Genomic DNA, 72089 nt, shown 5'->3' with positions numbered 1-72089 from the left:
GAGATGGGCCTTTGCAGGGTGACTTATAGCAGAAAGAAGAACACACTCAAAGAAGACCTAGAAGATGGTCCCAGGAGCCAGGACCCATGCCTTGGACCCACTGAGCTGTGGGCTGCTTGCTCAAGACAGGAGATGAGAAGCAAAGCCAGCTTGTCTGAGGAGCTGGGAGAGTAGGGCTATGGTGGTATATTTGCCTCCTCCCAGCAGGAGGAACATCTGTGGAGGGGGATATCATGGGGAGGTGAGCCAGGACTAGAAATCCCCTTTCTGAAAATTAATTTCTTTATTCAGTCATCAGACCCATGTGGTGACCCTCCTGTGTTCCAGGCTGAGTCTAAGTCCTGGGCATCGGGAACTGGACAAAACAGACAAATGTCCCTGCCCTGGAGAGGTTTTGTTTGGGGGCCTCTGGTGGCAAAGTGAATGAATCAGTGACCAAAATGCGCCTGATCACGCTGGTGATAATGGGACCCCACCCCTGAAGAACAGCACGGTCAGCGTTGTCGAACGAATGGCTCGGGTGGCAAATATTCACTGTAAGAAGCTGCTTTGCTTCAGAGCCAAAGTTCATTCTGGAGACCCTTCAAGGAGGCACCAGAGAGAGATCCCCGAGTATGGGCAAAATAGGGTCTAAATAATCAAAAAAAGTGTACTTATGCCCAACTTTTCCGAGATTCACCTCAAAGAGAGAGCAGGATGTTCCAGGGAGCAGGTGCGAATAAGGTGGCCTAATTTCTGTGACTCGTGCTCTAATACCTAGTGGAGTTGCTGGTTCCATGAGTCGTTTGATAGTAAGGCTATTCCAAACACTGCAATTAATGAACGTCTAGTCAAGACAACCAGAAATGATGTTCTTTAATATTAATTTTGTACTTCACCTCTTTGGCGACCTTGAATAAGTCATCTCACTTTTGTAAATTCCACGTTCCTTTTCTGAAAAAAAAAAAAAAAAAAGAAGGGGGTGTGCTAAATAATTCCTAAGTTTCCTTCCCACCCTTACAGAGTATTTCTGTAACGTTTCATGAAAGAAGTCATTCCAGGGGAGGGGTATGAGTGGAATGCTGCTCAAATGCGTGCCAGATGCAGAAGGCATGCAGCACATCGGCCAGAGGGTCCTCTCTGAGAGCCTGGATCTGCAGGTCCTCCTGTATTGGGAGCCCTGGACAAGCCATCGTGTAGACTGTAGGCATCACTCACTCAGGAGGTGTTTTGTTTTTCCTCTCCTTGGTTGACTGCCATGCTGTTCTGACCATTTCTATCAACGCCTGAGGGGTTCTCAAAGCAGCTGCACACATCTGGGGCCCTTGGAGAAGGAGGTACTCTGCGTGAGCGAGGTCCCAGAACACCAAAGCTTATTTCTGCAGGGGTCAACGCCCTCCTCCAGCATCTAACCTCTTTCCCTCTGGGCTGGGAAGAGGAACACCTGCTACGGTTCTGTGTGGAGCTGCTGAATCTTGTGCACGGGGCTGGGGCTGGTCCCCAGATAAATGGGCACATTTTTTAATTTTTTTTTAATCTTTAAGACTCTTGTGTTTTGTTTACTTGCCTGCTTATTTGGTTTTGTGCTTTCCTCCACCATCCACTCTCTCACCCCCCCTCGCTTTTTGGTTCTGTTTTGCATCTGTTTGTTCATTTAACGTGTAACTGCTTAGTTGAGGTCCCTGAAGGCCGTCTGTGCTTCCCGAATGTGTGACCTGAGGTTTGTGGCAGCGTGTTTCTCAGAATGAGGCTTTTTCTTTATTTATTTCATAAGACTTTATTGATTTGAGAGAGAGAGACTGCACACAGAGGGAGAGGGAGAAGCAGACTCCCCGCTGAGCAGGAACCCTGGCACGGGACTCGATCCCAGGACCCCAAGACCATGACCGGAGCTGAAGGCAGACGTTTAACCCACTGAGCCATTCACATGCCCCAGAATGAGGCTTTTTAAACTTTCTATTAGGATGCTTTACAAAGCTGATCTTCTTGTGATTATTGAGTATAAAAATCTGTATTTAGAAATCAAGAGATAATTCATGAAATAAACAATTGTCTGCTTTCATGAATCTGTTTCAAGTACGGAGGCCATGGGTGCTGGGGGTAAGAATAGGAGGGAAAATTCAGATGTCGTCGAGCCAGAAGGAGCTGTTGCTCTGTGAAATGTGAAAGGCTGCCTCCTTCCTAGGACTTTACGCTTTCTTATCTGCAAAAGGAGAATAGGAACATGCACCTCTGAGCTGTTGTGAAGTTCAAAATGTGATAAAGTGTCTGAAATCACGTTGTAAAGGACAACACGTAATAAAATCGTAACCGTTATTAGGAGACAGCCTTTCACTGTAAGTTACCCGTGGGCATATCTCATCCTGTAAACTGTAAGCTATTTTAGGACGGAAAGTTTGCCTTATATCCAAGGGTGACATTCAAAATATTTAACAACTGGTAGGGCATCAGCCAACTAGATGCTGGCCAAAAAGAGCCAGGATGCCTAGGCTAATGTTTGGACCAGCCCTTCTCGCGTGCAGGGCAATCCCACGAAGGGTCTGGTATGGCGCCTTGACATACGGGATGCTCAGTGAATGGATTTAATGTATTATTTGCTTTGTGAAACCTCTGTCTCCGTATCCACATGATTTCTTAGGCGCGTCTGATCTATCCCTGCCCTACTTGACTCACCAACAGAATTTTTTTTTTTTTTCCAAGTTCAGTCCCAGGTACTAATCCCTGAACACCTGAAGCCTCTTTTCTTTTACCTGAGTTACAGATTCATTAACCCAGACTTTTTAGAAATGTTATTATTAGAACTTTAATCACCCATGTCCTCCTTTTAAGGTCTTTCTAAAATTACTTTCTGGCAATAATAATTATGTCAATCAGGGGCCAGCCAAATATAGCTGTGGCCCTTGAGCCAAATCAAGACAGGAGTTTCCAGCTATAATCTATTATTTGGCTCCAAATGGTTGTGCTAGTTTCCCCCACCCCTTTTCTGTCCTACCTATCTTTCTTTTGGCATCAAGTGACAACACCATACGTAGCAAGGGGAGTCCTAAAGGCCAGGGTAGACTGTCAGACCGGGGTCTTTCTTTCCATCTATTGCTGTGTTGGAATCTGGGGCCAGATTCTGCAAGTCTTATGTTACAGGAATGTGAAGGAAAGTATGAGATTTTAAGTAACAGGGCCTAAGTCAAGGGCAGAAGCCAAAATGGTAGTGGTGGTGGTGGGGGTTGGGAGGATAGTGGCATTTGTGTTGAAGGAGAGTGAAACCAGGAAGCCTAGAAATGAAAAGTTGCTGACAACATGCACAGGGGTAGGAGTTTCAATGTGACAGATGGTCTTGGCTGAAGCTGCTTTTGATAGGATGTAGGAGACCTTCTGTTGATGTAACCAGATTTAGTGAGAGAAGCCACAGTCAGTAGAAGCTTTTCAGGAATGGCCTGACTGATTCCAGCCCCCACCTCTGTTGTAGGAGTTCTGTGACTGCATCTACAGGCTTCGTTAGTTCAGTCTGGGCTCTGAGACCACCTTGAATGTAGTCGGACAGCAGTTCATGACCCCATGTCCGTCACCTCTGCTCAGGACGTGGTCAGCTAAGTTGTCCCTTTCCGTCTTGACATCATGCATCAAGAGAGAATGAGGATAGAAAGAAGGGTGGACTTGAGAGCTACATGTGTGTGGGGGGGTATCCACAGGGCTGATGAATGTATGGTTAAGGTTGGAGAGGGGAGTGTGAGATAAAATACCCTCCCTGATATTTCGGGCTTGGACACCTGGTTGGAGGGTGACACTAACTCACTGAGGAAGACAGTGGAGGAGCTGGAGCACGTTGGGGAGCTAAGGCACTGAATTCAGTCTTGTAAGAGGTGTCTGTGGGGTTATTGGGGCTGAATCGTCAGTAGGAGACTGTACAGACCAGTGTTACCCAAAAGTACCTTCTCTGTGCACTGTGATGAGAAAAGGAGCCCAACCAGAAGGTAAATTAATGCTCTGCTCCTTTCAGACCGAGGAAAACATTCAGTTGAACCAAACAGTGTATTTAGCAATGTTGTTTATTGACATTCAGGCACAAAACTCTTTCTCTGAATTTAGACCAGCAACAAGCTGTGTGGTCCGGCACTGGTCACAGACCAGACTTGGAGAAGCCTGGGTCTGGACTGTAAATTCGGGAGAGTCTGAGCTGGAAGTCCAGGCAGAACATCAGCGTAAGCTGCCTTCTTCACTCTCCCAGCGTGTCCCCCCTCCTCTCACCATACTGAATGTTTATCCTATTCCCTTCTCATCTCAGAAACCAAGGCGCCCCCTTACTTTCTAAGGCTGCCGATCACCCCCGTTTTGCCGACCCATTCACCCATCCTCCTGTCTGGGCTTCGGGGTCACAGCTACTCTCTTTCTCTCTTGTATCGTCTATACCTCATTTCAACCAGCGGCTCAGGTCAGCTTCTACTGTGCTCACCTCTCCTGTTCTAAAACAAAAGAGAAAGCTCCCCCGCCACCCCCCATGCTGGTGCTTTGTCCATGGAACTCCTGGCTCCCTCCTTTTCTTAATCACCAAACCTCCTGAAACTGGAATCCTTGACATAGTGTCCACTTCCCCCCCTTCCCTCCCTGCCTCTCTGCAACCTGTTCCCCACTGTCTTCTTTCTTTTAAGTGCCCCTTCTCTTCTCCAGCTGCCCTTCTGCGAACTCTTCTCCGTCCACAGGCGCCTAGCAGATAGGACCAGTGTCTTCTTTTCCAGAGGGATTACCAAAAGTGTATTCCTGGGTAAGCTGCATCAACTCTGGCTTCTAGCATCTGCTGCAAATGAGGAGGTTTGTGCTAGGGCTCTCGCAAGGAGTCTGTTCCGGTGTAGTTTGATTCCAGAAATGTTTATTGAATGTTTCTTATGTGCCAAGAATTGATTGAAGACATGTCAAGAAGTTTGAGTTGAGTTCCCCTACCAGCTGCAATGGGACAGCAGCCTAACCAGTTACCGCAAATGCTTTGTGCGACGAGGCAGTGTGCCAGCCGGGGCTCTCCAGAGACACAGAACCAATGGGACATATTTAGATATATTGAAGAGGAGATTTATTATAGGAATTGGCTCACAGTGTTAAGGAGGCTGAGCAGCTGGGGACCCAGGAAAGCTCGTGATATAATATAATTCAGTCCAAGTTCAAAAGCCCGAAAACCCACCTCGTGGTGGGGTGGGGGTGTGGGGGGTGGTCATTGGTGTAAGTCCTGGAGACTGAGGCCAGAGAACCAGAAGCTCTGACATCCACGAGGTGGGGAAGATAGAAATTAGCTCTTTTTGACCTTTTGATTCCATTTGGATCCTCAATGGATTGGATGATGGGTATTATCCTGAAGTCATGGACTATCTTCTTTTCTATCTGCTGGTTCCAATGTTAATTTCTTCCGGAAACATCAGTACAAACCACACCCAGAAATAATGTTTATCAGCTATCTGGGCGCCCCATGTCTCAGTCAAGTTGATACATAAACTTACCCACTACAGGGCAGCATATAAATAAGCCAACAAATAAATATGATCCGGGCTGCTCATTTTTATTTAGCCAGAGCAGGCAGCTGGTCACTGAGCACCTACTCTGTGTCGGGAGTGATGCTAGCTGCACAGATGTCATCGCTGTTTCTAATCCTCACAAACCCCTGGAAGCGGGTGCTTTTATCCCCATTCCAAAAACCAAACCGAGGCTCAGAAGGGATAAGGAAAGTTCACAATGAAAACAAGAGACGCTGGCATTGTATTTTGTGGTCTATTTATTCATATACTTTCTGGCTTAATGCCTGTTTTCTCTTCTAAACTTTAAGCTCTGCAGGGCAGAGAAGGTATTACTTTTGTTCACCACGAATCCCTAGCACCTAAAAGGCCCAGAGTCGCTTATTGGATTAACTAATTAATAAGGTGATCAAATTAAACTCCAGTGTCTCTTGATTTTAAAGCCTGTGCTCTTTTTGCTAAGAGACTTGGTTCCTTATAAAGTGCCTGTGTATGTCACAGACTTTGGGGGGGGGGCATGAGAGCCCCAATAGTGATTTTTCGAGGGTGTTTCTGTGTCATTTGGGGCTAGGTCTTGCCAGAGAGTACATACCCTGACTGATAGGACCTAAGATAGCCAAGCAGTCAGATGAGCCATCTTCAAAAGGGGTGGGGAGAGGGATGCCAGGACATGTACCACATCATCAGATCTGAGAGCCATGAGATGGATCAAGAGACAGATTTGGGGGAGCCTCGGTGGCTCAGTCAGTTGAATGTCCAACTCTTGATTTTGGCTCAAGTTGTGTACTTGGGGTCCTGCGATCAAGCCCCCTGTTGGACTCCACACTGAGGTTGGACACTGCTTGGGATTCTCTCTCTCCCTCGGGAACCTGCACCCCTACCCCGGACAAACACTCTCTCAAAAAATAAAAAGAGATGAATTCAGTGCCTGTTGAAAAGGAACCAAAAGAGTAGGGAATTCACTGCCTTACAAAAACGTCTAGGGCCAGCTCTGTTGATCTGGAACAGAACTCTCCAACAGACATTTAATACAAGCCACAAATGAAAACAATCTATATAACAGAAAAATTTCTAGTAATTCTATTTTAAAAAAAGTCACTGCAAGTGAAGAAAGTGAAGGTAATTATATTTTATTGAACCTCACATTTTTTAAAGATTTTTATTTATTTATTTGAGAGAGAGAGCACGCGCTAGAGCAAGAGAGAGCATGACCTGGGGGAGAGGCAGAGGGAGAGGGAGAAGCAGACTCCCCGTTGAGCAGAAATCCCTATGTGGGGCTCTATCCCAGGATCCTGAGATCATGACCCGAGTCCAAGGCACACGCTTAACCAGCTGAGCCACCCAGGTGTCCCTAAGCCCATATTTCTGAAATGTTATTTCAACATGTAATCAAGATGAAATTATTAATGAGATATTTTGTTCTTCTGACTGACTCTTTAAAACCTGGTATGTATTTTACACTTACAGTGTTAATGTAGACTAACCCCAAACCAAATGCTCAAAGAGCCATACATGGCTGGTGGCTACTGAATTGGATGGTCTGAGTCCAGATGTGTGATCTGTAGACCAGCTCCTTCAAAACCATGGGGAAGTGCATTAGGAAATGTGGAATCTTGGATCCCACCCCTGACCTACTGAATCAGAGCCAGCATTTTTATAAGAAACCCTGGTGATCTGTGTGAACCTAGAGGTGGAGAAGCTCTGGTCTAGAGAACAGGCTTCCAGTCTGCTAGAAACTGGGGAGGATGAAGCAGAGCTATAGATTTGCAGTCAAGCTCCTCACACATTCCTGAGAAAGAACCAGGGAATCCGTGCAGCTGCAGAAACAGAGGACACTTTCATCTCCGATGTGGTCTTGTGAACTGTGACCTCCTCATTTTGAGAAGTACACGCAAGGCTCCTATGCTGAGATCTTTTAATGATCCAACTGCATGTCGATTACCTTGGAAAAGCAAAAGTAAACAAGAATTAAGTAACTGCAACATTAGTTCTGTGTTTCAAAATGTCTCTCAATAGGTGATAGAAAATTGGGAAACAATCTATACTTACTATGGAAACTCCCGACAAGCTCCAGTTTCAAGATGTTTAGGAAAATATTAAATATGCATTTGGGGGAAAACAAACATATTCATATCTTTCTTCCTTCAGGCTAAATGAACACAAATAAGGATCTCAGGAACATAACTTATTGTTATCTTTCCAATCTCTCGATTGCTTTAGAATCCAAAGCCAGAAGCCTCACTGGGATTTTCTGAGATTTTCTAATAAATTGTAGGGGGTGGGGCAGGGTAGAGTTGGACGTTTGTTTTCCTTCTGTATCAGTTATCCTACCTTAGATTAGATTTTTTTTAAAAAAGATTTCCTATCTTAGATTTATTGAGTGTATCCTTATCACCCTTTCACTAGCTTTAAACTCTTGGACTTTAAGACATTCAGATGAAGAGTCAATCAGTTGAGTGTGTCTTTAGTAATTCAGGACAGGAAAGGAGATGTGTCAACATGTGATACTGTGTGCATCTCCCAGGCTTTCCTCTGCTTTGTCCATAAAAGGAAAGAAAGGTGTATATTGGTCAGGGTTGTCCAGAGAAACAGAATCAAAGGGTGTATGTATACATACATAGAGAGATTTATTATAAGGAACTGACTCATTTGATTGAGAAGGCTGGCAAATCCAAAATCTGCAAGATGGACTGGCAGACTAGAGACCTAGGAAGAGCCCCTGTTGCAGTTTAAGTGCAAAGGCCAGCTGCTGGCAGGATTCTCTCTTCCCTGGGGGAGATCCATCTTTGTTTTCTTGATGCTTTCAACTGATTAGATGAGGTCCACCCACCCACATTATGGAGAATAATCTGCTTCACTCAAAGTCCATCAGTTTAAGCGTCAGTCTTATCCAAAAGACAATCCTCACAGAAATATCCAGAATAATGTTTGACCAGCTATCTTGGCACCATAGCGCAGTTGAGTTGACACATGAAATTAGTCATCAGAGGTGAAGATCACAGTAGCTTAAACACACAGAGGGAAAAGCTCTGCACCTTCAGAGGAGAGAGGCACAATCTGCTCCTCATACTGTGGGATCAGAGAAACTTGCCCTGGGTTCCAATACAGTGGCTCTGGGCATGCACTTGAACATACCACAATGTCCCCTGGTTCAGCTTTCCCAGAGGGTGGGGACTAGATGCTTTCATCCTCGAGGCCCAATAGCTAGGCACAGGAGCAGACCATTGCTGCCTGAGTCAGAGCTGCCTCCCAGAGTCTAGATGCATTAAGACCAACAGCCCTATGGTTTCCTTCCCATCCCAGGTGCAGGGGCCCAGTATCTGCTGGGGACCGCCGGGCTCAGCGTCAGGGCCACCATGAGTTTCAGCAGCCAAGCATTCAAAGCCGCTTGCTGTGGCCAGATTCTGTTCCCATCTGCCTTGCTTATGAAAACAAAAATGTCTGGAATCAGCAACATTTCCTCTACTTGTCCACTCTTTGCTCACTCTCTGCCCAAGTATACACTTTCCAACTCTGCAGTCAAAAGTACAAGCAAAAAAATTATAAACAGAACAAAAATTCCCAGCTATTTCTGTCTCCCTTTTGCCTTCTCTCCTTCCTTCTTTTGGTCCTTTCTTCTTCCTTCCACAACTAATTTTGATGATTGGAAGGCAGAAAGTGGGGAAGCAAAAGTTTGAACTTCTGGAAAGTAGTCCTAAGTACTAGATGGGCTGGAAGGAGCCATTGGTGGGATATGCTGGATGATCTTGATGAGCAAAATATCTAAGTGTCCAACTTCTTATCCACATTCTGGAGAATTCATGTACTACACAAGGATTGGGATGATGCATGGAAAAGGGACTCCAAATCCGCTGTGAAGAATATAGAGAAAACACTTCATTGGATTGGTTGTTGTTATGAATCCAATTTAAAGTTTAGTATAGTAATTTATCCAATAGTATCTGTTTTGCTAGTTCCTAGGAATTGGAATTGCAAAAGGCAGCATTGGAGGTGGCTAAGAATTCTCTATGAATTATACATCTTAATGTGTCCCCCACGCACACCTGTCCCAGGCTTCATGCTTTGGCAGATGAATGATGCTCAGCGCCAGCTCTGTGTGGCCACCTTCTGATCCGATCTATTTATTTTCTTTGAATTCTGAATTTCTTGTGAACTGGAAGTTTATGGCATCGATAACATTTTCTTCTTCTCTCAGATTCCTACTTGAACTACAATCTAGTCAACTTCAACAGGGATTTTACTCTTGTGAATAACTTGCATTGACAGGACCTGACCTGACCTGCATTCATTAGAGCATCTATGACGTGCCTGGGTGTTCCCGTGGGCTCAGTACTCAACCCACAGTGGACACTTCAATTCACCCAGAAATGGACTCCTCTGCCACATTTGTACATTCTTAGTGCTTGCAAGCCGAGAATGTAATTCTAAAGTGGTTGCTTTATCCACTGCATAAATCGGGGGCAACAATGAACACCCTATGCTGCGTGCCTAAGGGGACGTGGGCCACCTTCACCGAACACTGGAAACAGGACTTCTCGGGTCATTGCTCCCTGTCTAGTCCAGAACTGGAACAGCATGTTTTTAAGAGCCCATTACCCACTTCCAGTAGGACGAAGAACTTATGGGCTTCCAGGCACGGGTCTGGGTGAAATGCCTTTTTCTGAAAAAAGCTATTCATCGGCATTAGTCACATGCTGGAAAATAAACACTGGCCGAGTTGCCTGGCTGGGAGAGGAGCACATGGAAACAGATGTCTTTGAACGCTCCATAAGGGAAGATGTTGAAAGAGAAAAGGAGCATGCCTGCATTCTGCTAAAACTCAGCGAACAAGAAGAGCGAAATTTTCCTGAGCACGGAAGACGATCACAGTGCAGAGTGCTGACAGATGCAAACTTGAGTAGGATACGGATCATGATGAGATGGATGGTAATGAGAAAGCTGTTGATACTTGTGTAGAAGCCAGGAGAAACAGAAATTGAAGTTAAGATATGCAGGGGGAGAATCTGGTGGGCAAACAGAGGCACAAGCAATGGGGCTCCATGGAGACGGATCTTTGGTTGATATCTGCATAAGTAATTTATAAGAAGGCTGGACTTAGGGACATTGGAGGTGCCTTAACTTCTTCCTATGGCGGAAGGCCCAGATCAGTAGCTTCAAAGGCATCAGACGAGCCGGGTGTGCATCTAGGGAAAAACAGTGCAAGGGTATGCGTGAGAAAAATGCTCCGTTCATTCATCCGCTCGTTTCTTCATTCTCTGGGAACTTCCTGAGCTCACGCTCCACTCCGTGTCAGCTCTGGTGCCTGGCTCGGGGATGGGACGGTGAACTAGTCCAGGTCTGGGTAACAGAGCTGTCCTAGACTTTCCCTTGCTGCCTGCAGCAGCGACCGAAAGCACTGACCAAGTTTAGAGCGCTATTCAGGAAGATTCTGGAAACAAAGTGGAGGTTTTGATGCCGTCCAGAATGTGGAGGATCCAGCAGTGAGAAAGACCATGCGAGGACAGAAGGGACTCCAAGCGGTTCAGGAGAAAGCAGAGGGAAAAACAGTGCATTCTCACAAAGAGGCAATTAAAAAAATACGCTGGCAGTCGGGAGGTGGAGGGGGATACGAAAGAAGTTTATAAAATCACAGAGAGAGTGAATTAAATCACACGTAATGGTTAAAAGCAGATGTTCTGGCGCCGGATCGTCTGGGTTCCAGTGCTGCCTCTGCTGCTTTGTAGCTGTGTGACCCGGGGCAGATTCTTCGCCCGTCTGTATTTCTGTGTCCTCATCTTTCAATTAGGGCTAATAAAAGTAGTACCTACTTATAGCCCCGATGTGAATGTGAAGCTTTAAGAGAGTTAATGCTTGCCAGTCACGTGCAGCAGCGCTGGAGCACTGGGCGCAGAGCGGAATGAGACTCCATACCCATTACTATTTTTTTTCCAAATGCCAGATCTTTAAAGCCAGTTCAATCCCTGTTTAATTTGTAAAGATCAGTAAGGCACAGTATGACACACTGGGCCATGTGAAGGAGCTCGTTCTATCTGGGAGCTATACAGCCGTAAGCCACTAAAAGATGCTCAGGATGTTAGAGTAATTCCTTTGCATTAGACCTGACCCAGGTGGGAGGGGCTTTGGAATTGCTTAGAGGATGTGTTTACCTCTGCTTGTCTAGGCATCCCAGGAGGTCCCTTCATAGTACTCAGTCACAGCCTCCTGGGGTTGAGCGGCTGTGGGTCTGATGGCATTTTCTAATGAGAAAATGATTGCTCAGCCTGGCAGAGGGGAGAATGTGAAGTCTTTGATGTAGCAACACATAATAATAATAGGCCATCCATCCCAGAGCAACGCATTGCTGGAAACCAACCGCCAGTGAGTTCTTTGTTTGGTATTTTCATAAAGAAAAGAAGTTTGTGTCAATGATCCACACATGCGGGCCTGGCCAGAATTCTTTTTTGACAAACAGCAGGAGGCATTTCTGAGGTCACAAATGGAAGGATGAGTGGAAGGGGAGGAATAGCTAAGTGCTTGGAGAGGGACCATTTTGCCTTAGTTGAAACGGGGAGTTTATTAATTCCCCAAGAGGTCAGTCACTTCCTCTACTGTAGAGGCCATGCTGGACCTTCAGATGAAGTTGAGGTCAAGTCCTAAGGTCAAGGATGGCTTCGGTCAAGTCATCTCCATTCCCTGGGCCTCCAGTTGCCTTACAGGTAAAATGATGGGCCGGGATTAAAACAAAACACCACACCACACCAAAATACCAAGCAGAGTCCTTTCTTCGGTGAACTCTTACTTCAGAGTCTCAGGAATAGAAGAATACATCTCAAGTGTGGATTGGGGATTGGTAGCATGGTCTCAGAGCTCCTCCAGCTCACCCCCCAAGCTCTGACTTTACCCTACCCCTGGCTTTGGTGTCTCCACTCCCTGTAGCTCATCCTAGCACAGCTTAAAAACCACAGGCCTAGATAAGCTCTAAGTCCATTTCGACTCTAACATTCTGTGGTTCTGGTGCATTTGGCACCAAAGTGACCTCAAATCAAAGGCAGGATTATAGGCTCTAGAACAGCACTGCACATAAAAAGGTGTAAAGTGTTTAAGTCTTTTCCAATTTCCTAATAGTCATATTCTAAGAAGTAAAAAGAAAGAGGTAAAATTAATTTCATTAACATATTTTATTGAGGGGCACCTGAGGGGCTCAGTCAGTTAAATGTCTGTCTTCTGTTTAAGTCATGATCTTAAGGTCCTCAGCAGGGAGTCTGCTCTTCCTTCTGCCCCTCTCCACACCTTGCCCCTGGTCATGTTCTCTCTCTTGCTCTCAAATAAAAAAATAAAATCTTTAAAAAAATGTTTTATAGGGACGCCTGGGTGGCTCAGTTGGTTAAGCGGCTGCCTTCGGCTCAGGTCATGATCCCAGCGTCCTGGGATCGAGTCCCACATCGGGCTCCTTGCTCATCAGGGAGCCTGCTTCTCCCTCTGCCTCTGCCTGCCATTCTGTCTGCCTGTGCTTGCTCTCTCTCCCTCTCTCTCTCTCTGACAAATAAATAAATAAAATCTTTAAAAAAATGTTTTATATTAACCTGATATAGCCAAACAGTTCAACATGTAGTTGACATAAAAATAATTGAGATATTTTACATTTTTTTACATGGAGTTTTCAAAATCCCGCATGGATGTTAAACTCACAACACATTTAAGTTCATATTTGCCACATTGCAAGTGTCCAGTAGTCACTTGTGGCAAATGGCTACCGTACTGGAAAATGCAGATCCAGAACCTTCCATGGCTCAGAGCCTTTTCCAGAGTCACAGGTGCAACTTACTCATGACTTTAGCGAGAAAGTTCTGCAGGCATCCTTGTGTCCAAACTCACGGAGAATGAGACCAGCAGAGAGCCCGCCTTCTGTTTCCATCACCCCACAAACACAGTAGCGGCCATCTCTTTCAGTGGATCCTTCTCACCAGCCTTTCTCTGGCCCTGGAACGTGTTTCAGGATGTTTCCCAAGGTTGGCCTCAATGACCTCAGCTCCTTGGACACCTCATCTTTCTATCCCTCAGCTCTTTCCCCACTTCTTGGTAATTTACTAACACCTTTACCCTGTGCTGTATTATTTCCAAGTTTTCTTTAAGTTTTTCTCTGCCTTAATTTTAGTACCTCCAGGAATCCACCTTGACCTTGAGGATTATTTTGAAAACCCAGCTCTCACATCCACCCCTACCTTCTGCCATCATCAAACACACACTTATTCATTTGAGAGAACATCAAGGAAGTCATTTAATTAATACATTCTTTTTTCAAATTATCCATATTATATCTATATGTTGGCTTAAGTTATCTTCATCTTTTGGCTTTAACACATAGTGCTTTCCACCAAAACAATATTTTCCTCATGTTGTTTGTTGGAACAAAGATGTGGTTCAGCATAATCATATTAGAACACTCAAATGCAGTGAAGATGCTTTGCTGTTTCTTTGGGACTAAAATTGAACATTAAGGCTTTGCTGGCAATTTGTATACAGCTCAGGTTCATAGCCATTGGCTGGCTGGTATTACAAATTTAAATCTAAGGGCAGTACTTCAGATAGTGTTTTCACATTTATGACTGAAAACAAAATAAAAAACAAAATCACCTCTTTTTGTGCAAAAGAAGCTCAAAAGTATAATGACTGTGAAAATAGCCATCTGTAATCTGTTTTCTACCATTCTATAATTTGAACATAAGCTATACCTTTAGAGATGCTTAATTAAAAAAATAATTACATGTTTGCATATGTTAATGATCTGGTAATTCTTCCATGTTTCAAGTTTGATAAATGGTGAGGAATTTTGCCATTTTTCCTAATTTTTCAGCTTGGATAGCTTCGACTCTTAGTCAACTAAATTATAATAATCCACTAGTTTGAAACTATAATAAAATAATTATCTCATTAAGTGAGTTAAATTTGTTTTTGAAGTGACATTCCCCTTCTGGGTCTCTGGGAAAAGCTGTTATAAACTCTTCTACAATTGTATAAATCCCTACTTCGTTGGACTTAGATAGTGAGGCATTAGCAATGAATTGATAATCTACAGATCACAAGTGCTTTTAAACAGAGGCACTGAGTCTCTGGAAGCAAAGACAATGCTTTTTTTACTGAATGCCTAGACAATGTTTTTTTTTACTGAATGCCTTTTATCGGCAGAGTCATCAGAGTGTCCCCTCCCGTGCAAACCCTCTCCCCCTACACTCCCACCAGGACTTTTCCCTTTTCCCTCTGGGCTGGGATGTTACCATTTTGCAGATAAATAAATGAATACAGTGAGTCTGGATGAACACACACTACAGATGAGAGTCAGAATCAGGACTTATACCCAGAACTTTCTGACCCTAAATTAATGAACATTTTTTCAATAATTGTCTATGGTTAGGGAAAGGCAAGCGATTACAGCTCCAAATAGATCCAGGTAGACCCTCTGGGAACTTCCTTTCTGATTTCTATGAAATTACCCACAACCAATTCCTTGGCCAGGACCTGCTGATCCCCAAGGTGTAAGGACCAAAAGGTGTGCTCTAAGTACTCATTAGTTATCATTAAGGGGGTGAACGTGTATGTGTTTTGGTGTGTGAATGCAGAAAGGGCTACACAAAACCCTTTTCTTTTAAAGATGATTGTATGCATTTACTGCACGTGGAAACATGGGTGTGAAAGCTGAACTGCGTATGCATATACACATACATAAAAATTATACAGATATTCCCCGCCCCTCCCAATCCCCCAAGGAATCCAAGAGGATTCATTTCTCTTTAGCAGCTCCTTGAGTGTGTAGTGGGCCATCCTTTGGCAACTTCTGATTTCAGATCAGCACTTAAATGAATTGTATGAATATGTCGCTGCCACTTAGTTTACTTAATAGGCCTGGAGCCTTAAGTATGTCTCCAAACACCTTCAATCTAGTAAGAGAGAAAACTCATAGCCAAATATTCTAGTGCTCCTAATGTAATGTATTCCATTGTCATTATTAAACTCCTTCGCTTCTGTCTCTCTGAGACAGGAAAGGGAAAAGGAAAAGCTCTATTTCTTTACGGTTCTCTGATGCTGGCTTTCCGCAGTTCATCTTGTCATCTCCACTCCTTTGCGTACCCCATCACAACTTTCCTGGCAGTTTCCCTGATATTTTCGTGCCCAGGCGCAAGCCAGCCTGCCTTGCCCCCCACTCTTTGCCTCTGGATGGGTGCCTCTGCTGGCCACCCCGCGGGCGGCAAAAAAAAAAAAAAAAAAAAAAGTTTGGAAAACCCAGGGGTCGGCGTCGCCTCCTCGACGCTCCGCAGGCTACACTGGATCTGGTTATTTACACTCAGCTCCAGCTCCTTTTCCGCCCGCGGCGGTGTTCCAGAAACGCCGGGCTGGCTGTCCTCGGCTCGCCTGGGGCCTTTCGGGGTGGCGGGGCGGCTGGCTAGGGCGCGGGGAAGGCGGGCGGAAGGCCCGGCTCGGGGACCCTGCGCGGCAGGCTGGAGACGCGGCCGCGGGGGTGTGGCGAGCGCATGGCGAGCACCGCGACGCCGGGCCTAGCGGGCTCGCTCCCCGTGGATTCTGGAGCCGCCTCTGAGCAGCCCTCCACAGCGCCGCCTCGGTGCTCCCGGCCGAGCCCCGGGAAGCGGGCGGGGGACAGCGGGGGACAGCGGGGGCGTGACCCGGGCGCAGATGCAAGCGAGCCGGAGGGCGCCGCGCCACGGCCGCGTCGGGTAGCAGTAGGGCAGCCGGAGGGGCAGCGACATCTGCGGGCGGGCGGCCGACGCTTCCCCGCGGCGCGGAGCTGAGCGGGGCGGCCCGAAGACACGGGGCGCAGCTTGGCTGGACGGGCCTCGCTTTCCGGGTCCCGCCGGCCGACTCCCCAGCTGCGCCCGGGTCCCGGGCCCCAGCGCGTGGCGGGTGCTCGCGGGCCGGTGCAGAAGCGACGCCGCTGGCTGCGTGCTCACGTCGGTCCTACTGCAGGAGGCTCGGCGACGTCTCTGAATCTCGGGTTAGGGTTTGTCAAAATACCTCGAGCGACTCGGAGAACCCGGTTTCCCCACTGGGGACGGCGATCGTTCTTGTTTCTTGCCTTTAGAAAGTTACTTCGACACTTTGATCTTCCGTCCCAAGTAAGAAGGAAAAAGAAAGCGCGATCTGCCCCCGGGCTAGGGGGACTCAGCGGGGTCCGGGCAAAGGGACAGAGCCAGTTTTAAGCCGGAGCGGCGAGCTTGGCCCATTGACACTTCAGCCCCAGAAAGGGTTAACTGCATCCAGCCCGTTCGGTTTACATGTAAATAGAGAGCAGCTGCTCCGCGCGGGCCCCGGCTGGCCCTTTTAAGTTTTTGATTGGTTGCCAATGACATCACCGCCCGTGTTATAACACCGTGGACCCGAAGCGGCGTCGGATAAACCCTCCTTAAAGAGACGAGGCCACGCCCCTGGCTCCTCCCCCCAGGCTGTCCATTGGCCGCGGGCCGCTGTGAGGTAGCGGTCAGCTTTCTCCGGATTTCTATTGGCCCAACGTGCCGTCGGTCGGCAGCCGGCCCGCCCCCTCGGGATCTTACATTTACAGTGTAGCAAAAGAGAAAGTAACTATGTTGCTGCTGGAGATCAATGAAGCCAAGTGAATGGGGGCTGAATGGGCGAATCCTTAGCTGAAGCGGAGCGCCAGATGGTGGAGGGCTACACTTATTTATGAAGTAAGTGGAAGTCACCGAGGTTACTCCTGAGAGCCCGGGAGTGTAAGGCGGTGAGAGTGTGAGTGCGAGTGAGTGTGTGTGTGTGTGTGTGTGTGTGTGTGTGTGTGAGATGCGATGCTCACGAGGGAGCCACAGCAGGTGAGGTTATAGGGTTCCGGCTGATGGCTCACGCTACCCAATGCGTTTACTCTCCCTGCAGTCTACTTGGATTTGGGGAGAAGAAAAAAAATGAGGTTTGTTGGGATGTTTTGCGGCAGTTTTAAATGCCAGGGGCTTGTTAGTGCGCTGTGTTGCGAAGGGGGATAAGCGCCCAGAAGTGGGGAAGTAGCATTCTCTAATGACTTAATTTTCTTTCCAGCCCCTGCCTAGAGGTGGAAGGACGACTAGCAAGGGAGAGGGGATAGCATAGTGTTTCTCTGGGAGGTTTCCTGGGCCAGTCTGGATGCTTTCACGGGCAACATATACGCCCGACCCTCTGCTGCAGGGATGCAGATCTCTTTATACACTCGGGGAGAGAGAGAGAGAGAGAGCAAGAGCCAGCCGCGCACTCCGTGTGGAGGTGGGGGGTCCCAGCCTGTGTCTCCGCGAACACGCTTATGCGTCCCTCGCAGAGGAAATGGGCTGTTGATCCTGGGACGTACCCTACCTGATAACACAATAGCAAAGACTTTCACCGCTTGGTCCAGCTGGGAAACAGTTATAGCTTCTGGAAGAGTACTTGCTCTTCAAAAAAATACTACGCAAGGGAGGGAGGGAGGAGGGGCGGGGAGGGAAGGGGTGAGAGGACAGGAGGGAGGAACGGGGGTGAATCCTTCTCTCCCATCCAAAGGTGGGTGAGAGAAACGTGAGTCGGTGGGGATCTGTGGACGTGTCCGGTGCGTGTCTCTGAGTGTATGAGTGTGCTCGCGTGTGTGGATTCTGCCTGTGATACTTTGGCTCTGTGTCAGAGAATGGTGACGGTCGTGTGTAGATGGATGATAGATGACATTTTCCCAGACATCTCTTAAAGTTCGTTTAGGTGAGGACTCTTGCATGGGGTTTGGTTTCTTTTCTCTGAGTATGTGTAATAGAAGAAGAGCCTGTAGGGTCGGGTTGTAGAGTGCCCCTGTGCCTATGGGAAGGACGGAACTGTATTCCTTTGCAGGCGTCCTCTCAGGTGACAGGAGGTGGACCCAGTGGGCAACACCTCACGGCCCCCTTTAACAGGGGAAGTCCTTTCTATGGAACTCATCCTCTTCAAGGGGCAGGGGTCTTTTTGTGGGGGATTGAAATGTTATACACAGTGGCTCCCTCCCTCCCATTGAGAGAAGCTCTGGGATGCATACATAGTCTGTGCCACTAGGGAACTGGGAGTGGGCAGTCAAAGTGGTCCTTTTCTTAAAGGCAGAAGTGTGGGCGGCGGAGTGGGGGATTGAGGTGGGCAGCAGAGGAGCAAAGGGTGATGGATCTGCCAGGGTTGGGGGGTTACCAGACCTGGCTTCTTGACCTGAGTCTTTGTTTTAGGACAGTTCATTTGTAACAAAAGGGGAAATGCAGATTAATTTATAAGAGACTAACAGGAAACATGGGAGGTTTTAATATGACTGTGTTGTGCTTTTCAAAGGGATGCAAGAATATCTCCTAGTTAAAGAGATTCACTTGGGGGATACTTTCATTCTGATTCGCAGAAAGTTGCCATCCGCCCCTGATGTATATTTAGCTGCTGTATATTTCGGTTAGCCATGCCAGCTCTCATGGTCATTCCCTCACCTTTGCAGTGGGTGAAGGACTTAAACGGAAAGTATGCAAGGGGGGACAAATGGGTCTTTCTCATATGGTTGCACTATGCTTCTGCCCAGGAGATGAGGCCCGGAATAGATGCCTCTTAAGAGCCTTCCCTTCTGTCTTCGGCTTTTCTGATTCTCTGTGCTTGTACTTTCTCCGAGGCTGAACTTCGATGTAGGTCCATGAGAGGTTGTTCGTCAACATTTGTGTAGACCGTACGTGGAACCTAAGACTTAGTCACCAAATAGGTGGGGGCCCTCAGGTTGACATCGTCTTCGAATCTCTAAAAATGAGTTTCGGGCTTGGAGAGTGGCATGATAAAGGGCCCTTAGGACAACTTCACTCAGAGGGATGCACAGGCCTTTCCCAGGGTTTGGATCAGACTGCCTTTTGTGTCACGTGACTTTATTCTTTCTTTCCCCCTCCCCTTCTTTACAGACTGTCTTGAGTTCTTCTTCAATTGCCAGTTTTCAGCCTCCTCATGCCTCCGTCTCCTTTAGACGACAGGGTAGTAGTGGCACTGTCTAGGCCCGTCCGACCTCAGGATCTCAACCTTTGTTTAGACTCTAGCTACCTTGGCTCTGCCGCCCCAAGCAGTAACAGCCACCCTCCTGTCATTGCCACCACCGTCGTATCCCTCAAGGCTGCGAATCTGACGTATATGCCCTCATCCAGCGGCTCTGCCCGCTCCCTGAATTGTGGATGCAGCAGTGCCAGCTGCTGCACTGTGGCAACCTACGACAAGGACAATCAGGCCCAAACCCAAGCCATCGCTGCCGGCACCGCCACCACCGCCATCGGAACCTCTACCACCTGCCCTGCCAACCAGATGGTCAACAACAATGAAAATGCAGGCTCTCTAAGTCCATCAGGTGGGGTGGGCAGTCCCGTGTCAGGGACCCCCAAGCAGCTAGCCAGCATCAAAATAATCTACCCCAATGACTTGGCGAAGAAGATGACCAAATGCAGCAAGAGTCACCTGCCGAGCCAGGGCCCTGTCATCATTGACTGCAGGCCCTTCATGGAGTACAACAAGAGTCACATCCAAGGAGCTGTCCACATTAACTGTGCCGATAAGATCAGCCGGCGGAGACTGCAGCAGGGCAAGATCACGGTCTTAGACTTGATTTCCTGTAGGGAAGGCAAGGACTCTTTCAAGAGGATCTTTTCCAAAGAAATTATAGTTTATGATGAGAATACCAATGAGCCGAGCCGAGTGATGCCCTCCCAGCCACTTCACATAGTCCTCGAGTCCCTGAAGAGAGAAGGCAAAGAACCTCTGGTGTTGAAAGGTAATGCCCCTGTCCCCCTCCCAAGCACAGTCCTGGGTAGTCTGGGTTCACTTTGGGTTTGTCTTAGAAGTGCCAGGATTCTCCTTACCGTGGCTACGTGAGACCAAAATAGACTTCCTTCTTCTTGTCTTCCCTTCTTTGCCCTTAACTATTTTGCTGTAGTGAGAAAAACCAGTCGCATGGAACCAGAAGCCGGAAGACCCAGGTTCTAGCCTCCACGCAGCTTCTCAGTTGTACTGTGCAAGCATTTCACCTCTCTGAGACTGTTCTCTCACCTTTTAGTGGGGCTGTGTACCACCAGATGGTATCTCAAGTCATAGCTGGTCTGGTAGCGCTATTCCAGTCAATAACCAGTTGGAAAGTTACTGTCTCTCAGGTTTAACCAAAGTTGATGGACCACAGGAAGCAGAAGCTATGGTGAACTATCAGTAAACCTTCAGGTACCAGTGCTTTTTATAGGAAATCTTCTTTCTCACCTCTGACTAGCTTGGCTTTTCTATGGTTTATAAAGTGACCTTCAAGAAGGGCAGAGGTCTTTCCTGTAAGCACCCTCTAGCCCCCCAGCACCAAAGCGTAAGTGTACCAATGACATCCATTCTTCTGCCAAAGCTCCAAGGGGACAGAGACATTTTTATGAAATATTCCTCAACCCTTTGTTCTTTCTGGCCTCTTCTGACAACCATTGGCCTCATGGCTCCTTCCAAGATGGGATGGTCGGTCACTTGGCCCCTTACACTGAATGCAGAATAACTCTGATGTCAGTGTTGCTGAGCCTGGGCAGGAAGAAATAATTACCCACTGTTTTCTGAGCTTCTTTCACACAGTGTTGCCTAACATAGCAGGGGAGCCTTCATCTTGTGTCTATCTGACTCGCTGCTCTTTGCCCTCAGATGTTATAATTTGGGGCACTACACACCACTCTTTCTTTTTGGTGTCTTCTGTCCTTTGAGGGCGCTGAGAGATGGTCATCTTCTCTCTTTTCTTCTCTTGTGTTTTGAGCTAAGGTACACAGTTTCTGGGCCACATCACTACCAAGTCTCCTGAAGTGTGTTGACCAGAGGTACTGCTCTGTTTTTTTGAACACCTTGCATATTTAAATGCAATAGGCCATTGGGATGAGTAAGTCAGTTATTTTATCTTTGTGTGACAGCTCTGCCACTCTCCTTCTTGTCTTCTTGATCATGCACTCTGCCTTTTATTAAGTAGCATTCTTGGAAATATGGTTCTGAATTACTTTGACAAATCCCCCACCCCCCGCGACCCCCATCCCATCCCCTCCAGCTCTTCTTGAGCTTGCTGTCATTGGGCTCAACTGCCACAAAGGCATAACTTTTCTTAGGGTTGGTAGGCTCTGGTAGGAAGGAGAACATGATGGAGGTCATATCCAGAGAATTTCAGCAGGGCCCAGGCATTTTTGTTGTGGTTGATGAATTTTCTTAGGGTTACAGACACATTCAGATTTCCTCTGTGTAGCTCTGTATTTTATTGTTTTCTATTCTTGTTCGGTTGACTTTGAGTTATTCCCAGTTGGCCTACGCAGCTAGTGTTCTCTCACCGTGATCTTGGCTTGTTTTGTCTTTTTTGGATGAGAAAATACAGTCCACAAATTTCTCATTTGTAATAGTTTATCTTGGGGAACAAAGAGAGGGGTAGCTAGTGGTCTTGTGGGTCATCTCTTTGCTCATGTAGTGTCGATGATAGGAAAATGCAGACCTTTTGTGTCTATGTGATTTGAGGACAGACATCGAACAATACAAATTAAGGTGACTCTGGACTTGAACATGCGGATGATTAGGCGGAATTGGAGATCTTACCCTCTTGTTTGCAGTGGACATTATTGTGTTTAGGGGTGGCCTGTCAATTGCTTGGAAGTGAACCTCCCCGGTGCTACCAAAGGAAGTGGGGTTCTTTCCCCGTCGATGTAGCTGAGAGTCCGGGCAGCCTGGGCTTGCTCCTCAGTGTCAGTGAAGTTAAGATTGCCTCAGTGGGGCGGGGCCGGACATGCTGCTGACCTCACCACTGGGCACCCCAGGCAGCCGCGGTGAGGGCTCGTCATTTTCGGGTTGGTGAGACACAGCGGCGGTCGACCTGGAAGACGCACTGGTGGTAGAGGTTGGATTATTTGTAGTTTTGGGTGCTTTTCCTTCAAATATCTGGGAATTTGATTGAAAATAGTTTAGGAGCAAAAGGGTTGTTAATTTAATTTATTTATTATTGTCATCATTATTATGTTGGTCTCTTTGGGGGGAATGGCTTAAAATTGGGACCAAGATGGGAAAGAAAGGAGAGTGATCATAATTACGATACCCATAGCTACCCTTTCATCTGGGTATACCAAAGGTTAATACCATAGCACCGTGGAGGTGAAGAATGGGGTGGGCATCTCTCAGAAGACATGGCCAGCAACCTCTCCCAAGTCTTGAGTGGGTCAAGCAGACTATTCTGGTCTGGCTTCTCTGCTGAGGTTTATTTTACTAATCCCCTCCCTAGGTGATGCAAGATTTTATTTTAGTGAAGTGGTAGCGGTACCATTTTGGAATGAGTGATTTTTTATGCAGGGAAACTATGGTGGTGAAGGTAGTTAGAATGAAAGGTAGAAACTTTGAAGGCCTCATTAATTTATTTTGAGAGATTTCAGTACAATCTTGGGTAATTTATGGCTGGCCCAAATGATTCTCTGGCTTATGTTTGTAAACTTGTAAACAGTGGTTGCTACCCTCCCCTGTCCAAGTTTTCTGTCCCCCTGTTTCAATGCCATGTTCTCCATTTTTGGTACTGCCTGTCAAGTAGAGTGGCTGCTCAGTTACCATTTTAGTAATGCTGTGTCAGGTTGGGGAGAAACTGATCAGAGGCGCAGAAGCCCCTGGGATTAAGTTACTGTTCTAATTTACAGTCCCCTCCCTGTTGTGACCTGTGTCTAATCCATGTTTTATTCTCATCTTCTGAAGAATAAATGACATCAGACCAGTGCTTCTACTCCTTCTGGTGAAAATGATCCAAATGCATAAATATTTAGGGATTTACAAAACCTTTGAGAGAATTACAGTCTGTTTTACCCCAAGGTGATTTTCAGTATGATTTTTAACCAAACTGAATAAGAAGCCTAGATGGTTTTGGACCTCCCAGAAGGAGAGCCACCATCTTTGTTTTGATGTTTATAAGGTACCCTTCCTTTTCAGGAAAGCTGGATTCAGGAAAATGATCGTTTACCTGTGTTGAAAAGGATAATCTACCGCCACCTGCCTCCTCCTTAAAGACCTCTGTGCCTTTAAAACTTTTATTATAAGAATTTTCAAATATGCAGAAAAATAAGAAAGGGGATAAAGAGCACTGTATACCTACCACGCAGATTAAACAGTTGTTCATAATTGCCCTATTGACTTTCTCTTCCTTTTTCGGTTGTTGAAATATTTTATAGTACAGGCAACATATTAATATAGCCAGATATGTTTCAGGTTTAAAGTTACTGCTCTAGAATTAATAAGGCTGCGGCTATTGTATAGTACAGTGCAGACAACATTTTCACTCCTGAATACTTCAGAGTCTTACGCCCACTTTTTCAAACTTAAATTTCCACCTTGACTAGCTAGCTCTCGGGTCTGTGGAGAAGCCTCTCTCCCTCGGAGTGGGAGGGCTCTGGGTGCCTCCTCGGGGGGCTGTAGCTCTCCCTTCCACGTGGATATGTCAGGCCCATGCCTGTACTTGCTCTGTGCTGTCAGGAAACAAAGACTGACCGACAGACCCAGTCCCCCCACGGACCTGGTGCTGCACCAGCGGTGTTCAGTGGGGAGCAGGGGAGGAGAGACAATCTCTTCAGGAGGCTGATCCGTAGGGAAGATACGATAACACAGGGAGTTCAATTTGTAGACTATAAAACCTTCCATCATAATTCCCGAGGGATGAACCATGCAGAGTACACGTTCTTCCATAATCACGAACGATTCTGAAGTAACACTGACAGGCGGTACTGAGTTTGATGACCAAGTGTGAAAGGCTATGCTCAGTAATCAGAGACCCCAGGAAAATCGTCTTTTTCTGCGTTGTTTGTCCTGGGGGAACAACAGTCTTCCTCTTGTCTCTCTGGATGTCGGGAGGAACTTTTTAAAAGATACATGAAATAAAGACATACCTCCTGTAGGCACAGACTTAGTGTTGTTATTCTGAGCCCCTGCTTAACATCCAAACATGCCAGACATTCGCCTTGTCGCAAATGGAGGGGAAATTCAGGCAGGATTTTGGATCCAGTCTGTCTGATTCTAGCCTTGGTCCCTTCTTACTAGCCATGAACCCCTGGGCAAATTGCTTCATCCCTTACTTCCTTAATTTCCTCCTTTATAAAAGAGGATGTAACAGCAGCTATGTTACAGTGTTAGTCTAGGAGTTGAAAGAAGTCATGTGTACAGAGGGCCCAGACCAGTTTTCATACATGGTGAGTGCTCCCTCACTGAAGCTTCATACTGTTATTACCATTGGTTGAACAGAAATGATGGCATCAGTATAAAGACAATCTGGGCTCCCCTTCCAAAGGAGTATAAATGACAAGCTAGGTATAACGGAGAGTGTGTGTGTGTGTGTGTGTTGCTATGGCCTAAAAATAACTTGTTGACTGTTCCCTGATTTAAGTAGCATACGGTTGGAGTGCCAAGTAATTATAAAAACATGTTGAGCCAAGACGCCAGAGTTATGTGGGCATATCCTAGAATTATTTATTTGTAGGGGAAATTTGTAAAAATGTGATGATAATAAGTCTGTCCAACTAGTGTCCCATAAGTCAATAATGAAAGTGGAAAACTATTAAGCTTCGCTTTTTCTGGCCTCTCATCAGGCTGATTTATTTTTGGAATAAAGATTGTAGTCTGACTATAAAAGGGTAGGTAGAAGGAGGGGGAAGTGTGCTTCATTTTCAAAAGTTCTCAAAGCTTTGAGTTGTGATGATAATGGCGTGTGAAGGAAAAAGGAGGGAACCGTGAGAAGGCCTGCTCGTTTCTGTAAGTGAGACGCGGTCCTTTTCTCTGAACTGGTTCACAGTGGCCTGTACTCTGAGCTTTCGGATATACTATCCTGCCTCCTAATTAGAATGTAAGTGGAAAGATGTAAGTGAGCTTTCTCCCTCATCCCTGTCCTTGCTCTGTCACTCTGTGCTCAGCAAAGTGGGGTTTAGCCCATTTATTCTTGAGTTCAAATCTAGGCTTTTCTATCGACCAACTGTAGGTGTCCTTAGGGAGCTCAGGTCACCTCCCAAAGCCCCACTTCTTTCTCCACTGTAAAAGAGGGATAATTCCCACATCACAGGATGGACTGAGACAACGGAAATCAGGTACCTAGGCACATAAATAGCTCTCAGTAAAGCCGGCACTGGGCCCTGTTCCACTACCCTTGTGCCCTTTCAGATCCTCTTACGTTAGACGTTGGTCAGAGGAGAAGATGGCAAGTTGTTCCAAGCATAGTACTATGGGAGCATGTTAATATCAACCACTTGTCCTTGCCAATTCAGATCAGTTAAGTTAACCATCTGGCTTGTCAAGGACAAGTTCAATAAACTTCTTTCCTGGCAGTAGTAGATAATGATTTTAGATTAGGAAAAGGAGGGTAAGGGCAGGGAGGGTTGACAAAATCACGGGAGCAGAGAAACTCTCTGTACAGCCTATGGCGCACGTACCCTCAGAAGCTAAGGATGGGCCTTTGACCAGAAGCCAAACCAGCCCTGCTTCCTAAGACTCGGTGTTGGCCGCAGCCAGGCTCCCTGCCCCAGCCTGGGGGAGCAGTTTGGGCATAAAAATGGGTCAGTTTGCAGAACCTAGGCAATTGACTTCAAGTAGATAGACAAGGATACACTGTGCACTAGGGATGGAAATTCTGATCTCAGAGGAGGTCCTCTCACATTCTTTGAACTCAAGCATCCCAGTTTTTAGAATAAGAAGGAACTTGAGAGGCCCCCTAGTCCCAAAGTTGTCCCTGCAGGCTGCCCACTGGAATCCCCTGGGGTGATTTAAAACCTACAATGCCCAGTTCCCACCTCTGGACAGTCTGATTAAATTGGTCTGGGGGTACAGCCTGTGCATCAAGAATTTTAAGAGCTTCCCCGGGGATTCTGACATGCAGCAAAGTTTGAATACCATTGATCTAGTCCTGTTTTTTCATTATGCAGTTTCTGAAATGGGCCTAGAGAGATTTAACTTGCCCAAGGTCACATGCATGATTAATTTTAGAGCCTGGGTCCTTAGTGCTAAAATAGGTCTTGCCAGGTTGATTTTGTGTGTGTGTGTGTGTGTGTGTGTGTGTGTGTGTGTGTGTTTGTGTGTGTGTGTAATTATCTAATGATAACTGTATCTAATGTGAGCATACAAATATGAAATAATATACTTAATTAATAATTTTTAGTATTGATACCCTTTTTGCTGAATTTTGAGATTTCAGTCCAGAACTATAGGGACCCAAGTCTAAGCTCTTTTGAAAGCAGCAACTCATGGTCCTCATATTTGCCTGGGTCCTGGAAATACAGGACAAATATTAACATAGATTTAAACTTGTCTTCTGGGGAACTTAGTGGTTTAATAACGAGCTGGAACACACATATATAAGTGCACCCTTGTACCAAAGAATCTTAAGGTTCTAGGGACTTTTCGATATGTTGGTCTCCACGGAGGTACAGCCTGTGCGTGGAGGAGGCTCATTCATTTGTTCAGCAAATACTACTAAATGCCTTCTGCATGCTGGGCACTTGTTTTCAGGCTGGGGACCCTGCCCCCAGAACCCTTACAATCTTAATGCTTCGGTGAGAGAATACCCAGACCAGGCCAGTATTCCAGGTCTTTCTACCTTGAAGATCATGTACCTGTTTGTATTCTTCATCCTCTTGTCCTACACAACCTTATTCAGGGAGGAGTTCATCTTCAGGATCTGTCATTCTCCTGGGAAGTACATGTTTGTGAGACATTTGGCATTCCTTTCTTTGTCCCTTGCAAGATAAAAGTCTGTTTTTTTTTCTAAGCACATCTTCATGGGCCAATAGAATTTATTCCCAAAGACTTGATCCAAAGAGAAATGATTTTTTTGTTGTTGTTGTTAAATTGTAGGTTTTTAATGGAAAAGGGAATACACATTCTCTCTCTTCTTTAGAAGCTCGGGGCTGACAGGCCTTCTTCGTGCATTAGAGTGGAACTTTGTAATTTGGACCTCACTAATTTTGGACATGTTGCTAATAAGAACGTGGCTGGTGTTTATTTTTTCCTGAATGCTATCTATGAAAAGAGGGCATGCTAAGCAAACAAGCATTGTAAATGATATTTCAAAGACAAGGTTTTAGCCTGCTCAGGAAAAAGGGAAAAAAAAAAAAAAGTTTGCAAGTACAATTAAAAACCACTCTAGGAGACAGGGCTGGGATAAAAACACAAGTCTGGGGGGGGGGCGCCTGGGTGGCTCAGTTGGTTGGGCAACTGCCTTCAGCTCAGGTCATGATTCTGGAGTCCCGGGATCGAGTCCCACATCGGGCTCCCTGCTCAGCAGGGAGTCTGCTTCTCCCACTGACCTCTCTCCTCTCATGCTCTCTCTAATGCTCTCTCTCTCTCTCAAATAATTAAAAAAAAAACAACAACACAAGTCTGTCATCTCAAAGCTGCATTATTTCCCCTGAACCATGCGGGTCCCTCTTGGGCAAAGTTTTACTGGCTGCATTTCCATATACTCTATACTCTACTACACTCCTATTGTATAACCCTTACTAATTCGGAAAAATTGGAGGGAAGAGAAAATGATGAGTGTGAATCAAAACATGAATTTTACCATACATTTAGAAATACACATTTTATGTTGACGTTGACATGTATTTTCTAATTATGAAGTCTGACTCTGAGATGTTTTCATCCATCAGCCAAGAGGAAGATAGTAGCATCCTTTTTCTTCCTAGCTTGTGTCTGTTTCATCTGTTATTACTTAAAGGTGTGGGGATATATATATATATATATGTATATGTATATATATATATATATATATATATATATATATATATATATTACACACATACACACACACACACACATACATATCTTCATTCCTCTACCCCAGCAAGACCCCTTTTTCATGTGTAATGGGAAGGAAAGGGAACCTGGAGCTTCTGCTCTTGGGTCAGGAAATGAGCCCTGTAGCCCAGTACTTTCATAGAAGATAAAGGACGTTACCCCAGGCCCTGCTTCTGGCAAAGTGGAAGATCACTAACAGGGAGCAAAGGGTTTGTGGATTCCTCAAATTATCTGTATTGCCTTTCAGGTTTTACTTTCAGTGAAGACCTCATCGTCTTTTTTCTGCCTTCTAAGACTCGAGTTTCATGGAAAACAAAACAAGGCCAAACTTTCTCAGGGCTCCACCAGAGGGTTTCAGTTTCTTTGTCTTGCCTTCCAGATGGGACCCCTGTTGGGCATCTGTTGCCCAGTTTCTCAACGAGAGACATAGATAAAAATGCCTGACCCAGGGGTTGTCCCTTGCTGGTGTCCCCTTTGCGGCGCATGAGCCTCTCAGGTTGTACCAGGAGCTCAGTCGATCTTAGCTGGTGTCTGCAGGTGACGAGGCAGTCACTGCTTTTGGCAGGGCGTCACTCTCCAGTTTCCTTTATAGTTCTTCTGTGGAAGGACTCATCCCACATAGTTTGAATCACGGCCCCAAGGTCCACAACCCCCGGGCTAAACGTTGCCAGCTATTGCTGCTGGCAAGTGGCAAGAAGACCAGGTGTGGGAGGGGGTAAGGGGAGAGGCAGTGGAGTAGCGGGAACAGAACAGGGTGACGATGGCAGAGCCCCTCGGGGTGGCAGGGCCTTCTAGGTCCTGGACCTGGTCCTGGGTTCTAATGTTCAAGACAGTGAGTTACTGTCATTAGCTATTGGAGCGTCTGCTTCCCTTTTAAAATAGTTAAGTCTAGACACAGACTTCTAAGGGGGGCTTCCATGAAGGGGTAGGGGGCATTTTCTTGGGTCTTATATTTCTAGTCTTACGAAAATAGCACATTTTTATGATAAGACTCTATAAGAAGGGTTTTATGGTTCTCATGAAGTGATATTTTCATCTGACAGCAGAACACCATTTAATCACACATAACTACTCTGGGTCTGGCCAACCTGTCATCCCTGAAATTAAAAAAAATTATTTTCCAGATAGTTTGGGAAGTTGGGCATCGGACTGTCATAATCTGTGTCTTATTTTGTTCTCAGTGCAGCTTTGTGAAAGAGGTTGTAGATCTCTGGTTTCACGGATGCAGAATTTGAGGAACAGATTTAATATTTTCTTCCATGTTATTAACCAGTGAGTTGGTGAATGAGAATGGAACCCCAGTTCTTAGGATGTTGAGGCCCAAGTTCCTTCCAAGCTGGCTGCATGCTTATTCATAAATAAGTGAGCTCTAGATCTCGTTTCTTACGGTTGTTCTAAGTGTGCTTTATCTCTGAGGTGTCCTAAGTTATATTATTTCCCCCATCCCCTCCGTTTTCTTGTTTACCCTCCACTGGGAATGCCACTGCTTAGAAAATTGGCCCACTCTGTGTCCTCAGAGAAGAGCAGTCTTCCCTGTGACCTCGCTCTGAATTATATCTCAGCTTTTGGCAACTTCAAACTTCGGTGATGGCAGAGGCTTTTAAGGAGTAACAGATTGAATAAAGAAACTTTGAAGACTGCAGTAATTATCTCTAACATTTACAAAATGTTTATTATATATACCAGACTCGGTGCTTGAAGCTTTATATCTTATGATAACGCTCTAGCTTATACGGGAGTGACTGAGACTCCAAGAGGTTCAGGCCCTTGTCCAAGGTCATTCAGCCGTTGGAGCCTGGGCCCAGCACAGTTATGCTTCTGCTGGGTACATTTTCAATATAAGAGAAACTTTGGATGCATTCTCCTAGTAGCCTGTGGATATGGGGATGATGTTCCTTCTGCACATATTAGTGTATTTACTTTCTAGAGGGGGAATTAGATGAGCCAGAAAAAAGATGGGTACAAAGTTAGACTAAGAAAGTATGATGGAATATGTGATATGATGTATGGTGTGAGATGATATGTGATGACCTCCCGCAGACTCCGATACTCAAAGACATGTGATTGCTTTGTAGTCATCATCCATTCTGTTCGTGTAATAATAATGTTAACTATAGATGCCCCCCCACCCACCCAAATTGTGTGAGGAAGGAATTTCTAATAGGGTTATCATTATCCTTTGAGAGAGTCAATTCTCTGGGATAAGTGAACAGAGATCTTAAACTATTTACTTTTTATTATTTTTCTCTTCTGCTTTCTTTTCCTTTCTTATCTTTCTTCTTCCCTTCTTCTTTTTTTTTTTTTAAAGATTTTATTTATTTATCTGACAGACAGAGATCACAAGTAGGCAGAGAGGCAGGCAGAGAGAGAGGAAGGGAAGCAGGCTCCCTGCTGAGCAGAGAGCCCGATGCGGGACTCGATCCCAGGACCCTGGGATCATGACCTGAGCTGAAGGCAGCGGTTTAACCCACTGAGCCACCCAGGCGCCCTTCTTCTTCCCTTCTATAGCCTAAGCCTGCATGTACAGCTCAGATCATCAGGGCGCATGGCAGGGATGGACCCTAGAAAAAGCCTAACTGACACCCTTGAAGGCTAGCAGAACAGACCCCTGGGAACCTGGGCCAGAAGCAGCAGAATTATTGAGTATGTGTTCCAACAGTCCCATTTTACAGATGTGGACACTGATGACTTACCCAAAAGCATCAAAGTGGCGGGTAGCAGAACTAGCACAGGATTCACGTTTCCTTACTCTTGGTTTAAGAATTTGTTTTAACCCCAGTGGGAGTGTAATCCTTCGGTTTGTATCTGAATTGTTATCAAATAAGAGACTCTTAGGGGTCCACATGTTTGGCCGGATCGCTCCACGTTTTTATTCCCTTTTTCTCTGTAGTGAGCTTAGTATGTGATTTCTCAATGAAGCGGTCTGCGGATTTGTGTTTGTCAACACTCTTCTTCAGAATTTAAATCTCTCCCAGCACACCGAGTATAGCAGGGAGGTTAACCGCACATTCTAGAGCCAGACTGCTGAGTTTGAATTCTGAGTTTGCTGCTCATTAGAAGCATGAACTTGAGCGCACTAAATTTGGTGTACCTCGTTTTTCTTATCCATGAAATGGGGAGGATAAGGATACTTTCCTTGTGGAATTAATTGAGGATTAAATGAGATAACACCTGCACAAATGCTTTGAACAATGCCAGACACAGAACTACTAGCATTTATTAAAAATGTCCCATGATTATAATCTGAAAGAGCCATAAGAATAATTCATCGTTGTCTATTTATGTCCAGGGGATACATGAGTGATCTAATTCAGAAAAATGAATTGACACTGCCCCTGGTACAATATAAATAGAAACAACTCCTTGATGCTTGGTAGATTCGGGTTTAAAGGTTTGGGAAAAACCCAGTGGGGTGGATAGCTAAGTACATCCGTACTTTTTTCTGAATCAGTGCCATACTGGAAAATTATAGACTATTTCTCTGTGTGGAAATCTTATAAAATTAAGTCTCAGCAAAGACTCAATTACATACCCATTGTTGGAATATCAAGAAAATTTTAGAAAGGAGAAAACAGATGATAAACTCATCCCCCTGCCTGGCCTGGTTTCATTTTTACTATTCTCTTCATTCTTTACCCATATATGTGCATAATTTGCAGAGTTTCTCATATGGAAACTGAAATTCATTTTCACTTTACATTGCATGTAGTTTTGCTTCCCTCATCACCAGCAGATTTTCTTTAAATGTTATGACATGTCTTATTTTGTGGGTTCCTTACATTTTACTTAATGAATCTTCCTATCAATGACATTAAGATTATTTCCAAGTTTTTGATTTTATAAGAGAAGCCTCTTAAGGGAGTCCCTTCTGGAATCTTCCTCACCACCCTCCCCACCCCCACCCCTACCCCCACCTTGAGGAATAGAGGGTAGGGCCAGCTACCTTGGCTTTATATTGTGCATTCCTGCCTTTCTCTCCAGAATACAAGAACCAACTACCCAGGAAAGTTACTAATTTTTAGGGAAGTCTTTGTCCTCAAGCATAGGTCTCCACAGGCATCTCAGCTGTGTGTGCAGCACACATCCCTGAATAAAGCATGTGTTGGTAAGTCTTGGGCTTCTGCTTTGGTGGGCAGAGTGAGGAAGTGTGGAGATACCACTCAGCACTATTAAGAAACAGAAGCCATTGTGGAAGTGGATGGTCTAGCAGGGTCAACACCCCCTCGTTTTGTAAATATGAGTCACCCCCAGTTTCATGCTGCTGATAAGATACTCCAGAAGGGACATCATTACAATAACAGCAGAAAGAGTTGGACTTTGTGAGATGCTGACTAATATGTGTTTCTGGGTTCCCCCCTTCCCTCCTTAAACCCTGGGGTTTTAGGGCAGTGTTGAAGTCTTCTGAGTGTTTAAGCAAATGCAGTCAAAGGAATACATCAGATCGGAGACAATTCCCATTAGTTCTTTTTGCCAAATTGAGGTAAAATGCCCTTTAAATAGGAGCTAATTCTCCGACAGATAATTAGCTTGTCTTCCTTGATAAGGTATGTGAATTGGATTGCATTTATTATAATTAATCTTGCATATTATGTAAAAATGCATTCGTCTGCCCTTATTAGGTGGATCTCTTTATTCTTACCTTGAGGGTGGCTGGCACTCCCCCCACCCCAACTCCAGTGAGAATTGAATGAATTAGATGAATATCAGGGTGTTGGGCAGCTCTCCCTTGCAAAAGTTGGGACCCACAGCCGAATGTGGGGCACCACCATTAAAAGAGACAGCACTTCCATATTAATATCTGCAAAGTTTCAAAAAAAAAAAAAAAAAAAAAAAAGAACCTTTGAGAATGTTCTGGGACCTGAGAATCAGATCCTACAAAGCTGCCTAAATAATTACCTTGAAATCTGTCCCCTACTAGTGATATTTTTCTGAATTTATAGTGCAGAATTTTTCCAGGGAGTGCAGGGTGGGTGACTGGTTTGGTATACTAGCTGGTGGCTGGGCAGTGACTCTGGGAAGTGGAGGGGGCAGTGAGGAGGGGCTCCTCAGTGAGTCAAGGAGCCTAAACTCCTCCCTCTGGTTTTCTCCCACCCCCTCCCCTCCCCCTCTCCCCCAGCCATTCACAGCTACTTACTTGCTGCTCTTTGGGGCATCTTTTCCCATTGAAAGCTATTGCCTGCTGTCCCTTGATTTTGCCAGTTTGAAATCTATGTCAGGGAGATGTGGGAGCATGGGAATAAAAAAGCATGCTGTGGATTAACTATCCAAGAGCCTCTCTACTCCAAGTTGAAGTGGTTCTTTTCCTGAGAAGAGGGGGGCTATTTTACATTCTGTGGAGCTGACTGACATAGCGCGGTGTGGGTTTTAGTCATTTGCCACTGCCTCTGTGCACATACATATTTCAGTTCACATTTTTAAACAGGGATGGTACAGCACTGAGCTCCAACCCATTTAGTGGAAATAACAGCCCTCTATCTAAGCTCTCCAATGATCTCTATCTATGCTATCCAGTGTGGTAGCCAGGACTCACAGGGGGCCCCTGAGCCTTTGAAATGGGGCTAGTCTGAACGGAAACATGTCACATTTGTAAAATACATGCTAGATTTTAAAGACTTTGTGTAAAAGAAGAATGTAATATATTTCATTGATAATTGTTTTAACATGGGCGTGCCTGGGTGGCTCACTTGGTAAGTGTCTGACTCTTAATTTTGGCTCAGGGTCATGATCTCAGGATTGTGAGATTGAGTCCTATGTTGGGCTCTGTGCCCATGGAGCCTGCTTAAAGTTGTCTCTCTCCCTCTCCCTCTGCCCCTCTCCTACCTCTCTCTCTTCATCTCTCTCTAAAAAAAAAAGAAACGTTTTAACATTGATTGCATGTTGAAATGATACTATTGGGGGCATGTTGAGGTAAGTAAAATATATTATTAATGTTAATTTTATCAGTTGCTTTTTATAAATGCAGCTACTAGAAAAAAATTTTGTTACATGGTGCTGATCTATATATAGTAATAACAGTAGTATTATCCGGATCTACTTTTTAGATGAGGACACTGAAGCTGAGAGAAGTTTGGTAAATTGCCCAAAGTCACACAGCAGAAAGCCAAATTCGGAGCCATCTGACTCTGGAGCTCGCACCCTTCCCCACTGCTGAACTGTATGATAGAGAATTTGTCCAGCTTTTGTCCTTGGTTCCTGGGTCATAACCTCTAATCACACCCAAGCTTATGCTAATGAGATAGCTTAGGCTAATAAGATAGTTTAGGCTAATGAGATGTTTCAGAATTAGGGTGGGCCATCAGGAAGACAAACAATGTGATTAGAGGATGGGGGCTTCGCTATTATCCAGACCTCCTCCTGGAAAGAAGGGCTGGATATTGAGTTCAGTCACATGACCAAATGGTTCACTCAACCATGCCTATGTGACGAAACCCCAGTAAATCTCTGAACATGAGAGCTCAGCTCAGCTTCCTGATTAATGAATACGTTGATGTGCTGGGAGGGTGATGGGGGTCCTTGGGGCATGGAAACTCTGTGTTTAGGACCTTCCCAGACCTCCCTCTCTTGGTCTCCTCATTTGCCTGGTTCTGATTTGTATCCTTTGTAATAAAACTCTAAGAGTAAGTATGACATTTTCCTGAATTTAAGAGTCATTGTAGTGAATTATCCAAACTGAGGGGGTGTGGGAATCCCAGGATTTTAGCCCGCTGGTCAGAAGCGTGGATGGCCTGGGACTCCTGAACTTGGCGTTGGCATCTAAAGTGAGGACAGTTTGTTGGGGACTGTGGCCTCCGCTTGTGGAGTCTGTGCTGACTCCGTGTTGTTAGGGTCAGGATTGTACTACAGCCTTACAGGAGAACACGCCTTTCATCTGGATATATATTTTAGGGGCGCGGTGATTGGGAAAATGAAGGACTTGCTTGTTTCCCTAACCCCATATCATGAGCGACAAGGGCTAGTTCCATTCTAGACGTGTAAAATGACTCAGCCTTTGAGTCATTAACCACCAGTCAGTGCTTTTGACCACTAGGCTCAGCCTGGAGATGGGGAAGTCTCTGATGCCACCACAGCCAGTAGCTCCTGGCCTGCAACCCTTAGGGTTTGCTCCGTGTCTTCATTCCGCAGACAGCACTACGTGATGGTGGTGGCATACAGAGATGACATGCCAGCACCTCATTCATGCCAGAGATTCTTAAATATTGATTTGGGATGGAGTTCCTTATAGGAAACTGATAAAAGGTGATGCTGTGGGTAAGGAGTATTTTTGTAAGTTATTTTTTAATAGTCTTCATTGCTAGAACCATACTTTTTTTATTGTTAAGATTTTATTTATCTATTTGAGATTGAGAGAGAGAGAGAGAGTGCACAAGCAGGGTGAGGGGCAGAGGGAGAAGCAGACTCCCTGTGGAGCAGGGAGCCCAGTGTGGGGCTCTATCCCGGGACTCCAGGATCATGACCTGAGCTGAAGGCAGACACTTAACTGACTGAGCCACCCAGGCGCCTCTAGAACCATACTTTTGTGGTTCCATTACATCTCATAAACACTGTGTTCAAATCAATTGTTGTCTTTTCTTTGGAGGCTTTCGTTTGCATTTTTAAACCATGATCCTGTGTGCTTTATTGATTTATTTTTGTTTGGTTTCTCCTTCCTTGCTTAAAATAGACACTGTCTCTTGCCTGTGGTTCTACTAACTATTGCCCTTCTGTTCCCACTCAGGCCTGGCCCTTGTCCTGCAAGTCCTCTTAAGTCACCAACTCCTAGAAAGTGGAGTCCTGCAAGGGCATCTTGGGGCGGCCCTCGAAGGCACGTTTCTAAGAAAAGACAAACTTAAACTCTATGGTGATTACGAGGGAAAATTCCTTTACCAGTGAAAGCTAGGAATAAAACCAAAAGGGTTCTAGTGGTATAAAAGAGGTCTTTTGAAATACCCAAGATGACTTGATTTCTCTCCAACTTGGGCCAGCCCTGGGTGCTCGTCATTCTGTCCCTATGGGAGGCTCGCTCTTCAGAGCTGGTCACTTTCAAGGTAGGGGACTGTAAACCCTTGAGCAGCTCTCCCTGCCACTGTCAGTGACTGTGGAATGTCAGTCAGTCCCAGTTTCTAAGAGGGAAGTTGGATCATCGGAAACAACTAAAGGGGTACAGAGGCATTCTGTTCTCACCCCGAGCCCTGAGCCTCTCCCCTTCCGGAGGACCAGAGTTCCCGAGGCCCCTTGTCTGCCTATGAGCAGACTGTAATGTTACAGAAACGTTGCTACAGAGACATGAACAGTGGAACAGAGTAACATGAGCAGACATAATGTTACTCCTGTGAGAGAGCGAGGGTTGTCACAGCTTTTTTAGGGAAGAGGAAGCTCGTGTTTGAAGAAAAAGTTCTGAAGATGTGATCATGCTTTAAAGTGACCTTAAGATTAAGTAACTTGCCCAAAGGAGCAGGGCTAATGAGAGGGGTGAGAGGAACCCAGAATGCCTGATTTTTAGATCCCGCATTGTGTCCCTTCAACGGGAGGCAGAAGAAACAGTCTCTGGCGTGGTGAAGACCTTGTCCCCGAATCGTCTATCTGTTCCTGCTCACCGTGCCCAGAGGGGACATCAGTGAGCTCAGAGAGGCTGAACCAGAGCTCGTTGGGATTTGTACACTCAGTCCCGGGCCCCCCAGCTCATACTGAGGGCTTCATAAATGTGTATAGAACTGAAGTGCCACCCCCTCAACGGTCCCTGAGATCCCTCAGGCTGGGCGTGCCCTCCAGGGCCTTTTTTTTTCCTCCCTCATGGCTGCTTTCCATCCATCTCCCCTTCTCAACACTCATCTAGAATGTCCAAAGGGGAGGTCTGGGGAGGGAAGAAAGCATTGGAAGCCACTGGGTGCACATTGTCTCCAGCTGCAGCCCTCCCAAGTCATAGCTACTTGTCACATGCAGGTCCGGGTCCTCCCTCAGGCTGCCACTTCTCCGGGAGCCTTGCTGGCCCTCCTTCCCAGCCGCAGAGTGCCAGGATCTCTGTGTCCTTGTACTGACTTCACCTGTCCGGCCCTGCACCTGCCTTCCATGAGTCACAGTTGGACGGTTCTTTTTTTTTTTTTAATAAAAAAATATTATTAAAAAAAATTTTTTTAAGATTTTATTTATTTGACAGACACAGATCACAAGCAGGCAGAGAGGCAGGCAGAGAGAGAGGGGGAAGCAGGCTCCCCGCCGAGCAGAGAGCCCGATGCGGAGCTTGATCCCAGGACCTTGGGATCATGACCTGAGCCAAAGGCAGCGACTTAACCCACTGAGCAACCCAGGCGCCCCCATTTAAAAATTTTTAAAAAAGATTTTATTTATTTATTTGAGAGAGAGAGAGAGAGCACGAGCAGGGGGAAGGGCAGAGGGAGAGGAAGAAGCAAATCCCCCACCCACCACCCCCCCGGAGCAGGGAGCCCAACGTGGAGCTCGATCCCAGGACCCTGGGATCATGACTTGAGCTAAAGGCACATGCTTAACTGACTGTGCCACCCAGGTGCCCCCTTGGTAGGTTCTTTAAAGATTTCTGCCAGTCCTTTGTTTAGCTTCCTCCAATGTACCTTCATCCTTCCTTCTGTCTCATTAGATTTATCCTCAGAGAATATATTAATATATACATATATATATATATAATTTTTATAATCTCTCAAGTCCCTAATATTATGCTGAACCACGCATAATAGGTGTTTGTCAACTAACTGGCCTTTCCCCTATCTCATTCCAAAGGTCACATAATCTAGAAATATTTCATGAGCCCCTGTACAAATCGGGTATTACTCTGGGTGCCGGACAGTAAATACCTTTATAATTTCTATTAATAACTACCAGCATTAGCTCACTCAGTTCTTGCAATAACTCTTGTTGCCCATTGGCACTATTATTTGTCCCATTTTACAAATGAGGAAACTAGAGTACAAAAGGGTTAAGCGGCCTGGCCAAGATCCCACTGCTAGAACGTCCTGGAGAAAGCTCAGGCCTCAGCACGGTCAATTGCTGGGCTCCATTTCCCCAAAGACAAACAGCATATGGACATTCTTGGGTGGGGTTGGGAGGGTGGTGGGGGGGTGGGGTGGAGCTCACCAGTTGAATAATCACAATACACAAGTGAAGAAATGACAAGTAATTTCCGATTGTGGTAACCGCCCTAAAGACAATAAACTCTGAGACTTGATGATACAAAACGAAGGAGTGACCAGAGCGGGTTTGCTGTAGACTGGGTGTCGGGCAGACTTTTGGGAAGAGACTGCGTCTGATCCTAGGTCTGAACCACACACATGACGAACGAGGGGGAGACGGTTCCAGGAAGAGAGAGCAGCAAGTGCGTGGGCGCCTGGAGCAGGAGGCTGACCACCCAGGCCTCAGCACTGAAAGACAGCTTCTCCCTCGTTCTTGCGTCCAGAGCCGGTTTAGCGAAGCTGTGTTAAGTTACTGAGTGCTAGCATTGGGAGCGCAGAATCCCAATTTGGAGAAACTCCTGATTTCATAGAAGTGGCAGCAGAGGTCCCAGGCTAGAACCCAGGATCTCTTGATCTTGTGTTTTGAGTGCTGGCCCATTGGGACTTCTGTCACCCCGAGCAATGTGGGGCATTGGCGTGGCCTTCAAGGGGATGTGGCCGGGCGGTGTGACAGTGCCAGATGTGGGGAGCATCTCAAGCCAGCTCTTCACTGCACATGTCCCAGGTTGAACTGACCACGACTTGGTTGGCCCTCCACTTAGCCTCAACTCAAGTCCATGACCATGGTATATCGTCCCAGCCCCCTCCTCAGAGATGCACTGGTCTCTTAGTGAGTTTCCCCTTAATTTCAGGAGGTGGTCCACAAAGTGGACCTAGACCTGCTAGCTTTTGATCTGGTGTGACTTCCTGTCTCTCGCTGTGCCCTGAGGCCTCCCCCTGCTTTGGGCCCGCCCTTCTGAGCTCAGCCCTCCCTCTGGAGTCTGACTGTGGGCCACGGGCAGGCTAGGTGCCATCTGCTATGGGGGGAGCTCACGCCTGCTCTCTCTGGCCGTTGATCGTTAAGTGCTCAGGCTTGCTTCGTTATTCTTGCCAAATATAGAATTCAGCTTGGTGACTTGAGGAACTTGTTGCTATGCTTTTCGTGAACTGAAAACATGGGTTCTGTAAAACAATTCGGATTTTGATGTTGATGCTTGATCTTTTCCCCTTCCACTTCCTGAATTCCCTAAGCTACAGCCTTTGACCTCCAGGGCATATTTAAAAAACAGTGTCATAAAAGCTGTTTGTTTGGACATGGGGCTTTCATTCAAAGCAGGTGAAGGAAGATGCACCCAGGATTGTTGTCCCGGGCTTCGTGTGTGTCCCTTTGCCTTGCTTCCTGCCTCTCCTCCCCTTCTCTTGCCATGGATGTTTCTAGATGACCTTTTGTGAATGTAATTTCCAATGAGAATGTTTCACAGTAGAAATATGCTCTCCCTTGAGGCTTTGCTCCTGATATTTCTAGAGATTTATTTAATTGGACTCTACTTAAATCCCATTGGAAAACATACTTTTGCTGTGAAGTTGTGATGTGTTTAATTTGGGGTCTAAGACAAATGTCCGTCCTCAGGGGAGCTGGACTGTTAGCAGCCATGCTCCTTTTTGTACACTGGGGTTGTTTAATGAATAGCTTCACTGGGCTTTCCTCTGTTTGTTTGTTTAGCAATGTTTCATTATTTAAACTTCTGCACTGAAAAGCAAAGAATGTTTTCCCTCTCTTCAGAGAATTAAATAATAGTGGAGAGTATCTGGTTGAGCTCTTGGGAAAAATATGGCTTTGTGTTTTATAACACTCTCCTCCTATTAACATTCTTCGCTCTGCAGCCTTCCAGTATGATCTCATGGATTATTTCCCCCTCCCTTAATCCGCCTTGACGGATTAACCAGTATTGAGTTTTTTAGCGAACAGAGAAGGTGGAGCCCTACCGTGGTAGAGAGTAGCTTCCTAAATACACAGAAATTGTCCAACAAAAATGTTTTTCAGCCCACAGAGGTGTTGCGAGGACAGCATGGGTCAATGCTGAACCACAAGGAGTGTATAACGAATGATGTAGGTGTCTTTGGGAATGGAGTAGGCTCTTCCACTTGCAGCCGGCTCATGGAGCTAAGATTCTGGAGGGTTCCATGGACTTGCTTCTGATGGCCATGCTGGTCCTATAGGCAGCATCCTCATCCTGACTTGGAACGTCTCTGGCTTGATTTTAAGATATGGTACTGACATGGTTCGGTTCCCAGGGGCCAGATTCTCAGGTATTCCATAAGCTTGGATGTGGTTCTTGGAAAGTAGGAATTATAATTTGTATTTTTAACAAGTCAGCTATGGTGCTGATGAAAAGTGGTACGGTATTAATCTGCAAAATACCATAGACTGGGTCACTTAAACAACAGAAGTTTATTTTCTCCCAGTTCTGGAGGCTGGAAGTCTGAGATCTGGGGGCTGGAATGGTCAGGTTCTGGAGAATGTCCTCTTCCCAGTTTGTAGGTGGTCACCTTCTTGCTGTGTCCCTGATGGTGGACAGACAGTCACCAAGCTCTCTGTCTCTTCTTATGAGGACCCCACCCCATGTCCTCATCTAAACCTAATGATCTCTCAAAGGCCCCCATCTCCCAATACCACCACATTTTGGAGCTGGGGGCGGTGTCAGGCTTCAATATGCAAATTTGGCATGGAGTGGGGGACACAGTTCAGTCCCTATAGGAACAAAAGATGTTATTTGGGGAAAGAAAGGGTGTGATTTATGCCCAGGTTTTGGAGTAGAGTTAAATCACACCATCTGGTAAATTAATTTCCCCCCTTTCTCTCTTGATCCCCTTTTCTTTTCAAACACATAATAACCCCCTATTATGGACTTCTGAACATTCAAGAGCTTCCTGCTTGCTGAACTTAGAATAAAATCCTCCTCACTGCTTAATGTCCCTAAGAGGCCCTCTGCAGAGGTTTTTTTTTAATTCTGCTGGTCACTCCCTCCCCCTGCCTGCTCATTAGGCTTCAAACATGGGACTGACTCCCTTGAGTCACCACAGGCATAGGAGTGTCCTGCCCTTGCGAAGAGTGTGGTTCTCTCTGCCCTCTACCCCTTTCCCAAACCAGCCAGTCCCTTCTCATCCCCAGGGAGGCTCTCCCTGAAACCCATCTAATTAGTTCCCTCTTCCAGCTCCCAGGAACTGGAAGGCACCTCCTGTCCTTTATCATAATTAATCATTACCTTTCTCTTTGTGTGTTTATATGTTTATCATCCATCTCCTCCCATTGGACCCTGACCTGTGGGGAGGGAGAGGGGTGGAGAGAGGGAGGGGACATCTTGAGCATGTCATTCAAATCCCAAAAAGTTTGGGAGGGCTCATTCTTAGATGGGAGGGATTATAAAGGGGAAACATCTATAGATATCCCTGGTGTGTCTAAGAGAACCCAGAGACTCAAGCAGAGTGTTTCTGGTGCGCCTTTGTCCCTGGGAACTGGTTGGTCTATGCTGAGACTCTGGGACAGTTTAGACGTGGAAGGCTGGAGGAATGAAAGGGAAATCCAAACTTGCAGTTTTCCAGGGACCTGGGGCTGGAACTTCCTCCGGTTCCGGTCTTCCCTTCTTTTCTCTCCACACACCATTCACTCGAAAGCCATTCACTCGATTGAATCCCAAAGCCCTGTCGTGAAGAGAAAACAGTTACATCTCTCTTTCACTGGCATTTTTGGTAGTGGGGCAGGGGAGCTTGTTCTAGAGTCAGGTAGACTCCCCGCGAGAATGAGATTCCACAAGTGGGTCTTCGGATGGAGTGGGAGGCTGCAAGGGGCAACTGGACCCAGCAGGGATGGCCGCTCTGCCCATTCCAGGCCAGGCCGTAGGGCGATGTGGGGGATTGTCCCAGCCTCTCAGACAGAGGAGCAGACTCCTCGGAGTCAATGATGCTCACCCCTGCCTTCCGGGTGGTTCTTCTTGAAATCTTTCTGACAGAATGTGGAGAGTGGGTATCAAGATGGGGTTTTCTGCATTAACAGGACCTCACTATGGGGCCTGGGGTGGAGAAGGGGCCTGATCTCTTTTCCCATCCCTACGCTGCACTCTTTAAAAATGGGTTTCAGAAATCATCTGCGGATTCATTGGCAGGCCAAGCATCATACCTGTTCCAGGTAGAATCTCCCCTCTTGTTTTCTTCCCTTATTCTCCATAGGGTTTCTGAGAGAGAGAGGGGGAGGCAGGGAGAGGGAGGAGGGCAGAGGGAGGAAACTGAAGGGGGGCCAAGTGAGTCCTGCAAGAACCTGAGGGGGTTCCTGGGTCTGTGGGAACTCTGAAATCTTACAGTTCAAATCCCACTCACAGAAAAGTCATCTGCTCATTAAAATAACATGAAGCTGTTTGATTGTTGTCTTTGTGGAAAATTACAGGACTGTCATCAGCTGTTGCTTCCGGCAGTGCTTTCTGTTCTAATGGAAATACATGAGGTCACAGACTTAAAGAAACAGGCTGTGTTTACATCCTGGTGAAGACTCCTCCCCAACCATCCAGCTTGTGCTCCCCCGACACGCAGGAATTACACTTGGGGAATCCTGAACCCTGGTTACCCATGAAGGCCTCAAAGTTGGGATGGTGTTGGGGGGGCCCATTAGAAGTGCACCTCCCTTCGTGGGAGAAAGTGCTTTTTTTTTTTTTTAAAGATTTTAATTTTATTTATTTGACAGAGATCACAAGTAGGCAGAGAGGCAGGCAGAGAGAGAGGGGGAAGTAGGCTTCCTGATGAGCAGAGAGCCCAATTCGGGGCTTGATCCCAGGACCCTAAGATCATGACCTGAGCCTAAGGCAGTGGCTTTAACCCACTGAGCCACCCAGGTGCCTCGAGAAAGTGCTTTTTTAGTGCACTGGAGCTCCTGCCCAAGGCTGAAGAGGGAATCTGGGCACTGTTCTGACCTGTTCAGCAGTGAGGGCGATTGGATGCCCAGGAAGGCAACTTCTGAGCTGGGAGGTATGTGGGGTGGTGGGGACAGAGACAGCATCTTTGGAATTTGGACAGAAACGTGCCAGCATCAGCATTCCTTGGAAAGGCTACAATCAGAGCTTCATTTTCAACTTTTTAAAATCATGGTTCCTAAAATCATGGATCTTTCTGATTCTGTTTACTTTTTTGAAATAACTATTTATGCATGTATTTATAAAAAAAAATATTTCCACTGAGGATACTACAAAGATTTGATCGATCAAAGAAGGAAGCAGTGTCTTTTAAAACATAAGAAAGAAGGGCCCTCAAACAAGTTAATGATTGAAAATAGTTATAAAAGCGCATAGAGACAAAATTGAAGCTGAGAGCTCATTGCAAATTGTACAAAGACTGGGAACGAGCAAAGGCTGATTTTAGTTCTTGATACAGATTAAGGTCGTGTATTAGCTTCTTTTCCAATACTGGATTTTATTAATCTACCAGATTGTGCTGAGAGCAAGGGTTGTAATCTCAAGAATATAAAAATGAGTGAGTTACTTGAGTTACGATGACTAGACAATAAACAAGCAGTGTTTATTTGGGGTGATTGTCAGTGGTCTAATTTACGATTTTTGTCCAGTAGAAAATCCTTTGAAAGGACTTTATTATTTAAACTCAAAATTTGAGAAAATTCTAGTATAAACTTTTCAGGAAATTTCTTTAAAACATAACTAAATACCTCTTGGTTAGATTAAGTAATATCAAGGATAAGAACAAGAGTGACCTATATAGTCTGTTATAGGAGACAGTTTTGTGAAGGGCGTGCTATGTATATTTTTTTAAAGAATTTATTTATTTGAGAGAGAAAGTGTGCAAGACAGCACAATACTGGGGGAGAGTCAGAGGGAGAAGCAGACTCCCTGCTGAGCAAGGACCTCCCCCCTAATGTGGGGCTCCAACCCAGGACTCTGGGATCATGACAGACGCTTAACCGACAGAGCCCCCCAGCACCCCTGTGAGGGACATTCTTGAAATACTTTCTATCTATGATTTGTCACTAGGTAAAGTGGACACCAGAGAGAACTTTTTACTTTATCTTTTCATGTTTGTAAATTATTTCCAAAAAGGGATTGATCATCTATCTCAGTATCTCTTCTCTACAGTTATTGGTATCAAATATATCAAGAAACTGCCTGTCTTCCTGTGACATTTGGCAAAACCCTGTGTACTGAGGGATTTAAATAAGACTATTCCTGCTCTCCAAGAACCGAAGTTCTATTAAAACAATTAATTTAGATATACATAGGAAGAAAAAAAAAAAGAGTAAACATTAAAAGTGCAGTTTTAGTTGTGAAGTGATGTTGCATGTGAGCCTATTACAGATGCTTGAACTAAGATTTTATACGGTGACCCCAAGCAAAATTTTGAATGTCTCAACTAATTGAGGAATTATAGGAATGGAAAAGTTATACATGCACACAATTTTTCTATATCTCTATTTCTAAAATTTCTAGAAATATATGTGTGTGTATGTATATATATGTGTGTATGTATGTATATGTGTGTATATATGTATATGTGTGTGTGTGTGTGTATGTATTTCCATAAAATTTGCCAGGCATGCATTTATGTGTATTGATGACCCTATATATCCTCCCTCTATTGACATCTTAGAACACAAATAACTAAATATAAGGAAGTTTCCAGGGGAGACCACCAACCACCAGACTTAGCCCCCATTCTGCAAGCCATTTCCTCTTGCATTAGTGGAATGTAAGCTGGGACCGAATTGACCGTTCCAAGAGCAGGGCTGTAGGCAGGGTGCCCTGTGGGCTCTGCTTTGACAGCCTTTCCCTGGCTTGGGACTGGTGCTGGCAGATGTTCTTTTCTTCATGTCTCTGTGTCTCTGAAACAACTGTGTCTTTCGTGGTCCCACCTCTATCTAGCTCAGCCCCCAACTCTGACCCTCCAGAGTACAGTTGTCCTCCGGCACCCGACCCCCAGAGTGCTCCTTATCTTGGTGGCCCCAAGGACAATTCTTATGCAAATAGCTACGGGTTTGAAAATCTTCTTAAAGATAGGAAGATGGGTGTTTCACTAGTGGTTTCCATGAATCATTACAGGAGACCTGAGTAGTAAGTAGTATTCCCGTTTTATACTTAAGGAAAAATAAGAAACACCCAGTAACTATTGTTCAGAAAGCCACACAGCTGGCATGGGGTCAAGCCACTATTCTGAATCAAGGCAAGGATTTCCCCCTGCTGCCTTATATATCAGAGACCACCCTATAGAGTTGGCTTTTAAAATATATCTGTAGATAACTTGTATCTCCTATCAAAGAGACCAGAGAATTAAAAAATAAAAAGCAACAACAATAAAACAAAACAAAACAAAACCCACGAGGCGACACAGATATATCTTCCTGGAACACTTAACAATATTTGTCCAAATCATCAATATGTGTTCCGTTGGATTCAAGATCCTGATGTTGTTAAGAAGGCTAAGCTTAATGATACCTCTTTGTTTATATCTTTTCACACGTTGGACATTTCACGTGTAAGCGATGAAATGGTGTGATTGTAGGGATCACAGGGAGACTCATCCCTGACTCAGGCCTCACTAACCGAACTGCAGGACCCAGCCTCCCAAGTCTCCCTCTTCCTTGGGTAACAGAAGTGTTTCTTGATCCCTTTGTTTCTTCCTATACCTACTGACAGCGCTCTCACTGGACGCAGTCTCTCTCTTTAATATAGACGCCCCACACATTGCCTGGGGACAGGGTCATAGGACAGTGTAGGGGACACCAGCAGCTGTTGAACTTGAAATCATCCCTACTATAAAATACAGTCTGTGGACTATGAAGACAATTCCATGTAAAGCAGGAACAGTATCCTGTATGGCTTTAGCTGCTATCCCAAATACTTCTTCCATGAAGGTGGGTGGTTTTCTGCCTTGAAAGGCATGACATCACCATGGCCCTGTCTTTGAGCGTTTCAGCACAGGAAGCCTGGCGTCCCCTCCAATTGATCCAGGCTTTGTTTCTTCCACAAGGGTCCTTGTGTATAAGAATCTCGGGAGTCTCCTTTGATGCATTGCAGTTGCCTGAAGGACCCACAAAATAGGATCCTTTAGGGCCCGTTTTACACCAATAGCTCTCCTCTTGGTAGTAATAGTATCTAACTCAGGTATCATTTTATCCACGTTAAGAGACCTAGGAGATGGATACCAGGGTTAACTACATATTGTGGATGTGGAAACAGAGGGGCAGGGATATTAAATAACTTGCCCGAGGTAACACAGCTGTTCAGGATTTTGAAACCAAGCTGAGTGCCTCCACAGTCTATGTTCTTAACCACTGTCATCAAAGTACCATTTTACTTTAAAAGACTGCTCACCCAGGCTTTAGTCCGTAGAGCATCCAGCTCTTGATTTGGATCAGGTTATGATCTCAGAGTTGTGAGATCAAGTCCGGCGTCAGGCTCTGCACTCAGCAGAGAGGGTCTCTCTCTTACTCTCTCTCTGCTCCTCCCCACTGCTTGCATTCTCTCTCTCTCTCTCTCTGAAATAAATAAATAAATCTTTTAAAAAAAACTAATAAATAAAAGTCTAGTCTCCCCCTAAGAGAAAACAGACAACAAAAAGGGGTGATCGGTACGTTCGCCGCAAGCTGGTAGAAGTTGCATTTTCATCCCTCTCCTCTCTCTTTGGGTGTTTATTCCGCTTGCTGGCCTTCAGTGAGAGTTGTCCTGACATTTCTGGAGAGTGCTCACTTTCCGGCTTCACAGGAAACCTAAAAGCGTGTGTGCGAAAGTGTTGTCCATCTTCAGAATATGGAAATCTCTTGCTTATAGCTCCTGCATTTTGGACGTGGTTCCTTCCGTTGCCACCCGGAGCACCGCTTCTGAATCATATCACAGAAGGCTCTGCTGCTTCTAGAACTGCATGATGGCCAAAACAGCAGCAGGAGCCGAAACCAAGCTACAAAGAGCTTTGCCACTAAAACCAGAGTCCCTTGCTTCTGTGGGTCTGTGGCAGTGCTGTTGGAAGAAACCAGGACTTGTATTTCTACATATTTTTCTTTAGGGGTAGAATCTTCTTTGTTGTTCCCATTCAGAATCAAAGTGCTGACCATGCTCATTTCGGCAGAGAACCTAGTTTTGAGATAAGGTTGGAAATGTTTGCCCCCAGCAGTGTTGCTCGTGCCTTGAAAATATTTGCACTGTGACTGCAAGTAATTGTGGGCACAAGAAGATGGCTCAGCCTGGTGGGGACTAGGGTGTGGGGGAAGGGAGGGGCCAAGAACACTTTTATTTAAAACATACTCTGTCTCTGGAAAAAACAAACAAAACCCCCAAAACCAAACCAAACCAAAACAAAAAACAACCACACAGAAATTCAAAAAATACGCAGTTTTTATTGGGAAAGCGAGGACAAAGGAAATCAAATCTATTTGTTTAGGAAGAATAGGGAGCTGTGGCTTTCTTTATGATAAAAGTATATTATTTAAATGTTAAAACCGCTCAGGTCCATTAGGCCTTAGCTCTTTTTTTTTTTTTTAAGATTTTATTTATTTATTTGACAGAGAGAGAGAGAGATCACAAGTAGGCAGAGAGGCAGGCAGAGAAAGGGGGTGAAGCAGGCTCCCCGCCGAGCAGAGAGCCCGATGTGGGGCTCGATCCCTGGACCCCGAGATCATGACCTGAGCCAAAGGCAGAGGCTTAACCCACTGAGTCACCCAGGAGCCCCGGCCTTAGCTCTTTTTAAATAAAATGTTAAAAGTAAAAACTCCGGAACATTTGCTTACTGATCATTTAGAGTCTTTTTAGTAAGGAAAAGAAAAAAAAAAATTTTAGATCTTTAAAATAGTGGTTTCCCAAAGTAATGAAAACAAAAAAGGCTTACCATGGATAGATGTTGTTTCAAAATACTTTATTTTTACTAACCAGTCTAATCCTCAAAACAGTAATGTGAGGTAGGATGATTATTATCCCTGTTTTATATCTGGGGAAACTGAGGAACCAGGAGGTAAGAAATTTGCTCAGGATCTGGTAGCTTGTGTCTCCAGGGCTGGGACTGAGATCCACACCATCTGGCCTAAGAACCACTGCCAAGCACTTAGGGTTCTCATGGACTGCAGTGTGGACAGATCAAAGGGAGATGAAGACACGGACAGTGATGATAGCAGAGTAAGAAGACATTATTTATCAAATGTCTGGTCATAGATCACCATGTTTTCATAGGCTGCCCCTACCACAGCTCCATGGGTAAGTGACATTATGCCCACTTTACAGATCAGTAAACCGAAGCTTAGTGAGGGACAGTGATTTGCATCATGACTCACAGCTCTCATGGGACAGAATCAACATTGTAGCCTGGATCTGTCTGCCTCTAACATGTGCTCTTAATCACCAGCTACTTTGTCTCTACCTCACTTGTTAGTTATCCTGTTAGAATGTTCTTATGTAGTAATAAGGAACAGGACATAATCAGTCTCCTCATTAAGTGATCAGGCTGTTCAGCCCCTAGTGGGATAGGGTGGGGGGAAGGTGGTTGGAGGAGAAAACCATATTAGCCTTAGTCTTTCCTGCCCTCCTTCCCCAGCTTCCAAGTCCAATCTCCTAAGAGAAGAAAACCATTCTCTCTGCAGACATTTCTCTAAAAAAAACACCATTGTGAGATCTGACTGGTTGGTTTGGCTTGGAGCACCCCCCTTGCCCTGGGAGAGTTGCGTGACGGCTGTGTGTGGATATGCACGACCCTTAGTGAGAACTGGTGCCTGCGCTGGTCAGCAGACCAACAAGTGAACAGGAGACTGTTTCTTCATGCCCCTCAAGGAAGATTTTCTTGTCCAACTCCTGTGTTTGAGTCATAACATTTCCTTTTCTATCCTCTCCATCTCCAAATAGTGATGAGCAGAGTTCCCACATGGCTTAAACATACCATATACATGTAGTTTTGCACATGGGCACCCCTGGGATTCGAAACATTCTGTGTCTGTCTGTCTCAGATTCCCTTCTCCCCTCCCCCATGGGTTTTTTCCCCCCATTAGGCAAATGGAAGGCCCATGCCACCTGTTAGCATTACATCATTGGCTCCCCAGAACACAGTTGCACCAAAGGCCTTAAACAAAGTAGTTCTTCTTGTATTGTTTGTACTCAAAGAGCTGATATCATGCCAACTGATGTCATTGTATGTCTTTGTGTAACTGCTATGGCAACTGGGCAGGTGGGGAGCCTCCAGCTGATGTCATGGGGAAAGGAGGTGTAGAGACAGAATTTTAAAAAGCTGTATGCTGCTTTTTTCTGTGTGTGGGTTTTTTTGGCATGCATTTTTTTTTTAAACTAGCTGCTTTTAAGACAAATTACAGCTTGAGTACCCTAAATAAGAATAGACAAAAGCCCCCCCTCCCCACACCCCTTAGAGACTTCTTTTGAATTTATTTTGTTGGTCTTTCCTCTCATATGAAAAAGTGTAACCACTGCCCTTTTCTTAAGGAGAAAAAAAAAAGTGAATTAGGTTCCCATCACAGAATCAGTGTGAATTGTTTACTTGGATTTTATGGAGGCAAAGCTGAGCGGATTTTTAAATAACTCTTCATAGTCTCTTTCATGGGGTTTGTAATGGTGATGGTGGGTAATTTCAATTTTTTTTTAGAAAGTAGTCACTACTGAAGTCTTTCTTGTTTTCCATTTCTTCTCTTTACTTTAAAAATAATCTCTTAGGGCACAGACAAACTTTTAATCATGATTTCATAGCAGAGTAAACTAGTAATATGTAAAAGCAGAGTTTAATTCTAGAAATCCATTAAAATGAATTTGTAGCTCCTGTTTTTCTTTTCAAAAAGCAAAGATAGGTTTTGGCACTTACCGATGAATGAATGAACTGAGTGACCATAATATTACCCTCTTTGAATGATCTTTGTGCCACCACTGGACCTTAATGAAAATAGGACTTGCTGGGTTGTCACGCCTAGCTGGCTGTGTTCTGGGCAAGCACAGCCTTGAGACTTGGTCTAGGTTATAGTCTGGAGCTCCTGCTGTAGATACCAAAGATGAGACTTGAAATGGGGAAGGCCTAAGTTATGTTCAGAAACCACTGGACAGATAAACTTCCTGTCTATTTCAACACAACCGTATCCTGTACCAACTCTGTGTTTCTGGCCTTATCTCCTAAAACTATCAGAGGGCATAAATGTTGTGTTCTGGAGGCTTTCAGGTTTTAGGAGGTCTCTAACTTCCCCCTCCTTTCAAAGGGAAGGCCAGGGTATGTAGTTGTTTGATGAGAATTAGAGCCCATTTGGTGGGAATAATATCAACTCAGATTTCCTGGACCTTATATGTACATTGTGTCATTTGACCCTCCTGATAATCCTTTGGGCTTCTGCATGTGTATGATACATCTAACAAATGTTAAAGGAAAAAGTTAAAGAAACTGTGATCCATAAATTTCCTACCTTAAACAAGTGCTCTTTTTTGCATGGTCTTTTAGTTTCTGATCACGAGTATGGTGAGTGTTTTTGAATTGGCTTTGTTCCATTTAACATTACATATAGAAACATTTTCTTTGTTTCCATATTCCTTTCACAACTTTTAATGGCTACATAACATTCCATTGAGTGAAAATGATAACTTTTCATTTTTTAAGATTTGTTTTTGTCCTTGGCCTTTTCTGTAAAACAGATAATGCTATATAAACCTCTTTGTACATCTACCTGGATATTTTGGTTAGATCACTTTCTTAAGCTCTATTCCTCAAAGTGCTGCTGGACTTATTCATGGGGGGGTGGTTTGCACACTTTGCCTGTATTCATTAAGTCCAGACTCCCAGTCACAGTAAAAGGTAGATGCTATTACCCCCATTTTATAGATGTGGAACCACAAGCACAGAGAGAAAAATTAACTTGCCTAAGTCACAGAGCCAAGAAGTTGTGTTCCTGGGACTATAGCCAAGGTAATCTGGGTCTTCCAAGGTCCCTGTCCATAGCCACTCGTCCGTATTGGGAACTGACTTGTCTTTCTGGGTGAGGTCAGTTTATGGAAGAGTGCGAGGCGTGCCTACACTGCCCACGGAGGTTGGCCATGCTTTCCCTGGCTCCCAAAGTACAAGGTTCTATGTAGGCCGCTGAGCATATGGCACCTTGAGGCAGGTCAAATCTGCTCCTGATAAAATTGCCTGGTGCTGCAAATGAACTCTTTCCAGGGGACCATGCCACGGTTTGTGTAAAGAGCCACATTGCGACAGTACCACATGCAGTGAGATCCTCTGAAGCTTGTCCTGGATCTCCAAATGGCCTTGCATTTTTGTTCTGATCTTATTTTTTTAGAAACGTGCCTCTGCAAGAATGCACTTACTGTCTCTGGGGACAGCGGCATTTTCTGCAACTCTGAAGTTCTAGGGATGGTCACGGTCACTTTCTGTGTGTTTGCTCCAGGTGGACTTAGCAGTTTCAAGCAGAACCATGAAAACCTCTGTGACAACTCCCTCCAGCTCCAAGAGTGCCGGGAGGTGGGGGGCGGCGCGTCTGCAGCCCCGAGCAAGCTACCTCAGTCCATCCCCACCACCCCTGACATCGAGAATGCGGAGCTGACGCCCATCTTGCCCTTCCTGTTCCTCGGCAATGAGCAGGACGCTCAGGACCTGGACACCATGCAGCGGCTGAACATCGGCTACGTCATCAACGTCACCACTCACCTGCCCCTCTACCACTACGAGAAAGGGCTGTTCAACTACAAGAGGCTGCCGGCAACCGACAGCAACAAGCAGAACCTGAGGCAGTACTTTGAAGAGGCTTTTGAGTTCATCGGTAACTATCTCCCAAGGGGACTCCTCATCTTCCACCTTCTTTGCCCCTCCAGCTTTTGCTTTGATATCAAGCCCAAGGTTTATGCCTGTGTTGCCAAAAAGCTGCTCTGAGGTGTTTTCAGGCTTTGCCATCTGGTGTGGCCAAAGTGTTCTTCTCAGTCACGGCCCGTTGAACGAATGCATGGGAGCCCCTGGGATGGGTATAAAGAAACAGTGATTCCTTTTGGTTGGGGAAATCCACATCCCTCTCCTTCTCAATGAAAAGATGGTGGGGATGCGCACGGATATGTTCCGTCCCAGAATTGCAAAAGAAGTAATGGAGAGGAAAGCCCTGGGAAGCCAGAGCTGGTGCTGTGGCTATCTGGTCTACCATGTCTGCCCTCGCCTTGCAAGAGGTAAAATACAGTGAAGACGATACCACTTCCAAACTTGCCCATTTTTCCCTTACCTGGGGCTGAATTCATCTGCACTTGGGATAGCTTCTTTATGTGAGGTTGAGGCAAAGGTGGCGTTTGCTGAAAGCCTGCTTCTGAAGAATGTTTTGCAATAGAACAGTGCTGTCGGGAACATCTTTTACATGTCACATCAGCACAGGGGAGACAGGAGTGGAGAGCTGAGTTGTTGTTCCTTTCTACTTGCTTTGTCTCCCTTCTGAAACACTGGGTAGCAGAAGGGTATGAATGAACATTAGCAAGATGGTACTAGATTTCATAAGACTTACCCCAAAGTCGGAAAGACCAGGTTGTGTAGCCTGAGTAGTTCCCGAGGGTGGAATTCTAACAACAGTAGACTTCAGTCTCCAGAAGGAAGTAACCACCAGCCTAACCCTAATCCTAACTTTAATTTTTGCGGCTTCTATAGCCTTGAACTGTTTTAAGGCTCAAACTATCATTTGGGGGGGACACCTGGGCACCTAGCAGATGCTCCACAGTTTTTTTTCAAGTGACTCCAACCTTCATTATCACAAAAAGGTGATCCACTACTTTTCTTAAATACTGTAGCAGGTTGTTACTGGCCTCTGTCCCAGGAAGAATGCACTCATGTTTGGTGCTCCTTTATCAGGAAAAAAAACAAAAAACAAAAATAAAACCTTGGGTCTGGTGGATTTGCTGTAGAGTTGGCAGTTCTGGTCTCGTCACCCAGCTGTTTTCCTGGCAAATTGTGCCTTCCATGCAGGACCATGGACTCTTCAGTCTGGAAGCATAGTCTGGGTGGTCACTGAACTCAGAAAAATAAAGTGACTTCTCCAAGATTGTAAGAATTGTAGTGTCGGAGAAGGGAGCAGAACGCAAGGCTCTTGACTACAAGGCAGGGGCCTTTCTACAATACGCTGGGGCAGTGTTCCCAATGCTCTGTTAGTTCCTGAATGGCAACTAACTAATTTGTGGCTGCAAAGACACCTCAGATTCTTTATTAATTATATTTGAATCAAACTTTGAGCCCCGAGGAAGAACTATTTGTCACCGAGTAGATGAGGAGCTTTCTGGTTGATATATGATGTTATGACTGCAATTTCATCTGACTTAATTCCAGCTGGGGGAAGTTAAGAGATTGTTTTCCATTTAATGAGTAGCATCAGACATGCTTGTCCCAACAGGATTTCAAGCAAGGCCCCTGCATTCCTCATATGCTATTCAGGCTTATCTGATTTTTTTAAAAGGAAAACAAAACAAGTAACAAAGAGCATTTAACCTGAAGAACAATTTGGCATCACAGCCTGTATAGGCACAATGTTATTTTTGTTGTTATATCATTAGATAAACTGAAATCGCATGGTGTAGCTTTAGGGAAAGCAGCAGTTTTTGCAACCATGATGACATTTACTGAGATTCTAATACAAACTAAGCAGAGTGTATGTTTAGGATTTAACTATGCCTATTTATTTATTCCTGAATTGGATGATATTATTCCCACATTCCCTGAGCCTTGTTAATGAGTATTCCTCCCATGATGTAGACGGGGGATTGAAGCTCTGGGCAGTCAGGTGACTCACACTGGGTTACTCATCTAGCCTGTAGTGGAACCAGTGGTCAAATCTAGCACTTTGCAGCGCATAGTGGAGGTCAATGAATAGCGTGTGCTCAAGGGAAGAAATTGCAAAAGGGAAATACTTTCTTCAGATACTTTTATCTATGAGAAGTAAGCTTAATTCACAGATTTTTAAGATGGAATTTTGCATGATGTTTGTTTTCTCAGTCTGCGGCTAGGTAGCCAATAGAACTAGTTTAACTTAGGGGCACCTGGCTGGCTCAGTTGGAAGAGCATACAGCTCTTGATCTCTGGGTCATGAGTTCAAGCCCTGCATTGGGTGTAGAGATTACTTAAGTAAATAAATAAGCTAAAAAAAAAAAAGTGGTTTAAGTTAGATCACTCCTCCTCATTCCCCTCCCGTGCTTTCGTCTACTTGATATTCCTTCAGGGATGCTTTCTTTGGGACGCCTTTTGGTCTAGAATTGTGATTAAGAATCCATTTAGGCAGTGCCCATAAGCTATTCCCCTGAGCTTCTAATGTATCTGAAAACTTACAAAGTATTGCTACTTTCAGTTGCTCTGATTTCTGGGCCATCATTAGAATTCCTCCATCTTTGTTATCACCGCCATGTTGGAAGAGCACACGGGGATGCGGGGGGCGGGGGGGTTGGACAGTTCAGTGCAGGTGATGTCTTGTGCCCGAGTGCTGCAAGTCTTGAACTACATTTGCAGCAATAGCTTTTCTGGTAAGAAGCTGAACATAGTGGCTTTCTAGTTGGGTTTTATTTCTCAAATCGCAGAGTTTATTAAGACTGAAATCCTTATCTATTTAATACCAGTTCCTGTACAGAACAGTTCTATTATATAAAGAAAGAAAAAATTTTTTTTTCTTCCTCTATCACAGCTGGGAGAGACATTGTTAACAACACTAGTTTTGATAAACCATACAACCTAGTGATTGGAATTAACGTCCTTTATCAAAAGGGTCTACTTAATCCGTGGCTTGCTTCACAGGCAAGTTAACTGTGTTGTAACTCCGGCTGCCCGAAGTGGCCACCACCTGCGCAGTGAACTGTTTCTAGGAATGATTCCTTCCCCTCATCTTCTCTTTAAATGGAGAAATGTAAATTCTTATTCATGCTAATATTGCTTTTAGCCACTTCTAGAGGTTGCAACATAATCCATACAATTAACTAGTAAATTATACTTTGTTTTAAAGCCATTTGAATTTATTTATTCTTTACTCTTTACAAAAGAGAACGTTGTTGAGTCTGGATGAAAGCTAATCTCTCTTTTTCCGTATCTTTCTTCCTTCCTGCACCTCTTGGCCTTCTCTCTCCTTTCCCAGAGGAAGCTCACCAGTGTGGGAAAGGGCTTCTCATCCATTGCCAAGCCGGGGTGTCCCGTTCTGCCACCATCGTCATCGCATACTTGATGAAGCACACTCGGATGACCATGACTGACGCCTATAAATTTGTCAAAGGCAAACGACCAATTATTTCCCCAAACCTTAACTTCATGGGGCAGTTACTGGAGTTTGAGGAAGACCTGAACAATGGTGTGACACCGCGGATCCTTACACCAAAGCTGATGGGCGTGGAAACGGTCGTCTGACACAAGTCTGGATGGAAAGCATTACTTGTCTCTGTTAAGAGACAAAGAGAAAGAAGGATGGATTCTTTTTTTTTCCTTTTTCTTTCTTTCTTCTTCTTCTTCTTTTTTTCTTTTCTTTTCTTTTTTTTTTTAGATGGGGGTCAAGTTTGTGAATGGAAACAAAACTTGTTTAAAAACTTTTTACTTTTCACAAGTGTGAGAAGAAATTATCTTTTGATGCCGTTGACATTTCCTTCCCTCGAACTGATAAAGCAGGGAGGCTAGAGCTAGAGTAATTTTTTAAAGCCAACAATAAAAATATAATAAAACTCATTTCTTCCCCCCTTTTCCTTTTAAGCTATTTGTAGAGTTTATGATTAAATAGTCTGTGCAGGTTCATAGACCGAAGATACTACAACTTAAACAAATTAAAAAGAACCAAAAGCAAGAGACAAAAAAGACATTGAATCACAAAGGCCTGAGAGCTGCCTGGGCCATCCACACAGGAAAAAAAACCCAACCAAACCAAGCCCTGTAGTACTCACTGGTGCAAAGAGAAAATCAGGGCAGCTTAAGTGGTCTAAGAACCCTCCACATTCTTAAAGAGACAAAAGATACTGTTGATTTTGTGTGTTTCATACTCTGGATTATTTTCCCCCCTTCTTTGAGTTTAAGCGATTTTTTTTTTTTTTTTTTTTTTTTTGAAATAGCGAGGAACTGACCATTTTACCATATGCCTTCACTGGCTTCTTGTGCAATAATATGGTGTTTTGAGTGTGCAAACAAGTTAGAGCTGGCAGTCGATAATAGACAAATAGTGCAAATTTGCCAGCTTGGAGATAGAAAGGAATTCAATAAAAATCAATTACTTTCCTTCCCACCTTTTCCCCTTATTATTATTTTTTTTTATTTGATTCTGGTTACAGTGCCATAAACCTTGTTACATATGTATATCAGAATGTAAAAAAAAAAAAAAAAAAAAAGACAAAAATTTATTTAAAAATATTTTTCGCAAAAAAAAAACTTGATGTGTTTCTGTTGATTGTGTAAAAATTTATTTTCATTATATAAATGAAACTCATTTTGGGACGTGTCTTTTTTTCCTCCTCTTTAACTCAACTCAGGTTCAAGCATCTCTTACCTCTGGTAACTTGTACATGTAACATACTTGGAAACACACACGTTTTTATAAGGAGAAAGTGAGAAGAGGAAGGGAAAATATTTTTTGTTCTCAGTGTGACGCAGAGAGAATTAGCAAGGAAACCAAAGGGCTCAGGTAATCAATCTGCCTGGTTATCATCCCCCCGTTCTCAAAGATCTCTACCCTCTTCTGCAAATGCAATTTTCTGCATAGGGAAAACCTCAGGTGAAGTCACTTAGAGGGATGAGGAGGATTCTACCCCAGCCTTTGAGTTCTGGTGACAGGTCACTGCCTGATTGATGGGTTAGAATTCCGTGACCTTTCCAGTGGCTGTCTGAGAAATATTTGTGACCATCTGCCATTTAGGGTTTTGATAGTCCCTCCCCTGCCCTCTTGCCACTCCCCTTGTCACTTGTTCACTTGACATCTTTTGGTGACATTAACCACAGAGAGTGCAAGGCACCAAATTGAGCTCAGCATCATGAATACAACTTTCTTATCACACTTGGTTAATACATAGATGGTGTTCCATGGGGTCCCAATGCAGAGAAAAGAGGGCATGGGGCTAGGGGAAGAGTATGATCTTAAGGTTTTCTACGTTTTATTAAAATACATGTCTAGAGGGACTTGGCCAAGGAGAAGATTCACAGCAAACCGAAATTTGCCTGGGGTGAGTAACAGAATTAAAGAGTCTGGGCATGTCCAGTTCTAGATGACTACATTTGACCTATTTTTGTGATCATTGCTTAGAACTGCCATAACATAGTATTTTTTAACATTTATTTCTTAAATAGCTTTTCTACTGGAAGTGAAAAAGAAAAGTGAAGACTGAACTTAACAGAAATTAACTGAGAGCTGTTTGAATTATTTTTACAACAAAGAGTTAATCAGGTGAAAAGTAAATTTCTCTTATGGTGTTTTCTATTCTTCAGACTAATAATTCCCTTGGTGCTACAGCATATTTAAGAAGTCAAGTTGTTATGTGATTAGTGATTTAAAATACATGGTGATATACTAGGCATTTCTTTTCATTTATTCTAAATCCAAATGTTAAATTTCTGATAGAGTGTAAGGTTGGCTTTTTTTTTCTTTCCTTTTTTTTTTTTTTTAACAAAACAAGGAGAGGAATCAGTACAATTTCTGTTCTTTAGCTGCATAGAAATGATTTATGCTTTTTGAACTTGATGATTTTGAGAGTAAGACTGTCCTGGGGCAGATAGGAATCCTGCCAGCCTGCATACCAAGAATTCTGAGAGAGACTCCAGGCTTTTTTGCTAATCTGTTTTGAGTCACTTAGCCTCCATTTCTTCATGAGGAATTTGAACCACTTCATGAAAATAAAATGGATTAACCAAGCTATTGCTTTCTAAACCAGACTCCCCAGGTTTCTGGGCTTCGATAGGTGCCTCGGCTAACTGGGGAATAATTGAGTGTTGTCTTCCTGAGAAAGCAGTGTCTCTGACTGACTGAAGCACACATCATTCTCAGCATCTGGCAATGATGGTTTCCTGCTGAGTGAATTTAATGATTCAATAGAGTAAATCTGTTACGTACAGATTCAGCAGATAGAGCTGGCACTGTTACCTGAAGTTGAACAGAAAAGTAGTTTCTGTGTACATTTATTTCAACAGTTAACACTTTTCTAATCAGTGCATATTAACCAGGATATGGTGCTCGCCTTTATGCCAGCTGCTTTTGGATCAGGACAAGTGGGCAGAAGGTGGGGCAGAAAAGTTGACAAGTAGAGAAATGTACACGGGAAAATAGCAGCAATCACACATTGACAATACATGAGGAAAGATGAACTTCTGAAAAGGAAATAAAAGTATGGCGAAGAGAGAATTGGAGATTACCGTAAAACAAAAATGAAAAGCTATATTAGAATGAAGAACCGGGACCTGAGTCACACTTCAGAAGTTGATTAAGATAAAACACTGATAAATTGCTCTAACTAGATCTTCTGGATGGTGAACTATCTGGCGAACCACATGGAATAGAGATAAGCAATATGGCTTTCACCTTGCTTGTGAACAGGCTTCTGTAGATAAACCACAACATTTTATCTTTATGTTTTAGTCCCCAAACATAAAATAGCTGATCTCAGGAAATATGGGTTGATGTTTGGTTTCAAGCTCTAATCTGATACAATCATTATATATGGATGTGAACAGAAAATGAGTATTGAGACCTGGACCCCAAAAGAATGGGCAGGAATAAAGCATTTGGAAAAAAAGACGTCCTGCCCCTATGGAGGTGGTAGGCTTCATGACAGTTGCTTCCCATGGTTCCTGATTTCCTTTTCTGTGAGAACCTTTGTACAATGTCAAGACACATGTATCAAGGTGTGTGTTGCATGGGAAGTGGAATCTGGAGAAAGATCTAGAACCCACATTTGCCTTTCAGCAATCTCAATGATGTGGGTGACTTTGGAGAAGGATCTGGTGCCCTTGGCCAGGGAGCTGAATGCGTACCTGGTACAGGACTTGCGAAACTGAAGGAGGAATAATGGAGTAATACAGGTGCTGCCCCAAGTCCAGGTGAGCCAGCAGATCAGTGAAACTGTGTGCTGACGACCGTATTGCCTGGTGCCCTCTTCAGAGCAGAGTGGCTGCTGCTTCACTTCCTCCTTCCAAATCTCATGTAAATTTCTCTGAAAGCTAACCTTAACCCAGTGTAAAACACAAAAGGGAAATGCAGTTTCTCATTTAGCTAAATTGATACTGTATGAAACCACCACACTCCATCCTTGCCAACTTGGCATCCACCTACACTTCTTTTAACCGTACATAACTTGCAGGCAAAGACGTAGAAAAAATGATGTTTCTCTCTAATAAGATGCAGCTGTCACTTCTACACTTGTAACCCTGTCTCCAAAAAGGATACATAGCCCCACGTATTGTGACTTAACCCATCTTTGAGTGAAGTTCACTCCTCTGGTTGAGATCCACTCTGCCTTTGATAACCTGTAATTTAAATACTGAGATATAAGGGTATTATAGATTGAATTATGTTTGCCCAAAAGATGTGTTTTGAAATTTTAAAAAACCCCAGACCCCTCGTAAATGTGATCTTATTTGGAAATAAGGTCTTTGCAGATATAATCAAATTCTTAAAGCGGTTATATTGGATTAGGCTAGACCAAGTACTGCTGTCCTCATATAAAAGAGGGAAATTTGGACGTACACAAAGGATCAAATGCCACATGATGAGGGTGGTAGAGATTGGAGAGATACATCTCAAATGCAGGAACACCAAAGGTTGCTGGATTGTCCCTCAGAGCTTCCAAATGGAACTAACTCTACTGATACCTTGATTTGGGACATCTAGGTTCCAGACTCTAAGAGAACAGATTTCTGTTGTTTTAAGCCACTCAGTTTGTGGGACTTTGTTACAGAAGCCCAATGAAACTAAAAGAAAAGATAACTACCTTTACCACATTTTATTTTAGATGGTAGCTGGAGGAGAAAAAAATTAATATATAATCAAATTTATTTTTATAAAAGTAAGAAATATTTGTAACTCTTACCACCCTACTTTCTACAGCTGATCATATGGTTGTAGCTGATGTTTGTAACTGCCTTCTTTCATTACTCATTCCATAAACCCTTTGTCTTCAAGTACATCACCTGGTCATGGTTCCTTGCCTGTTGGGGTGACCTATCTCTTCACCTTTGAAGGATCTGAGCTTTTGGCAGTCCTGCCTGCATTGGGTTGTTTTCCATTTACTTTTGTTGCAGGATGTAAGAGTGTAAAATGTGCCTTTCATCCAGATATACTTCTCACTCCTATTGTCTAGTAGTGATCCAATTTCTCCCTGATGGTCATAATTACCCCTGCCAGCTCAGTATCCCCATGTCTGTTTGTTGGTTCTTTAGCATGAGAAGCCTGAGGTGGCCAGCACACCATTATCAACTTTCAGTTTAATGGAGCTATTGCTGGATCTTCTAGAAGAAACACCTGTCCCTTGGAAATTAGGCCTTCTAGACCAGCAGAACCCAAAGTTGCAGGGTAGGCCGAACAAATTTTGCAAGTGGATCATGAGAGGTAATGGTGAGAGAAGCTTTTTCTATTTCTATTCCTTGATTTTGGAACCCCCAATCCTGGATAAGGGAGAAACAGCAACATATATTGGTTGATAATTTAGAGAATTTCCTGCACCTTGCAGGGACATTACCCCTATTCCAAAGAGTGTCTTTACTCACATAACACAGTAACTGAATTGTCAAAAGGACCATTCCACTGCTCCAGAGTGATGGATAACTTGGTAAGGCTAGCGAATTCCATCAGTATGAACTTGTTGCTACACTTCATTTGCTTCAAAATAAGTTCCTTGGCCAGAAGTGAAGTGTTATGAAATACCACGATGGTGAATAAGACATAACAATTCTATAAGTCCACAGACACTGATTTCAGCAAAAGCATTGCAGGCCAGGAAGGCGAATCCATATGAAGAGTAAGTTTCTATGGAGTGAGAACAAAAGATTTCCTCTTCCATGACAGAAATGGTCCAATGTAAGTAACTCACCATCAGAGGCTGGCTGATTCCCTAGAAAGGATGCTATTTCAGGGGCTCAGTGTGGGCTCTGCTTTGAGTGGGTTGGATACTTAGCAGTCGCTAGAGCCGGATCAGCCATGTTGAGTAGAAATTTGTGTTGCTGAGCCCACACATACTCTCCATCTCTGCCACCATGACTACCTTGCTCATGATCCCGTTGGTCAAAGATAGTGACTACAGAAAGGGACCTGACAGAGGTCCATAGAATGTGTCTTCTTGACCATTATCAAGATCCTTCTGTGTTGAGCTTGAGCTTCGCTGAGTATTTGCATGGGACATTCTGTGTCCATTGAGAGAGTCCCATCCATTTACTTCTTCCCCAGACTTTCTTATCAGCAATGTTCCAGTCATGTTTCTTCCAACTCCCTGATCATCCATCTAAACCATTAGCCACTGCCCATGAAGCAATGTAGATTCTTACCTCTGGCTATCTTTCATTTTAGATGCAATGATCAGTCAGGGGGTACTGCTAGAAGTTCTGTTCACTGAGGAAATTCTCCTTCATCACTATCCTGGGCCACCCCAGAGTGTGATTGTAGTGATATAGCCATTCACTTTGGATGATACCAGGATATCACACAAAACTTTCCATAAACAAAGTCAAATCTTTTCCTTTGGGTCATTGGTCAGAGAACATCCCATGAGGCCACAAGTGTGAGTTCCAGCATTAGAGACCATGGGTATCTGGATCACTGGCTCATTCAACTTCTTCTACCCAATCTCATAGATTCCACATCTACTTGATAGTGAAATATTGTTATTCATGCCCAACTTAGAGGTTTGGTGGGTTGACAACAGTTTTTCATGGTTAGTTCGGGTTGCATTATAACTTGATGGTCCATGATTAAGCTTCCAGTTTCAAACTGCTATTCAAAAGAAGAACAGTTTTTCTGAAGAAACTGTCACGGTTTGTCTTCAAGATCCTAAATGTGTGCTCTGATTTACCTAGCAGGTGAATAGCACTATACAGGATCCCTGTCTAACACGCACAGTTCCAGCACTGTGGGATATACTGGATCTAGACAGAAGAGCAGCTTGCCTGACAGCCTTGAACTACTGCAGAGACTTTTCTTGTTGTGCACCCCATTCACAATTAGTGATCTTTTATGGCACTTGTAAGTAGATTGGACTTGCATGCTCAAGGAGGTATATGTTTCCTCCAAAATCCAAAAAAATCCCATTAGACATCATGCTTTTTTCTTAGTGCTAGAAAGAGTCAAGTGCAGCAACTTCTCCTTCACATTGAAGCGATACCTTGGCACACTCCAAAACACTAGACCTCTAGAAATTTCACTTGGTGAATGCCTCTGAATTTTGTGGATTTCTTGTTCTCTGATATGTAAGCATCAGGATGCCTGGGTGGCTCAGTTGATTGAGCATCTGCCTTCAGCTTGGGTCATGATCCCAGCATCCTAGGATCAGCGTGGAGCCTGCTTATCCCTCTGCCTTCTGCTCCCCTGCTTGTACTCTAGCTCTCTCTCTCTCTCACTCTTTCTCTGGAAAAAAAAATAAGTAAATAAAGCTTTAAAAAAATAGAATAGTTACCTCATCCTCATCACCAGGTATAGTCAGCATGATATCATTAACATACTGTACCTACATGATGTCTTATGGAAAGGATAGTCATGTATGGCCCTTGTGGACTAAATTATGACATATTATAGTTATGGTTACTGTAGAATTACACTAAGTTTGAGCTTGGACAGTGAGAGCATATTACTGACCATGCCAGCTGAAAGCAAATTGCCTCTGATGGTCTTTACCAGAGGTTAGCAAATGCTTTTATTTCGTTTAAAATAAATATTTTAGGCTTTGCATGGCATATCATTTCTGCCATGACTATTCATAACTATTCTGTTGTAGCATAAAAGGGTCAGAGACAATAAATACATGAATGAACATATAACTGTGTTCTAACAAAATCTTATTTACAAAGAAACACTGTAGCCTGGATTTTACCCATGGGCTGTAATTTGCCAAATCCTGGTCTTTATTAACAAGTATAGGGAAGTAAGTATCTTTCAGGTCAATAATACTTTTGTGGTACCAGGAGCTGTGTTGATTTCTCCCATCAATAAAAACATATGTGGAATAACAGCTTTAATTGGAGCCAACCCCTGATTGAGATCTTAAAAACCTGTTACCATTCTTCAAAATTCATCTACTTCTGCATAGGGCAACTATGAGAAATAAATGGGAACAAAACAAGAATCACCATCTCTGCATCTTTTTTTTTTTTTTTTTTAAGTCCTTGTTGGCAGTCCTAATCTCCACAATCTCTTTGGGAGTGCAATATTGCTTTTTGTTTACTATTTTGGCATGTAGCTTATTGCTGTAAACAAAGTGCTGAAAAATTAGTGACTTAAAATAATAACAGTAATTTGTTTTATTCATTAAGGGGAAATTCAGTTGGGTTCAACAGAGACAGTTCATCTCTGATAAACTCACCAGGATAAGAAATGTCATCTGGGATGGAGAATCTACTCCCAAGATGTCTTGCTCAGGTACTTCTTATGTTTGCCTTGGATCTCAGGCATGGTTGTCCAGTGGATATCCTGGCTCCTCATCACAATGGCCTCTCCATGGGGATGTTGGGCTTCCTGAAAACATGGCAGCTCTTTTTCAAGAAGCCTGGTGAAAAGCTGCAAAACTTCAAGATCACCTAGATACAGAAGTCCCATTATCAAGTGAATCACTAATACGAGCTCAGATTCAAGGAGAGGAACATTATACTCCACGTCTCAGTGACAAGAATGGCAAAGAATTTGTGGCCATCTATAATCTATCACCATTCCTTGCACAACAAAGCCAATATGTAGAAAAGTAAGGAAATAGTAATGTGGGAATGATGGTAAAGAAAGGAATAATGTTAGTTTTCTGCATAAACTACATTAAATAGTGTTGTAGTTCAAGGATAACATGTGAACTCCACTCTTGACCCAAAGATTATCTTTTTCCATCCTTGAAATCCAAGCCCTAAGGAACGGATATAAAGACACCAGAGGAGAGTTATATTGATGTTATGGTTTTATGTGTATCTTGTTCCAGTAGGAGTGTCAGTTTCTTAAGAACTAAATAACCCATTTTCTTACTTTATCCAGATAAGACTTCTACGACATAACAGATTTTTGGAGTGACTGCTTTGAGAGGTATTTTATATTCCATAACTCACAGCTAATTCTTTGAACTGCCTTTTCCTCCCTTTGGCTTGATATACTATAAAGACAAATCTGAATGTTCCTCAAGGGGGAAAAAAGTCAACCTAGATGTTGTATCTATATATGCTATAGACAATGTCTAAAGTATTAGTGACCAGACTACTGGCCTGGTATCAGAACCTGGAATAATCCCTCACCCCTGGGAGAATGGATGCCCCACTTGGATGCACAGAGCATGAGTTTTTGGCCTTTGTGCCTTGGTTCTTGGATTCTTATTAGCCAACTGTGGGATCTGGGAAATAGTCTTTGCTTTATCTTTGTTTACTCAGAAGTAGACCATGAGGATGAATTCCAGAACAAGTAGTTGAGTAGGTGATCTCTGATAAAGCCAGTAGGGGAGAGGGGAACTGACATTGGGTAGGGAAAGAAGTCAATGAAGAGGTTACCATTGTGAACTGGAGCTTCCTTCCAGTGTAGAACATGAAAGTCAGAATTATCCTCACAAAAGGTGAAGGAGCTGGGGAATTTAGATGAAGGTTAATTGGGTAGGGGAGGAAGCATCAGTTCCTGGCACTTCTAGTCTTAGAGGGCAAGCAGAGTGACCAGAGAAAGTCCTTAGGCAAAAAGTCACAGTTCCTGGCACTTAAAAGTCAGGCTGATCTGTCTTCCTGGAAATGGTTGCAACAGGGAATAGGGAGAGTGCTGACTGTATATATCTCTTATCGGCCCCACAGCTGTTGGAGTAGCTCAGTGGTTCCTTGGGGGTCCTTGACCTTTCAACCAGACACTGAGTCCCAATGAGAATAGATATTTAAAGAAGAATAGGACGTCTTCCCATATTCATTCAAAAATCCAGAATATCTACTTGTCTTCTGTCTCATTTCATTCATCAACTCACTCTCTCTCTCTCTCTCTCTCTCTCTCTATATATATATATATATATACTACATAAATATGTATAGAGATATACCTCTATACATATATATAAATCTGATTAGACCCTATATCCTGCATTCTTCTAATTCTTATCTAATTTCTTTCTCATCCTTTTTACTAAGAGTTAAACTTGCTAAATAACAGTCTACTTCCAAAGGGTATTTATTGGATCTATATTATTCTATTGATCATTGGCTCTGTACATATTCAGACTCAAGGCCCTGGACACTTGATTTTTTCTCTTTCCTTCGCCTTTCATTCAGTTAGCCCATGAACTATTCAGCACCTGTTTCCAATGTTTATTTATTCATTAATATCTGTGCCCCTTTGTCATGGAGTGCATTATTGTGGGGGAGGTTGAAAAGAATTCTCTAAAAGCCAGCTGTCTTTGGTGACAGGATAAAGAGGAGGTATTTATCATGAGGCTGGCTGAGCATCCCACAAATATATCGGACATATAGTCCCTTTAAGAAATGTTTAAGTGACAATTATTTCCTTCTGAATCATTTTATGAGTGGATAAATCTCAATTTCAAAGGGGAAGTGAACACTTAAGCCATTTTTTCCTTTATCACCACTGTTTTCATTAGAAGGTAAGTGTTTTCTCTCCAGGACAAATGTCAACTGAAATGTCCTAGAACATCAAACAACACATTTTTGTTCTTAAGGATTCCTTTCTTATAATAAAAAATATGTAGGCTTAGGAGTCATAAATCCTGTGTGACATTGACCAACTCACTCAACCCCTCTGAGTTTTAGTTTCCTACTTCACATAGTTGTGAGGATTAAATGACTAAGGGTGGGCAAAGCACCCAGCATAGTGATGAATACAAAGCTAGGAGACTGATAAATGTTACTTCTTGAAGATAAGAGGATTTGTTAGAAAATTATTTTCTTTTCCCAGATCTACTAAATCACTAGGGGATCCACTCAATAATATATTTTCGAAAATTTATTTTATTGAAGTATAATTGACATACAATGTTATATTAGTTTTAGGTGTATAACATAGTGATTGGATATTTTTTAAGATTGATTGATTGATTGATTGATTTGAGGTGGGGAGGGGCAGAGGCAGAGGAGAGAGAGAATCCACAACCAGATCCCCCACTGAGCAAGGATCTTGTTCTGGGGCTTGATCTTAGGACCCTGAGACCATGACCTGAGCCTAAATCAAGAGTCAGGAACTTAATGGACTGAGCCACCCTGACACGGCATGATTGGATAATTCTGTACATTACTCAACACTCACCACAATAAGTGTAGTCACCTTACAATGTTATAATGCTATTGACTATATTCCCTATGCTGTACTTTTCATCTCTATGACTTATTTATTTTAGAACTGAAAGTTTGTACCCCTTAATCTCCTTTATTTATTTCCTTCATCTCCTCACTGCCCCCTCCCCTCTGGCAACCACCAGTTTATTCTCTGTATTGAAGAGTCTATTTTTTGTGTGTGTGTGTGTGTGTGTGTGTTCATTTGTTTTTTTTTGTTTTGTTTTGTTTTGTTTTTAGATTCCATATATAGTGAACTCATATGGTATAGAGAGTCCAGAAATAAACCCACACTATATGGCCAATGAACCTATCATGAAGGGGGCAAGATATACATTGAGCAATATTTTACATGACTTATGTTGTAACAAATTAAGGGAATCTAGAGAGGCAGAGGCAAAGACCAAAAGAAGAGAAGAGTACCCTACTATTGGTGTGTTACCTCTTGTTCCTTCTATCTCAGTTCCCAAGGGGTCCTCCCAGAGACATTTCCTTTCTCCTAATCTGGACATGAGCGGCTGGAATTCTCATGACAGTGATTTTCCCAAGCTAGGAAACACTGTGCCTTAACATATACCCATGTATTTGTTCACTCAACAAATACTCGCCTCATGTATAGCTTGCAGTGGCCGAAGGTATGACAAGGGCTCATCAAGGTTGTACCCCCCGAGAGGCCCGAAGCCCCTCCAGTAGTCTGTTCAGACTATACAGATATCTGTTTACATGAGGCAAAGAGGCATTTGGGTTGCCCAATACATCTAGTTCTATGTCTTCCTTATAGTAGGAGCTCAGTAAGAAATCAGAACATTTTTATCTCATTGGTTGTTGTCATCTAAAACAGTTGTCAGCTCACAAAATTCCAGAATATTCAAAAATCGGCTTTCATGAGCTGGTGTGAGCCAGAGTATTTATGTGAGATAATATTCAAAAAGCTATCCTCTACCTCATAAAGCTGTCATGGCAGGCAGCACCCCAAAGATCTATTTTTCTATCTTTAGCTAACTTATAGCTGTCTTCCCTTCTTTGGGATGGCAGGGAGAAAATTGCTGGGTAGAAGTGATAGACAGGACAATGTTAGAATCAGTGACAGACTAACATAATTATTATTATAATTGTAATGTGCTGCATATAAATGGCACTTTCTTTCCAAAGGTTTCACAACGCTTTTGTAAATATCTCTTTTAAATTCAAAAGTATTTACTGAAGAAGGCAGAGCAAAATATAATTATATTAGAATTTTACTCTGACATACCATTCAATTCATATAAAGTGGACTTCCTGGAAGCTGAATTATTGACATACACATATGGATATTTTTATGGCATATTTTTGACAAAGGGTGTCCCATGGTATGGATCTTTGAGGAGAGCATTAAACAGAGGTGCTAACACATTTCCACATAATGGGGGGACAATTGCCAGGAAGCAGATGGAGATGAAAAACAAGAACCAGCATCTCTCTACCCCCAGCCCCACATTCTTGCTAGAGGTATTTTAAAGGACATGGCTCCAGAACTCCAATAAAAGACAAAATCTTTTGTTCCTGGAATAGCAAGGGAAGCCAGAAGTATTTTTGTCAGATGGCAGGTATATAAGAAGAATTCAATCCAAGACAAATACCTAAGACAGAAAGCAGGCAACAGGTGAGCCAGGGGGTGGCAGGTGGGGTGAAGGCATAGCCTATGGGGGTCTCTTCTCCTTCCCTCTTTTGGACCACTACAGAGATTATAAATAGACTTCAGGTGACTGTGAACCCTCAGAACCACATGTAAACTGTGTATGCATACGAGCACATTCATTATGGTGATGGTGTCTATACTCTACATCAGAGCTTTCGGTGGTCTTTTAACCATATGAGTGAAGAACTCCCTAGAGCCTAGAGAGATGTCTTGAGGACATGGATTTGCACTGCTCCTAGAAGTGACCCCCCACATGTCACCAGCTTCCATATAATTTGGAAGTTGCCTATCCCTCCAAGTTCTTCTCAGCCATAGGACTTGAGTAACTATGTAGAGTGAAAAGATGGCACACATCTATCCCCCGGGTTTGGAGAAATGCAGTCCCTGCCCGTATCATAACAGTCCTTGGCAATCTGGAGAGTTCTAGAGCTCTCAGAGATGCCTCTATGTGTGAGTCTCTTTGCTGCCCACACTGGCAGCTTCAGATGGGTCTATGCAGTTGTAAAATTGGTGTGACAAAGTGCTCCAGGGGGTATGGAGTCTGTCACTCTTGGGTACTCTGCAGCTAAGAGAGGGCATCACCTGGGTGGTTTTGATTGCCCGAAGTTCATCAGGTAAATAAAGTCTACAAAAAAGACACCCCATAATGTTTATCAAGATGGAGAAGCTGGGCCAGACTCACTGCTGAGCTGCAGTGGCCTCAGAGCCTGTTGTCTGGCTTGTAGTGTCTTTAAGTCCTAAGAATGACTGTCGTTGGCCCTCAAGCCCCCGAAACACCTTGATAGACAACAATTTCTTTGCTTACCTGAGGCAGCTGACCTCTGTTGAGGCCAGCTTCCACTGAAAATGGAGTCCTGTGGGTCTGCCCAGTATAGAGCGATGCCTGATACTAGGTGGGGGCTTCAGGAAGCCAGGCCAACTTGGCAGGAGGGAAAAAGGGTTCAGTGGAGACAAGGTATGCAGCTGCGGGAACACACCAAGCTGCTTCTCTTTCTTGAAGATGCCCGTCCCTGAGCTGTAGATTAGTGGAGAATGAGTCCCTATAATATCCAGTAACTGCAAACACCATTGAATATCCTAAATCAATTAAGAGAGTGCCCCCTGCCCTCCCCATCCAGAACGAATGACTTAACCCTTTTTAGGCTTGATGGATGAACAGGACTTGGCCTAGAAACTCACACAGGATCCTCAGATGTACACATCTCAGGGCTATGTCCAGAGGTCAAGTTGCAGACAATCAAGAACTTCCAGACTGGATATTAGATGAGCTGAGTTTACAAGGATACCATCCTGGGAGGCTGAAAAGTTGTAAAATTTCCTGATTGTCAGGCATTAGGAAATCCAAACAAACAAAGAAGCAAAGAAAAAGGGAACAAATAAACAGAAGGTTAGGGAGATAGGCATTGCAGCAAATGACCTCAAAACTTCCCCAGACTCGCTGAACTTATCTGGAAAGCCTCATTCATCCACCTCCTCCCCGCTGCTCCCAGATACAAGGTGGTGAGCTTTCGAGAATTGCTCAAGCTTTGATGTTCCTACAGATGTGCTGAGTACCTTGTGCAGAAGCAGGTTCTGATTCACTGAGAGATGAAGACTGAAATCCTACATTTTTACCCCACTTCCCAGGGTTCCAGATCTGGCTTTGGGCAGCAGGCCTCCGAGGACACATTATACAAAGAGGTCATCGCCATGGAGATAAGCGGCCACAGGAGCTCAGGAGCGCTCGCTCTCTTTGGGACCTACCTCGGGCTCTGTGGACAGGTGTGATTTCACTCTCCACACTCCAATTCTGAGAAAATAGAAATGGTAAGAAAATTTCTGAAATGGAGCTCATGATACTTGCTCCTTCTCAGCCCCTCATCAATATCATGGGAGCAGATCTTGATGGGTGCTAAAGAATTTCAAACCCAGAGTACTCTCAGCTCCTACTTTAGAGTGCCTTTTCTCAAGGATGAGAAACTGCCTTCTAATGAATGACCCCTGTACCCCCAGAGCTATTTGGAGTTGGAAGGTGTCACTATAACCCCCTGTTAGTTCTATGTTTGTTTGTTTGGGATGTGGTTCTTGTGCAAATACAAGATTGACAGACACGCCTCCGCACTCCCTCCATGCCTTGGGTCCTCAGCTGGGCTGTCCTTTTTAATGGGCTGGTGGCAGACCTGTGGCTTGGCTAATCAGGGCTCATAAATGTCAGGATGCTTTCCTGGGGCTGATGTGGTTTTTCCCTCCTGCATTGCATCTGACAGCCCGTGTTTGGCCACAAGTCCAGAGCACTTTCAACTTGAGTTAGGCAAGGCCCAAATCCCCCAGGTCAAGTTAAATCCCCTTTCACTGCTCTCCGAGTGCTAGCTGAGGGCACAGCGTATTCTCAGCACCAGAGGGGCCGGCACAGATGGGGACGGCTCTGGGCTGATTCTCCTATATTTAACACAGCCCTAATTACCCACAGGTCTCTGAGTGAGGAGGGCTGATGAGCAGTTCAAGTTCGCTGCATAGAAATAGCCCCAGAATAGTTCCAGTGTTGTTTCTAATTGCAATGGATGAGCAGACTGGCTCATTAATCCTCCCCTATCAGCATGCAAACTGGCTGTCCCAGAATAGCCCTGATCTCAGCCAGCCCACAGCCAGCTTGGGGGCTGGTGGTTTGGTATCTATTTGGAGCGGGAAGGATCTCCTCCCCAGGGACGGGTGTGTATTGGGGGATGAGGAGCAGCCTATGGATTCCGGATTCTTAGGTTAATGCAGGAACAGGATATGGAAAAGTGAAGACTACCACATGGGATCTGGGCAAGACGGGTTCAGAGGAGCTGTGAAAGAACCGAAAGATGTCCTTCACACATCCCCAGCTTGCTCTTGTAGACTGACCACTCTGTTCAAGGCCCCTTGCTCTGCCCTTTTGGTCTCTGCTCAGTGTAAAATCTGTTATCAGTCATGTACACCTTAGTATGAACGTGTTCCTAATAGGCTCCTGTGTGTTTATAGCTTTACAATCTATGGAGGTGGTTTTCCTTTACACACCCATTTTATTAGACCTGTGCAGCAATCTTGTGAGGCTGGCAACGTCAGACATTACTTTACAATTCTCATCGTACAAAAGAGGAAATTGAGGTGTGGCAAAGAGCAGTGTGTGAGGCCCTCAAATCACACAGTTAGCAAATGACAGGTCTTGGACAAGAAATCAGATCTTTTCTCTGATAGTTCCGAGAAATACTTGTTTCCTTGTGAGAGAAATAGAGTGTCTTAGGCATAGTTGGGGTGATATATGGAAAGAGAAAGTTCTGGAATCAGCCAGACCAGGATTTCAATCTCTGTGACTTTTGGCATGTTGTGAGGATTAAATAAGACACTGCACATAAAGAACACCTAGTCAGCAAAGTACAGGTAAAAATCCCTTAATTCCACAATAATAAGCTATCTTATGCTTTCTCTTGAGAAGAAGGAGACAAAGTTTACAGAATACAGGTTCATAAAGTTACATGTGAACCAGTCTTCCTTCCTTCTCTTTCTCTTCCTCCTTCCCTCTCTCCCCCTTCATTTCTCTCTCTCTCTCTCCCTCTCTCTCTCTCTCCCCTTCTACCTCTACTCCCACCCTTCCCCTCCCCAGCCATTCTGCTCAGCTTTGTGGGAGACAACAGTAATTTGGAAGTCAAGTTGCCCTCAAGTTCCAGACCATTAAACCCAATCAACTGTCTTTTATATCCAACTGTCCCCATGGTGTAAAGGCAAAGGAAAAAGAGCTAAACAGAAAAGAGGAGGAGGATTATAAGTGAAATTTTGAGCAGCTATTAGGTTCCAGGCACTGTTTGATATTCAATACATACACGTTTCTAGTATATATGTGTGTATAAATTT

General features: G+C 44.2%; 1 protein-coding gene across 1 annotated transcript; it reads left to right on the top strand.

Moving 5' to 3' along the window:
• Positions 1 to 17035: 17035 nt before the first annotated feature.
• Positions 17036 to 55611, top strand: LOC111151131 (dual specificity phosphatase 10). Its single transcript, XM_022508917.1, has 4 exons — positions 17036 to 17146; positions 19349 to 20202; positions 51558 to 51929; positions 55248 to 55611. The coding sequence occupies exons 2-4, from the start codon at positions 19392 to 19394 to the stop codon at positions 55511 to 55513; spliced, it is 1449 nt and encodes a 482-aa protein (XP_022364625.1). The 5' UTR covers positions 17036 to 17146; positions 19349 to 19391; the 3' UTR covers positions 55514 to 55611.
• Positions 55612 to 72089: the final 16478 nt, after the last annotated feature.

Source organism: Enhydra lutris, unplaced genomic scaffold (genome assembly GCF_002288905.1).
Source record: "Enhydra lutris kenyoni isolate GAN:26980312 unplaced genomic scaffold, ASM228890v2 scaffoldscaffold25, whole genome shotgun sequence".
NCBI lineage: Eukaryota > Metazoa > Chordata > Mammalia > Carnivora > Mustelidae > Enhydra > Enhydra lutris.
Note: the sequence above shows the minus strand (reverse complement) of the source record. Positions and strands in the feature narration are given on the sequence as shown.

Excerpts from the sequence above, each read along its gene's own strand:
- LOC111151131 (XM_022508917.1), top strand. The coding sequence starts at position 19,392 with ATGCCTCCGTCTCCTTTAGACGACAGGGTAGTAGTGGCACTGTCTAGG. Across the intron at positions 20,203-51,557 it reads AGAACCTCTGGTGTTGAAAG|GTGGACTTAGCAGTTTCAAG; the intron begins GTAATGCCCCTG and ends TGTTTGCTCCAG. Across the intron at positions 51,930-55,247 it reads AGAGGCTTTTGAGTTCATCG|AGGAAGCTCACCAGTGTGGG; the intron begins GTAACTATCTCC and ends CTCCTTTCCCAG.